This window comes from Sinohyriopsis cumingii, chromosome 6 (genome assembly GCF_028554795.1).
Source record: "Sinohyriopsis cumingii isolate HCF-2022 chromosome 6, ASM2855479v2, whole genome shotgun sequence".
Classification (NCBI taxonomy): Eukaryota; Metazoa; Mollusca; class Bivalvia; order Unionida; family Unionidae; genus Sinohyriopsis; species Sinohyriopsis cumingii.
Genome location: NC_142966.1, coordinates 26,514,805 through 26,586,893, shown reverse-complemented (window position 1 = coordinate 26,586,893; position 72,089 = coordinate 26,514,805). Strand labels below are relative to the sequence as shown.

The 72,089-nt window shown below is 37.4% G+C and overlaps 1 protein-coding gene across 1 annotated transcript; it reads left to right on the top strand.

Moving 5' to 3' along the window:
- The first annotated feature begins 19,913 nt into the window (after nucleotides 1-19,913).
- On the top strand, nucleotides 19,914-49,686 carry LOC149796530 (uncharacterized). The gene is made up of 8 exons (XM_089960254.1): nucleotides 19,914-20,115; nucleotides 20,719-21,090; nucleotides 22,251-22,541; nucleotides 23,186-23,488; nucleotides 26,387-26,527; nucleotides 29,276-29,398; nucleotides 45,933-46,046; nucleotides 49,299-49,686. The coding sequence occupies exons 1-8, from the start codon at nucleotides 20,061-20,063 to the stop codon at nucleotides 49,640-49,642; spliced, it is 1,743 nt and encodes a 580-aa protein (XP_089816380.1). The 5' UTR covers nucleotides 19,914-20,060; the 3' UTR covers nucleotides 49,643-49,686.
- Nucleotides 49,687-72,089: the final 22,403 nt, after the last annotated feature.

Below are 72,089 nucleotides of genomic sequence, written 5' to 3'. Positions count from 1 at the left end.
TTATGACATAGTTTATAGCAACAGTTAGACCCAGCCCTAGGATGTGCGGGGCCCAAGGCAGCACGCGGGGTTCAAAACAGCAAGCGATGAGCGCGGGGGCCTCAATCAAAACAATTGCATTGCAGAGAAGCGCGGGGCCCAAAGCGGTTGCCTCGTTCGTACGCCTTGCCCTCGGGCCGGACCGAACCACAGTTCATACTTACTTTACATATACACTTCCACCACGCTGCTTTCATAACCACAACAAAAAAATGCATCTCAAACTAAAGAATGCATCCTTCCCATTTATTTCATGGTAAAACCAAACCCTGTCATAAATATTTAACAGTGAACAAGTACATCCAAACAAAAACTTCTAAATTTTTATATGAACTTCTTAGCTAGGTACTGACCCGGAAGCATTTTATCACAGTGTGACTCATTCTGTTTTTCATATCTGCACCGCTAATACAATACAAAGAGGTGGGTGAAAGTATGCCAACCAGTCACATGAGTTTAAAAGCTAAAAACAGCTTTTCCAGCAGATTTACAAATGGAAACCAGCTTAAATACAGGCGTATACTGGCTTATATCAAATGCTTCCACTCAGGTTTCCTAGGGGTAGATGCTTCGATAATGCCTTTTGATCGACAATTCCAATTGTGGATTGTCTAGGGAATGCCGCAGTGTTGGTAATTATTTGCTGATGTGCCACTGACCGAGAAAATAAACTAGTGGTAATGTCTAGTTGATAAAGTCAGGGATGATGACTGATGTACTTCCAAGTACAAGGTTTTTGTAGAAAATGCCGAGCTGGATGCAATTTTATCAGTGACTTAGCCTTATATCCAGTACACTCTAATATATCTTTCGCTGACGATTCAACATTACGTACTCTGGTAAATATCTAAGCTCCCTATATCAGTTTGATATCAGCAAAACTGTATGCTTATTAAGGCATCTAAAACAAAATGAACGACAACTGGAATAACGGCAACGCCTATCTACTAACATGGATTCACTTCTAATTCAACATGGCTTAGACATATTTTGGAATATAAATATCGATTGCGTGTGTGCAACGGTCGTCAAATAATAGCTCGCTTAAAATTACCGTCGACATTTCTGCATCTCCGGTCGCTTGAACTTTACCTTTTGGGATAGATACTACTATATATAGATTAGGGCTGTACCATATGGGGAGTCACATCCATCTATAATCTATCCAGAACTGCCAAACTCCAACAATTGGTCACTCGAATAATTCCGAAACTTACTATTATGACTCCCTCAAATGTTTTGTTTTCACGTCTACATATAAAAATATATTCTTTATTTTATGACACATGAGTTTCGCAATGATTTTTTTTCCAGACTATATCACTAACATAACCGAACTAAGATTATCAGACACTAAGTTTACTATCTGATCAACAACAAACAACGAAATCGAGATTCCATTGCCGAAGAACAACCACTTAAAAAGTTCTTTGCTGTATCAGCACATACCTTTTGGAAATCCTTACTCCTTAAGATATGTAATTCAAATTTCGTTTGAGATTACATTACAGAAAGTCTTTATTAATCAGCTTGACTGCTGTATTAAAGTCTCCCAATACGGAATTGTATAACTTGGTCCAGATAATTTGTACATTTTGTATTCTATCTGTATATATGACCTCTGACATGTTGAAATGTATATATCTGTGTAAAGTATATTGTTAATATATGTCCATGTTACACATATTAGTCAACCTGAAATCTGTGGAATGAGAATGCAAAAATACCTCGTGTTTAGTGACTTTTGTAACATATCATGTTATAAAAGTTGAGGACCACGAGAAAGATGGGTCTTTCATGAGCAGTTGTGGTCTCCTCGTCAAAAATATTATTATTATTATTATTATTATTATTATTGCTTTGTCTGTAGATTAGGTCAGCAAAGCACTCTATAGTCTTAGTAACAGGTCATATATGGTGTAAAGTTAATAATATGTAATATCCAAATAATTATGTAGTAAAATTGAATTACATGCGTACGATTTCATAATTAACTACAGAGCAGGCTTTATCAGCAGGAAGTGACTTCCTATGTATGTTTATTCTACAAGAGCAGAAGCCATGTGGCTCAAGGTAATGCGAAAATGTCAACTGGCACAGTTATGTTAAGCATTTGTCAATGAGCAGCATCCCAATAACAATTAAATGTAGTAGTTTCTCTCTAGCTTTGACTTCTAATTAAATGCAACAGATTATTCAACCTTATCCCTTTCTATCAATAAAGGACGTGTTACCTTCTCCCAGTGATGAAAAGCACTACTAATACCCGAGAAAAGTTTATCATATCAGAAAAATTAGTTTTCGTGTCATCCTCGAGCATATTCTCTTTCAAAACCATAAGAAATTCAGTTCTTACACACGTAGCGCTTTTCCTCTTTGCTTTAAAAAGATCTTAAGCAACGTATTGAGATCGAAATGAAAGTTTATGTATCATTGCTACTTATTAAGTACTAATGTGTATGATTTAGATCAACCCTCTTACATCTATGCAGAAGAGAATGTCACCCTAAATTTCGCTAATCCAGCAGTAAAGTATCTGTTTCTCCTACAGGTTCAAAACCCCTCAAAACAAACAAAAACAAAAGACAAAACAGAGCACACATCCCAAACATTAAACAAAAAAACCTCAACCAAACAAAAAGGAAAACAAAACAAAAGAAACAAATCAAAACGAAACAATCAATACCCCCCCCTCCAAAAAAAAAATATACCCAAAAATCCCGTAAACAAAATTCATACTTTTGGGCAAATTCTTTAAATGTTATAAAAATAACAAAAGACCAATATTAAGAAAACCAATGCAAAAGTATATCATGACTTGTATTAATGAGAAAATACATCCTTCTATTCAAAGGCAGCACATACTGTGTTGCAACATTTCAAGAAAGTAGTCTTGAGAAGCTAGACTGTTAAATCTCTCTTTCTGAATCTTTAACACGATGTCTATCATACTCATCATTCTCGACATATATTTTAACCGTCCTTCCGTCTGTTGTTATTGTGATCTAACTCATTCCAAATTCTGGCGGAGAGTGGTCATAATTTTAAAGATGTTTTCAAGGGGATACGTTTATTAAACAGAAGGTTTGATATAATGGGCGCCTCCCCAAGGCGACCAAAAATTCGTCATAACTGATGGGAGAAGCTAATCATATCTGGGATGAAGCTTCAGGTTTGGTGCTTTAGGGCACAGCAAAACAAGTAGGTCATTTAGTGCCGAGGCAGTTGGGGTGAAGTGCCTTGCCCAAGGGTACACTAGGGTATCTGACCCAGGCTGATTTGATAGCAGTATGCAAACTCGCACCACCGCAGCTCCATGAAGCTTCAGGAGGATATGTAGATGATAACAAAGGTTTCGAATTCTGAGTGCAACTTGAGGTGGGGGTGGCGGTGGCGGCGGAAACAGATCCCATCAGTATGTTTGTCTTGCTTTAATTTAGAATTTGCCCCCCCCCCCCAAAGTATATTTAGTCTTGTCTTGTACTCGTATAAACGTATTTTGGAAGGTAATACCAATCTCTCGTTTGATAATGCTTGCTCATCCAATGCTATGATTTAAATTCCGTCTATTCCGCTTTCTGATAGATGTTGGTACCAATGAAATCTGATGCAAATTGCTTGTGCAAAAAGGCGTCTGTAAATGGCTTGTGTTACACAAATCTGTTTTAGTAATATGTCTAACATGACTCTGAAATCATGCAGGAATATGAGAATGTGGACCAGTATGTGAAATTGCAGAAAGTTATCATTCTCTGATTATAACGTTGTCGAGTTCGAGTTACATCGTCTGCAGAAGAGTTATCGTTATTGAAACTAATGCGGTAGTTGTCTAAACGAAAGACGATCCCTAAAGAAATTCTGAAAATTATTGCACAAGGCGCCAACTCCTCTATCAGGCCAATTAGATGACAAGCTGTCGGAATCACTGCACTAACTTTAGAGGCAAAGAATAAAATGTACCATGGCGAAAATTCACAGTACAAGTTTTAAAGCTCTTAAGTACTGGGACATCACAACAAAAGTCTTTGTCCATGGTCATTGTAGAAGATAGCAAATAAAATATCTACCTGGAACACAGTCAAGTGAGTGTTTATTCACCATTATTTACGGACACTATAAATGCCTTTCACTACTGAATGGAAGTGGCACTTATATTCTGTAATTATTTTTGTGAGTAAGCAAACCAGATATTACTTTTGTTTTCTCCGACAGTATTAGGAGACCCCTGCTATAACACAAGAAGTAAGGTACCAACATCATTAAGAGACCCCTTCTGTAACGTATGAAGTAAGGTACCGACAGCATTAGGAGACCCCTACTGTAACACTAGAAGTAAGGTACCGACATCATTAGGAGACCCCTAATGTAACATAAGAAGTAAGGTACATACATAATTAGGAGGCCCGTACTGTAACAGATGAAGCAAAGTGCCGACAACATTAGGAGACCCCAACTGTAACACTAGAAGTAAGGTACCGACATCATTAGGAGATCACTACTGTAACACAAGAAGTAAGGCACCGACAAAATTAGGAGACCCCTTCTGTAACACAAGAAGTAAGGTACCGATCGAACCCACTACCTCCCGCATCCGGTGGACTAGTGGTTAGAGCGTCCACCTCGGATGCGGGAGGTCGTGGGTTCGATCCCCAGCCGAGTCATACCAAAGACTTATAAAAATGCTACCAACAGCTGCCTCGCTTGGCGCTCAGCATTAAGAAGTTAGTGTTAGGACTGGTCGGCCCGGTGTCAGGATAATGTGACTGGGTGGGACATCATGCTACATGTCTGCGGCATGATGCCCCAGTGCTAGACATCACTATAAACTGCCACACTGCAGACGTCGTATCGATATGACTGAAAAATTGTTAAAGCTACGTTAAAAATCCAAATCACATCACATCACATCACACCGACAACATTAGGAGACCCCTACCGTAACACAAGAAGTAAGGTACCGACATCATTAGGAGACCCCTACTGTAACACAAGAAGTAAGGTACCGACAAAATTAGGAGACCCCTTCTGTAACACAAGAAAAAAGGTACCGACAACATTAGGAGACCCCTACCGTAACACAAGAAGTAAGGTACCGACATCATTAGGAGACCCCTACTGTAACACTAGAAGTAAGGTACCGACATCATTAGGAGGCCCTTACTGTAACACAAGAAGTAAGGTACCGACATCATTAGGAAACCCCAACTGTAACATCAGAATTAAGGTACCAACATCATTAGGAGACCCCTACTGTAACTCTTTCTTCCGCTAACGTTCTCTAGGTTTTGAAAAGTATCGACAAACCAACAAGCAAGTGGTCGGTAGGCTATTCAGCGCAAGGTTCTAAACGAAGAAGTTGAAGAATATTCGAGATACCTCTGATCAATAATAAACAATTCTTGGACGAATTCCTCTTTCATGACTGTAGGGAAAGAAACATTTAATTGCCAGTACATAAGAAGGGAGATAGACACACTTACATCCGTTTTCTTACAAAGCTGCCTTGGAAAAGTTTTTACAATGCACGTCTTCACTGCCTTGTGAAAGGTGTTAAAACACACGTCTTCACTGCCTTGGGAAAGTGTTTAAAACGCACATCTTCGATTTCTTGACCGTAAGTAATGTCCTATGTTCCCAACTATCTGTTTTTGCACCAGGAGACCCAACTGTATATGTATGGATCATAATATTATCCCTCTTATCACGGTGTCTCGGTTCCTAAAAACTAAAAGCAAACAACTAATCGCCAATTAAAAAACAACATTAACTTGCAGTTTAATTTGTATCAGATTGCATTTGTGACTACAGCTGTGAAAGATGGGATCTTCTCCATGGCCGTACCAAATTATTTTTGTCACCTCAGCATCTTCAGACGTAGGTTAAATGTAGAATGACATTTGGTCCTTAAAGTTCTTGTCAGTCATTTGCCTTGCTCAGATCTGTATTCAGAATGGAATATAGTTCACTTCATCATAATCTGTAATCAACCTTTAGACTGCAGCTGATATATTCTTTTCTGTTACAAGCTTACCGCATTGTGTACACTTTTGTCTACCTTCCAAGGTAAGTAAGTACGGAGACACGTAAGAAAAATGATGTACAAGATTTATATCCCTTGTTGAATCGAGTCTCCGGATGTACGAAACACGCAGTTAAGCGAACTTACAATTATGAATAAGAGGTCATATGAAGGCAAGTGTCTGGGTTTGTAGGCTTGTTAATTGATTAACTAATTAAATAGTTCAAAATCTATTTTACACCTTTACCCGCGATGTTGTATTCCGCGATACTCGGGTAACTTTGAAGGATGGGTTATACGAAAATGAAAATCGGTTCATAAGAATTGTCATGGCCTGTAGACTTGTACAACAACGTATAACATGTTAATTTATTCATTAATGTAAAAGTTTCTGTCTCCATACCCAAATCTTTACTTTGCAATGTCGATTCAGAAGGTTTTGTCTAATTGTTCATAATAATGGCAAAACTTACTACCAAATAGAAACCGAACTGAACACAAACGAAAACGTAAATCAATATTAGTAACAAAAAGCAAGGTCGGTAAAACTAAGATTGTATTTGTTAACATGACATCCATAAGATATTCTGACTAAAGAAGAAGGAAAACAGTGAAGAAGAAATAGATTAATACACGAGTGAAAAGGGAAAAACCCACGTAGAATATTTTCGTCTATTCTTACAATAACTTTGATACAAAACTAATCAACATTATTTCAGTAATATATCTGTCTGTCTGTCTCTTATATATATATATATATATATTATATATATATATATTATATATATATATATATATATATATATATATATATATATATATATATATATATATATATATATATATATATATATATATATATATATATATATATATATACATATGCAGGAAGAATCAAAACCTTTTTATTAATAACAATAATTATTTAATTCATCGATTTTACTTTTGAAAAATATAAACGGATGCATTATTAAAGTAATTTCGCTAAGGACGTTTAAGAACTTACGAGCACTGTGACCTATTTCATTGGGAAATATGTATCAGCTGGGTAGGAACATCATGGTATTGATGCTTGTATTCAGTGTTATTTTGGTTGGATTTAAAGCCATACTGTGGGTGTGATTGCTCTCCCTCCTCCCCAGAACGGATCGGTGTTTTGATACCCGTCCAGGACAGCCCGGGTTCAATGCTACGTGTCTCTTTGGGAAAGACGCTTAGCTCGCATTAAGGGGGCGCTCACCAATTAATATGTACTTTAGAGAGAGTGACGTATGTAAGGTGAAGTAGTTTGCATTTAAAACATGCACAATGGAGAGAATGTTGGCATACCTATATGCTACAGTAATGTAATGTGGGTGATATTTGTTTGGATATTGTACTTTTGGAAATTTTACATGATTTAAGCACACTGCTAACAAAAATGACTGCTCCCTTGTGTTAAAAAATCAGTCTGGATTAGTCTAAAGTACACTATACATAGCAGCCATTAAAATAGGGAAAATGAATTGTGCCAGACTAGACAATACCAGCTTCTGAAAGTGCAATGAATGAATTACCAAATATGTAAAATGTAAAAACAGTTATCGGCTCTTTTTTTACAATTTACTTCTGAAGTTCAGGAAATGAAAATGACCAAGTAGAGCTAGCACTTTTTGAAAGGTTCACATTTGAAGCAAGGCCAAGCTATATACTCTATAACCCAGAGTACACGCATCAATCTTACATTAAAATAAAGGGAATTAAAGGTTCTTTTAATTATACCTAAGATATACAAGGTCTTTTTAAAATAGCCAGTATAACAAGTGAGGAAAGCCGGGGAAATTATTTTTCTTTAAAATCTTAACCCTATGGAAAATGCGAAACTGTATAGCGCCACCTTAAAGCAAATATAAAAATGTTTGCAATTATTTTGTTTTATTTTCATATAATTATGTATGATGTTCTGAATAAAATGGTACATTCATATTGATGTTAAGTATGAAAATAAGCTAATTATGATCATTTTTCTCTTGCTTACATAATTTGCCATGAGGCATGTTTGTGTGAGTAGTGACCTTAATTATGGGGAAATTAGAAGTCTTAGAATATAGGAATAGAGTCAACTTAAATTTAAAACTGTTGCAATAAGTGACAGAAATATATGGTGAAAATGTTTCTTTTCATTTATTTGTAATGAAATGAAAAAATAAATGATGAGAAAGTGAATTCGCGTCTTCCATATTAAACAATAGGCAAATATTTTACACTTTGACCTTTGACCTTTATGAACCTGATGAGTTACCTCCCTTTTCAAATTGTAAAATTCATTGTTGATATCTCAGAAATAATTCTGGCTAGTTTCATGTTCCTGTCATTCAGCATAAGATTGGTTGCTATGTTTACAAAATGTAATGTGCATTCTTAAAATAGCTCACTTTTTATCATGGGGGAGGGGGGGCTGGGCTTGTTAGAGACTCTGACACTAATAAATACTGTTCTGTGGGGGGAAAGGCAGGAGAAATATTCAAAAGGATTGTCTTGATGCTTGCGACTTAAATGTTTCAGCCATATAAACATAATTAAATCATACAATAATAATACCTATATTTTCCTTATAGGGGCGCTCACCATTTAATATGTACTTTAGAGAGAGTGACGTATGTAAGGTGAAGTAGTTTGCATTTAAAACATGCACAATGGAGAGAATGTTGGCATACCTATATGCTACAGTAATGTAATGTGGATGATATTTCTTTGGATATTGTATAGCGCCACCTAAAACATTCGCTAACAGTGGTGTCGAAAATAAGACAACACATGTTACTTATATATTTAAGGTATATATGTTGGAGGCATGCAGTTGTTATATGTACTAGACATGTTGGTTTTCCTAAACGTAGGTTTTGTTTTACTAATTTAGTACATACACATGTGAGTACAGTTATTTTTGTCAGCTACTGTTTTCATTCTAAACCCAACGTAGACGAAAATAGACGTGTTTGCATATCGTCATTTACAAAATTAAAAGACAGATTTTAGAGATTTACACTGGTCACTGCAATAGGAAATATTAAATTCGTGGCTTGCTAATATTTGTACTGTAACTCATGGCTTTGCCTCTCGTGACAATACACTGTTTCAACATGATTTGCAACAACTTTCCATTTGTTTACTCAAAGCACAAATATATCCTTTATATTGTGTTTAATAAGGTCTCTTATTCCTTGTTCTCGTGGGCACACATTGGTTAAATGACACTGACAATATGTGCAACTTTGTTTTCTTTCAAACTTGGGACTGTCTCATTCATTTACATACAACTTTTATTAGTTAATACAATTGGGGAAATAGGTACTGGTTTCGAATCCTATGACTCGTGGAGTGTTGACGTTGATTCCAATGGTTTTGATGAGCAATTTGCTAGTCGTTACGTTCATAAAATGTTATGGCCACGGGTCAAGGAATTACGCTCATAAAAATAGCGTTGTTAGTGAGTCAGGAATTATGCCCATACTATGTTCCGAGCTGGTCGGCCAGGACTTACGCCCATGTAAACTTTGATGGACAAAGATCACAAGTGATTTATACGTTCAATAAGTGAATCAGTGGTCTGTATGAACATTTTTCGGATCAGTGACCTAGGGTGGAGGTCAAAGATTACTAACACGGTCAACAGTTTGGGATTTAAGGATTTAAGGCCAAAGGACATGTGGGCCGAAAGTTAAGTTTTTGGGTAAGGACAGTGACTTAGGACGCATAGTAAATTTATGGACCTGTGTTCTAGGGTGAAGACCATCGGCTAGACACCTTACTACTATTGGCTGAAAAAGTATGTTTCATGCATTAACATAAAAATTAAAATTTTCTTTTCCACCCAAAGTCCGGAGTTGCGTAATAGGTGAACATTGTATATTTCGATAGAATCTACGTAAATCTACTTTAAACAGTTTAAATGACTACTGTAGATTTTGTTTCAAATTTCTATTGTTGTTTGCTAAGAATACTATATTCTACGCATCTGCACGCGAGCGGGTAATTTAATATTTTCTATTGTCTATAGACATAATAATATACACGATAGGCACATTATATTCATGACAGACACCTTTTACACAGGTATGTACAAAACTGAGTAGTAGAGATTACGAGTGGCTTTGTTATTATTCAGAACAGAAAAACCGACCAATTTCGTATGCTCATTTTAGGAAGAAGTTATTATTTATATTTGCATTTTTTTCTATACAGTATGTGTTCAGAATATTTCTATGCTTTATTCATGTTCAGCACTTACGGGTGTTAATGCTGATTCGTATCTTCCCTATAGCAAATACATGTTGTTTTATGTTGTATTTTTTGGCCATAACTGGTAATTATATTGCGTAAAAGCTATTATCTTTAAATGTTGAGGTTTCATTGGATAAACCAAGCAATATCTCTTGTATTAATAAGACTTTTATCATAACTTAGACAAGGAGTTCATATTATAAACCATTGCTACTCACAATTTGTAATCCATAATGTTTATTTTACCATAATCATTCCTATAGTGAGTATTAGCTTTTTCTTTATTAAACAATTAAACTAAAAATAGATATTTCCTATTGATGAAAAGATTATATTTAGGCATGTGCACATGATGTGGATATGGAAACAGGCAGAACGATAACTTCTTTCTTTAGATTCTATGGTGGGTTTAACATTCGATCATCAGCTTTGTGTATGTGTGTGAATAGGTCCAGCTTTCGCATACAAAAAGGTAATCTCTCAAAAGGAGAAGTACTTAAAATTGGGATGTTACGAAATGATATACTCATTTTATATGATGGTTTTGCGGTTAATGACTTGACGAATTGTCCAACACACACACACACACACACACACACACACACACACACACACACATTTGTGATGAGGAAACTTATAAACGACTATTGAATCTCAAGAAAGAATTTAGCGTTCTGCCTCATCCATTAGAATTTATATAACTTAGTTTCACATAAATTCTCCAAACTAACAGTATTCTCGGTACTTTGATTTCGCAACCGGAGCAATGCAACAATACTTAAATTCCCGTGACTGTTGAAAACATCAAGGTTTAAAAGAATAACTTTTACTGCTTGTTTTGAAATACGAAAATTAGTTCTAGTATTAGGCATAGGGTTCGACATTTATTTCACTGTTTGATTGCTAGACTTTTTTTTAAAATAAAAAATTGAACCTTATGGAAAAGCCCTTTAAAGGGTGTTATTAACAAACCGATTTTGTTTAACGATTAAGTCTCTGTCTATGATCTCTACAAGCTCATCCATCGATTACTAAAGCTGAACATAATATTACTTCAAGCGCACCCTAGGATTACTTCAGTTCACACTACTATCTCTCCGAGCTCAATCTCCGATTACCCCATCTCAAGCTACGATTACTTCAGTTCACCCCTGCTCCAGCTCATCCATTTTGAACTATATGGCTTGCCGTACACATGCAAACGTGATGTGATGTGATGTGATTTTGATTTTTAACGTAGCTTTAACAATTTTTCAGTCATATCACTACGATGTCTGCAATGTGGCAGTTTATAGTGATCTCTAGCACTGGGGCATCATGCCTCAGACATGTAGCATGATGTCCCACCCAGTCACATTATCCTGACACCGGGCCGACCAGTCCTAACACTAACCTCTTAATGCTGAGCGCCAAGCGAGGCAGCTGTTGGTACCATTTTTGTAAGTCTTTAGTATGACTCCGTCGGGGATCGAACCCACGACCTCCCGCATCCGAGATGGACGCTCTAACCACTAGGCCACCGGAGCGGTTACATGCAAACGTAATGATATTTGATTTGCTTTATAGTTAAATGCTTACATAGAACTTGAGTAAAGTTTCAATGAAAGATCGACGCACCTTCACTTAAACGCAATGCATGCATTACAATTTATATGGGGGCCCCGAGTGGCCGAGTGGTCTAAAGCGCTCTCCGTTACGGATCATTGCCATCTCACCTCTGTTTGCGTGGGTTCGAGTCTCGGATTCGGCTAATGTGGATATGTCAGAAAGCTTGCCAGTAGCTTCTAGTGGGTCGGTGGTTCTTTCCGTTTTTTTTTCTTCCGGGTTCTTCCTCCACCAATAATACTGGCCGCCATGTATAGCCTATCGTGTGCAGACAAATTGCGTTAAACCCTACAACAACAACAACAACAACTCTTTATATGTGGGCCCCTTGTTAGCTCCCAGCTATATTAGCTGGTAGCCATTGAGGTGTCCCCCCATGTTTCGAAATTTATAAAAGTATGTATATGCTCGTGTTACCCCTAGAGGTTTGTAGTGTTGCTTTTCCGTTAACAAATTCAAACAGAATTGTGATAAAAGCTTAGAATTTGGGGTTCATGTTCCTCCTCTAGTATTGGCCTAGGGACCCAGGGTAGTTGCTTGACGTTTCCATTTTGTAATGGTTTTGTTCCGTACTTCCCGTCGGAGACAAAAGTCTAAGGTTGGTTTCATTCACGCTTTCCGTTTGTGATATTTGTCAGAGAACTCCTACGGTTCTGTGTTGGCCATATGTCTCTTGCTATACTGTGTATTTGCGTATGTTTTCTTGTAAGGACGGCATTTATATCAATTTCCTTTGTAAGTTGTCTAACTTTATTCAGTTGTAGGTTTGTGTGCCTGAGAAGCGAGGCTTAATGGTGGTCATTGATAACTTAAGGATTTTTAAAATACAAGATGTCATCTGACTATCAGATGTAACGTAAAGTGTTTCGGCTAGGTTGCGCATGAAACAAACTAAGCTTTGGTAATGCGCTTTAAAGTTTATATTTACTGTTTGAAATTTCAAGAAATAACCTTTCAGTCGTTCTTGCATTTTTAAGAAAGAATATTGGAGCAGAAGTATTGAAGATTTGAAGATTGAAGTTTTTTTTTTTTTAACTGTCGTGCAAACATTTTTCTGTACAGAACAGAGGCAACATAAAGTAACAACATCATCGTTTGGCATCAAAATCTACATGATGTTGAAAATGACTTGTCGCTTAGACTGCTTCAGTTCTAGTATTGTTTCAGGCCATTTTTTTATAGACATAGATAATTCCTCCCAGTAATTTCTTTATCGAATGTTTGCAGTATAACCCAGCAGACATATTGAAGGATTTGACATATCTGAAATTTAATGAGACCCTCGAAACTTATAATTAACCTAGATTTAGGGAACTATTATCAGGTTCGAAAGATCCTGGAATTACTATTTTATTTCAATACGTACTGATAAACGATAAAGCACACATGATGTTTATCTATTTTATTTATCGTCAATCAATAGACTAGATAGTGCAACAACGATTCAACCGAAAAACTACTGACGTAAGTCGACATTACCGATAGAGTTTGATTTAGTTGACGTGTGTAAATCAAACTATATGTTATCGATGTAAACAAATATCAGGAGGAAAAATAAGACATTATTATTATCACCATGCGTGTAGGCCTTGATCAATAAGATAAAGTAGAACTTTATACGGTTGAATGGTTATGAGATAATACATCGTCTGGACAGTGTAGAATGATTTAGCACCATTTTGCTAGTAGCTTCAGCTCATTTTGATTGCTACAATGGCACAAACAACGGGTAGGGTGTCATTCCATTCCTGCATAAAAATACGTTTTGTATTCTGTAGTCTCTATTGTGCTTTTATGTTGCAGTTTAGCACGATGCTGTTTAACGTTTGAAAAGTGTGAAGGATAACCAACAGATGATTATAATACCAAGCAGAAGTAGACAATCGCTGTATTTTACGATATAGTACTGCATGAACTGGAGATATGTCTGTAGTAATCTTGTTCAAGTTCCTGTAATCAACAGGAAGTAAAGATGTTTCTATGTTATTGTCTTTGGACTTATTCTGTAAAAAATAAGTCCAGTATAATAACTCGACTTTTTGATACGAGTACAGACTGTTACGTGTTCACATATTGCTATATATCAGTTTAACAAGCGCAAAAAGCTTCAAGCATTCATATTTCAATTTCACACATTATCAATTGCCAAAATGTGAAATCAAGTCTCCATTCTCAGAGTTAAACTTCCCTGTTATTTCAACCCTTATAACAGGAACAATAAAACAAAGGAAATGATTTCACATTGCATTATATTCAAATTCCAACGAAAGCTCAAGCTCTCTGTCTGTCTGTCTGTCTGTCTGTCTGTCTGTCTCTCTCTCTCTCTCTCTCTCTCTCTCTCTCTCTCTCTCTATATATATATATATATATATATATATATATATATATATATATATATATATATATATATATATATATAGAGAGAGAGAGAGAGAGAGAGAGAGAGAGAGAGAGAAAGAAAGAGAATACCCCCCTCTCATATTGCAACACTCAATATCTGAGTTTAGCTTATCTTCTGTTTACACAGCCTAAATTTCTAGATCTGATGAAACTGTTAGATGACCATATTGGTTCGTAAAAAAATTTCGACTCTCTCGTTTCTGTTCTGAGACTCTTCTGTGCATAGCACTTAGCGAAGAAGTGCTTTATCCGGTTAAACTGTCCTGAATACATATATTCTTCTCACCTTGCTCTACTCGCATCTTGGGAAAACAAAACTTATCGCTGGAGTAGTTAGTATCGGACAAAAGTAATTATAAGATATATTTTGTTATCATATTTATTAAACAAAAGAAAAAAGACGTGTTTATATGAGACTCCCACCCAAAAAAAGCACTAACCCACGATAAAATTTAAAAAGACAAACATACTGTTATTCGGAAGCTTTCATTTTAATTATATTAATGAAAATCAGGCAAAATACAAAATATAATATCATACCTGTCATCCAAATTTACTACAGGTGTTGGCAGAAGCAAATAATCTAATCCACACAATATATGCTCTTTACACATATATTTCTATATGCATCAATTGTTGTGTTGGATACGCCATGCATCATTTAGGTTGATGTTATACTTAAAGACTTCCAGAAAACAAAGACTACGCCCAAAATAAACCTCCCTCTGTGAACGCTGGTTACCATTTGGGGCCAGATCCTCTACAAAAGTATTTGTAACTGGAAATATATAATTTTCATGACTTAAAATAAGTAATTGTTTATAAGATGTTTTGTATGTATATCATTTTTATAAACCACGTATATACCTATCGAAATTAATTCCCATTACCCACTCAAAGGTTAAGTGCTCACAATAATTGAGTTTGAAAATCATATTTATACCTATTTTTATCTTGAAATTTCTAATTAAGAAGAATAACGGTTCCAATATTAACACTAATATATGAACCAATCAACGCTTGGAATGATTACTTCGTATGTTGAACTTGAATAAAATTTGGGAAATAAGAAATATTTATATTTAACCCTTAATTACCTTATTTTTTATTCTTTGCTAGTAATGTCCAAGTCCGTTTTCGATACATGTTGAGTAAAACATATATATTTATAGAATCCAAATAAAAAACTTATTGTAATATGGGGCACTATCAAAGGGAACGTTTTAATTTAATAATAAACAATTATGAGAGTTAGTTTTTGATTAAAACTTCAGAAACAAAGCTTGTGTTGAAACTGAACAAAGAAGAAATAAAAATGATAGCTATATTGGGTGGGGACAAGTCCGTATGGACAAGCGCTAATACAGGAAACAGCAGACATAATAACATTGCTTAGTTAAAAGAATACATGTATTCTGTGGTTTTATACATTTGTTTCCTTTTCTTGTTATGTCATGCATTTCCTCACTGACTATTAACAAAACATTTTTGACCAGATAACAAATCAAAACAAAATGACCAGAGACAAAAATCAAAACAAAATGACCAGATAACAAATCAAAACAAAATAACCAGATAACAATTCCATAGCTCTTATTAGTTCTCCAGTCACTAGTTTTCTTTCATAACATTGTTGATTCAAGGCTAAACTTTGCTGATGTTTTCGTTTCTTATGTACAAGGATCACTCTGGTGGCCTAGTGGTTAGAGCACCGGCCTGGGATGCGGGAGGTTGTGGGTTCAATCCTGGGCCGGGTCATACCAAAGACTTGCATAAATTATGCTAACAGCTGCCTCGCTTGGCACTCAACATTAAGAGGTTAGTGTTAGGACTGGTCGGTCTGGTGTCAGGATAATGTGACTGGGCGAGACATCATGCTACATGTCTGCGGCATGATGTCCCATAGCTAGGTATCATTATAAACTGCCACACTGCATACATCGTAGCTTTATGACTGAACAATTGTTAAAGCTACATTAAAAACCCAAATCACACACACTCCAGCTACTTTTACGGACAAGAATTATTACTTATAAAGAAAAGGGCTTTTATAAAGAAATCAAAACACAACATAAACAAAGAAACACCCGAAAGAGAAACAAACAAACAAACAAAACTAATGAGAATAAAGGGAAAGAACAATCAAGGAAACAAATAAAAACTCATAATAAAATGAAAAAACGAAACAGTTCCTCCATGCAAACAATAAAATGCTAACTCAATTATACAAATCATGTCGCCAACAGTTTTAATTCATAACTGATTATCAGAAAATTTAAATGTGGCTCGAAAGAAACGATGATTAAAATAAAATTACTATGTAGTGTATGGTTCGCATTTAGATTGGAACCTAACGCTTGTAATACAATGACCTTTTGATGTAGGATATCCAACAAATAGTACAAAAAGTAAAACACAACGACAAAACAAAGAAAAAAGAATCCCCAAAGTCGAAATTAAAATAACAGAAAGAACGAAATAAACAAAACTCAGACCAATAAGCAATCCTCCCTATCTCTGTACTTCATCAGTTCGTACTGCGTGAACTAGATATAGTTTGTTTATTATAATATTGTTAAAGTTCCTATAAAATACAGGAAATAAATCTGTAACTGCGTCATTGTCCTCCTTATTAGCCTGCACAAGCTACATGGCCTCAATTGTATTAATTTAAAAACGAATCTGCAAAGACGGTCATATCTAACATAGTAAGCCTATCAATTTTTCTGACAAAACAAACAATGCATTAAACATTATATTAAAAATTCACATATATTATTACATTTATTATTTAATTAATTGTGAATATTTGAAATCATTAATTTCTGAAGTTAACTTTAAAATTTTACTTTTCCTCGTACGTACGGCTTGCTCTTTTCAACCTCTTGCGTAGATGCGTTAGTGTCAACCATTGATTGTATGCCTGTCACAGCCTCATGCATATGACAGAAGGATTATTATATTCTCGTTTCGTGGTGTGTATTATCAACATGCACTTACCATCAACCCTAAAACGGAATATCGTTTGGAGCATTTTATAACTCCGGATCGAGCTGTGCATGCATTGCTTTCAGCATGACCACGTATGCTGAATCACATAAACTTGTCCCCCATTGTCTAGTAAGTACTGACTACATCAATAAATTTTATCTCTAGAACTGTCTTTGTGCACGCGGTAGAACAAATAAATGCACATATTTCGTAAAACATACATAATATAATATGAACAGTAATATGCAGAATGCACCAAAAAACAAGATAAAATGATTTGAGTAGAACAAATCTTAGTAAAACATCAAAGCGGCCATGTTCATACATATGTTAGCAGTTATATGTAATTTGGTCATATTTCAGAATCCAATCGATCATCTTATGAAGGTATGATTAGAAAGCTGTTTTCCTTTTCTATTAAGCCATCTATGTTTGTAAACTGTAACGTATTCCGTTTTGAAAACGTAATGAGAACAGATGTGCTTTCGATGACGACAAAGATCTCTGTGGAACGATGACAGTCTTTTAAATGCTCAGACTGTATGTATGTATGCATGTATATATATATATATATATATATATATATATATATATATATATATATATATATATATATATATGGATCAGATTATTCTTTAAATGTTTTACGTAATTTCATTCTCAACAATGCCTGACATTCTGTTGTTGCAGATGATACGAACGATTTTTATGTTTGAAATACTTTTATTTTTTATATTTTAATTTGCACATACGGACTAATACAGTCTGAAATTCAGAATTCTTACCTTATTTGAAATATAACGAAATCTAGTCATTATTAACCAACAGAAGAAAAACAGACACAAATAGATTATTATTTGCGCAAGCGCATTTCAAAAGACATCAACTTTTACAATGTTAATAAAAGCAGCTGTGCACGTTGGTAGCGTCAACGTTGTGGCGTTGACGTTAAACTGATGTTACATGTTAATCATCTCTCCACAAAATGTTGACAAAAAATCAAAATGTAGCAATGTGATTTTATTTTCTATATGCATGCAAATTACAATTATCAGTACGTGTTCACTCGGCATGCGCTTGCATTTTTATAGGTGCCAAAGAACTGCGTGCGCACGAGAGAGAAATATGTTTTCAGTGTAATCTTTATTTATTTATTGTGTGTCGGCTGAGTCCACGATATAAACACGATCTTACTATTTTAATTTCGAAAATGAGCAGGTTACCCATCTATATATCTACTTTTCATTTTTATAATTTCAAAATTAACAACTAAGATATGCCAGATAAAAGATCATCCAGTAATACAATTTCTCATATTTGCTGGCTAAATATTTCATAGTATTTAAACCACAAAAATGAGAATTAAGTATAAAAAAATAGTTCGACCCCACTTTGGTACCTATTCAATGTTCTCTATACCACTACTGATTACAAGATTCTCGTGCTACTGTATTCCTTTGTATCAAAGGTTTTGTTTTTCAATAAAACATCGCATTTAACTGAACCTGTAATCCCAGCTGTCAAAATTCGGCATAATTTTTATCATTATATGGTAAAAACTCCGCTGATGTTTTCTTTGTTGAATTCCCTAAATTATATTATTTGCAGTTTCATATTGGCTGGTTAGATCAATTATATCATATATACTATCCTAATATTTGTTCGAAAATAAATTAAACTATATTTAGCCTGACAAGGACAACAGTAAAACGATGGAATCCTGCCATGATCATATTAAAACAAAGTGTGGAAGAAATGTAATAAACAGATTATTGGAATTAACACAGACAATTTACACGATTTGGTCATTGAAACAGTGTCCCATTTAACTCATGGTTTGTCAAACGACTATCGTGTAAAACGGATTTCATTAATGTTGCTGACCAATTCAATCACATGCTAAGTGCTTCTGTGGCCTAAGTTGTTAGATTATCCGCTTCGATGCAGGAGGTAGCGGGTTCTAACCTCAAGCGAGTCATACCAAAAACTTATAAAATGTTACTTGCTGTTGTTTCGCTTGGAGCTCAGCATTAAGAGGTTATCGTTAGGACTGGGTGGGTAATGATGCTACTATAAGCTGCCACACTGCAGACATGATATCAATATGACTAAAATTGTTGAAGTTGTTTTAAAAATCCAAATCACACACACACACACACACACACACACACACACACACACACGTAATGGCAAATTGAAAGTCAGTAAATTAGGTAGATTTCAATAGATGACATATACAGTTTCATATGTTTACAATTTTGTTTATTTTTCTAACCAATTTTCTTGTAACACACACACACGCGCGCGCGCACACACACACACATACAGACACACACACTCACACATACATACACCGATTTTTTGTGATGAATTCATTTTTGTTTTAATGTCATGTTCCTATGATACCTTTTCATTAAGACATTGATTATGTAAAACACTGCAGATAAAAAGGGTTATGGATTTCGGATTCTTGGTTTCCTTCCTATTTTTTTCTTGACTACACACATTTTAATATAAAAGGATCTAAAGTCAAGGCACTCGGTATTGTTTACACAACGTTTTACGTTGATGATAGTAATGACTCACTGCATAGCAGCTCATTGGTATCGTGCACTTGGGACAGATTCATAGACATAGAAATGGACGTCCACTTTATCTGTCAAACTGCACGAGGAACTCTAAAAAGCAAATAAAGTAACAGGGCAAACTTACATTTTGGAATTTTAAGTCCTCCATTGTGGCCATGTCGACGTTGTGGACGATTTTCACCTCCTTCATTATAATGACAGCAGTAAGAGGTAAGACAATAGACAAATATAGATTTAGTTAAAGGAAACGTACACTTGAGTAATGCATTTATTTTGAAATTTGCTTATATACGTTGCTTAAATTGCTTTCACTAAACTGTTAATATTATGCACATGCGGTTTTATGGTCCAAATATTAATTTAATGTGGTGGAAAGGATTAAGGTCAAACGATTTCTAGTTATAATATGAATATGCTCTACATATTTGCGCTATTTATAATTTTTTAAAGATTAAAATAACTGATATTTAGTGACTGACCTAGTAGAAAGGAGAAACGAAATTGTAAGTTATCTTTATCATTCAAAAACTATTATATACCTCAGACAAGATAAACAAACAAACTTATACAATGGTACTTATACAAACATGTAGTGATTATATATATATATATATATATATATATATATATATATATATATATATATATATATATATATCGAGATCGAGATCGAGAGAGAGAGAACTTGCTGAAGTCACTAACATTTGTCTTGCTGAATTAGGAATTTATAAATGTTCGGATAGATGGTAGCTTTTCAAACTTATGCTTATTATTTTGCAGTGTACATATCTGAAAACATTTAATTTAATTTAGGAGGCAGTCTGTCTAAGGATAACAAGGATATAATGGACGCTGTAGCTGGAGAAGAGTTCATAGTAAGAACGTGGTCTATGAATTACGCAAGTCTATCGATCAGTGTTAAAAAGGAATACATCACGCTATTGAATGCATTTTTCAATGGAGGGGAACACGGAGGCAGTACAGCCCATGGCGGTGGATTGGTGCTAAAATACGATCCTACCATTAACGAAGTATCTCTAATGTTCCAAAACGTCAGCAGGGTAGATGAAGGGCTATATCAGTTCGAAGAAAGCTTTTACAGAACTAAACCGCTTCCACATGAGCTTGAAAATGAAGGATTTGAGAGACAAGATGGCAGATGGAACTTACAGGTCAACGTTCATGGTATGAGTGCTATCACCATCTGCGTTACAATATTGGATTGGGTAGTCTAAATGATTCGGTTGGGGCATTATCACAACACGTTTTAAATGTGTTTCTTTAGTGTCTTATAAAAGAATGTTTTGTATTTTATAGAGATTTTAAGTACAAAATATTATTGCTTTTGAAATATGAAGAAAAATTTCTCCAACACGAAAAAGCAATGCCAAAGAAACAATTAGGAAGTGCATCCTGTTTTAATTAGAATTCTTATCGTTATTTAACTATACAAAGTATATTGTACCAGGTATGTATTCACTCTCGCACTAAACTATTTAAGTTCTAATGAGACAACGGCGATACAAAACATATGTCGAATATTTACACAATGGATAGACAAGATAGGCATAATGAGTTATTTAGAGTGCTAAATATGTATTTAAAATATATAGGGAAAATTTCTTCTTAATACTTGTAATGTTGGTCTTAAAGTAAAACACTTAAATTCTGTGTTGTTTGTACATTAGACATGTCTATTAGGAAATGTTACGACAAATATCGTATACGATTAATAATATTTTCACAAGAATCTCGAACCATTTTGAACGGCCCATTTCATTCCGTTTATAATTGTACTATCTACTTCGTCCCGGATAAGGTAATCAATCATAAGTGGCTATTTATTCAGCTAGTCCATTCACGCGGCATTTGGTCTTGACGTTCGAATTAAAGGAATGGTTCACTCACTGGAAACATAATTATAACCCATACTTTGAAGTTATTAAATATTGCTGCACTGATTTAGCAAGCTTAAAACCCTTTGTTACTTAAATTGTTCAGAGATAATATATTCTCGATCACGGTTCATTGGGCATGCGTATTATGATTCATTTTTAAGCTCTATTGCAAATGCTTATATTTAGTCAAGGAGTCGTTGTGGATCAGTGTTTATAATGCTGGATTTGCTAATAGATGAAAGCAAGTTCGAATCCTGCCTGAAACAGAAGGAGTCGACCGCATTGGTGTGGCACTGTGAAACGGTGCATCTTTACAACTGACTTGGCATGACATAACCTTCACTGCATTGTTCTGCCTCTAAGCACCAATCAGATCAAAATTAACGCTTTGAAATGGATGATACTAATTTATGCATATTCCATATCTTCCATTTACCTTTCAAACAGAAGCAGATGAAATAAAGAGAGGCCATGTTGGAGGGAAGATCAGCATGGAATTTCCAGCATCACCAGCACTATCATACTTATATTACTATGAAGAGAGGGTTGCAGTCTGGATTGGCTCTGTTTGCCAAGAATGGCTGGATACGCATTTTTATGACCGGCTAAGATGTACAGGTGACGCTTTTAATAAGAGACAGAGGATTATCATCGATAACGTAACACAGGCGGACGCTGGCCTCTACAAGGTATTGACAGACTTTGGTGACAGTTGGCGATGGTTCCTAAACATAACAGGTATCGTATTTCACAACAGGTATTACAATGTAACCTACACACATTCCGGCAAGTTTGCTTCGTGAGAGATTTAGCCTTGTGGTCTTGAAATGTCAAATATAAAGCTAGAGTTGTGAATGAAGACATCAAAAACAGTTAATTGGTTAAAAAGTGCTAGAGTTAATGCTATTACATTAATTCAGAAATTATGATAATAGTTTGTCCATATTACTGATACTAAATTGACCTTCATTAGTATTTACTAATAAGAATTTGATCGCCAGTTGAATTGCTAAAACTTGTGCGAACATATTTTTTGAAATTTCTTTTGCCATTTATTTTATAAAGGAATCTGATATGTACGGAAGTGTAGTATATCCAAACAGTGACAATATTATACGGTAGAGATGTAGGGCTTAAACAAAGCAACCTGACCCAAACTACGCACACCCTGCAGACACCAGTGTACATAATGAAAGGATTAATAGCAGAATAGCCTGCATTAAAATCACGTTTGCCGTTTCCCACACGAACTCTATTAAAATAGAAAAGACAATACAATAAAGAGGACACTTGCAAATGTTTGTATAGTCTTATGTATGCGTGCATACATATTTATTTACCTAGTAAGTGAGTTAGTAAGATTTTTTTATGTTTCGTTGAAGATAATACATCCGTTGGCTATATTGGAGGAAATGTGACGATCGGTTGGTTCTACAGCCGCCAACTGAAGAACCGCACACTACGGATTATTCATCCAAAAGAGGGAGTGATGATGGTGTTGACACCAACCAATGTTCCTCAAGTCAGAAGTAATCTCAAGCACCATGTAAAATATAGCGGGGATGTATCAAAATGCTACATTGCATTCACGTTGCTGCATGTAGAAAGCTCAGATACAGGAATCTACACAATTGAAACCAAAACCGGAATTACCATTCACGGTCGCAAACAATTGATTGTCGAAGGTTAGAATGTTAATGTGCAGTATAACCAGCAGTACAAATATATATATATATATATATATATATATATATATATATATATATATATATATATATATATATATATATATATATATATATATATTGTTCGGTAGTATGAAATATGAGGCACGTCAAAGTATATATCAGTGAATTAGATTGCTTCATTTTTTCAAGACACAAGTTTGACATTTTGGACATATTGTGTATGTTTGATACTTCCTGACAATCCATGGAAGCTGGTTCAGTAGAACGTTTAATTCTTTTTAAACTCGATCTCATATAGAGTTACAGCTAAAATGCGTTTGGAGCCGACATATAAATTATGTCTTTAGTCATTTTATTATACGTTGTGCTAAAGTTCCTCATTATTCATATCCGTATGTCTGACGTTTGAAAGTACGGACGCATCTTCAGGAAATTTAATACTTATGCTATATTTGTACCTGCGACCAAACGTATACCTGAGAACAATATGTTGTTGTTTCTGTTGGTGTGTTGTTGTTTTGAAAGTCTTTGGATCTATATTGTTTATCAAGGCACTAGAATAGATAAAGATTTGTACCATGTGGACTCGAAGCAACATCAGACAGTTTCATGAATATTAATTCAAAGCAATGATCTATACAACTCGGAAAACGTAATTCACACTTTACGGGTTTAAACTTTATAATTTGTCCGTAAGTGCTGCACCCCCTCCCCGGAAATGTAATCCTTCCTATTCACGGCGTATAGTCTAAACCCCACAGTCATTAATATTAAATCTTCATCTGTGTTTCAATGTCTCTGGTGCGGCCCGGAAATTAGGAAAAGAAGAGAATAAAATATATCATTGAACACTATCTTTATACAAAGAAGATAGATGCAACAAATTCGAACACACACACACACACACACACACACACACACATATATATATATATATATATATATATATATATATATATATATATATATATATATATATATATATATATGAAAAATCATGTAATGCATGGTATGACAGTCTTCTCATTTGCAATCGTTTGATTTTAGCATGGAACATGATGTATAGTTTGCTTTCAGCGTAATACTTGCAAACATGCTAACATATTGCTAGCGTTAGGCGCCAGAGAAATTAGTATGACTCTGGTTACAAAACGCATTAGACGATTTCGCTGGGTAATTCAAAAACAAATCTTAGGTGTGAGAATTTTTTTGGCAAATTTCTATTCGAGTAGACAGTATTCAAAGATTTGCATATACTTGTCTATTTTACTACCTTTATAATTCAGCTCCGTATCTTAAAATATATTTCCTCCAAGATATTCTATATAGGGATATGTTGTAGGGAAACAACTTTTGTCACTTTTTTGTTTTCATCTAAAAATGTACAGTACTTGAAACATCTTTTATAGAATTGTAAACTGTAGCAAGAAGGTACGGTACGAAACGAAAACTGTATGGTAAGAAAACACTTGGAAACTACGGAGATGTACAGAATGATAAGGTAGGAAGCTGTACGCTGACCAGGTAGCAGGGAAAAGATTGGAAACATTATTTTAGTTGCTTAGAATCTGTATTTTGTCTCTACAGATGTAAGTGGAATTAAAAAAGATGGCATGCAGTCCTGACCATATTACTGCACATTAGCACGACATTTACGGCGTGTCAAACATGTGCAGAGTTGGAAGATCTTGAGAGAGGGGGAACTATTCAACTTCGCACGAGTTAAATTAACGCATAAAACAGATTTATTGACTTCAGGAGGCGAAACGTTGTGAATTTATCTTGAAACGAAGAGTTATGGAACCATAGGGATAATAGATGGGCTGTCATAAACGATGCATAAGAGAAAATTACCCCAAAGAAACATATGCTACGAGTTAGTTAACGCCATGAAATGCTTTAGAAAAGGGCATTAGATGTTACGTATATAGTAGCGCGATTCTCTGCCAAGATGCAATATCAAATTATACTCAGTGTTTGTTCTTTTCTTTTAAAGAAATACCTCACATGTCGTACCTATACAAAACATATGCCTTTACAGCGTCAAGTCTTAGAGGAAATCTTCAACAGTAAGATTAGGTTAATGTCATGGTGCTTGAATTCATAATTTTTTTCCTCTGTATATCTAACACATTATCGTAGGTGATTTATTAGTGGTCCAGCTTGACAATGCCCTCAGTAACAGACATGCCCGTCTGGCAAATTGCCCGAGGGCTAATGTACATAGAAGTTTTAGGCAATGTTAAAAGTGAAGGGCCGCTTAATATCAGGGCACATCTGAAGTTTTGACTGACTGACCACAATCACTGTATCCGGAAATAATCGTGGTTAAGCAGCCAACTCGGTTTCGATTCCGGGCATATTTTATTCGTAACAGCTGGTATGAGACTGGGCGTAGATTCAACATACATCCACCAACAGCCATACCACGGTTTACGCCCTGCATTTATAATCTTTAATACCATGTTATTACGTTTCAGGCCGAATAATATTTGCGTATAAGGTTACATAGAATTATCAAGAAGAGTGTTCCAGTCAGTTATTTCATTAAGTTCTTGAGTATATAGTTATTATTTTATTATTGTTCTCTGTCATATCGGGACCATATTTCAGAGGGTATTTGTGTTTGAAAGTTTATTATTTGCTATAATATACTTGATATGACCTAGTTTAGTAGTATTATTGTATTTCTAAGTCATGTACCAATTATTTGAACAGACGCACTATCCAGAAAGAAAACATCATGAACCATGATCCGTTGACACATACCGATCTTTACCTGCCATGTCCGTAGCTATAGATTTGTCGATCAGAGCAGCTCTTAGGACATTTCCACAGTTGTACGAGTTTGTCTTACTTATGCATTATCTTTTAGGGTTATTCGCTCTATTTCAGCCACAGCTGTTACTACTGTGCAAGGACCAAACGATAGCGTTGAAAATTCAAGTTCAGTTGAGTATCATTATAGTCCAACTATAACGGTATCGTTATCATTCAGCGCAGAATCTAGTGTACCAAATAATCATAGTTTTTCAAGTAAGTATAATGTTTTACAATGAAGACTGCAAAACTAATTTCCTATCACTTAGTACTGAAAACGTTTTCATTTACGATACGACTGTTTAGTTCAAAGAGAGATGATGATGATATTCTTTTATTCCTCCATTTTCTGCAGATTTTAAGACAAAGTATAGAAATGCAATGAAATACATAGAATCACAGAATAGTGGATTCGTTGCTTATGAAGTCCTCTAAATTATTTCCAATAACAAACGAATTAATAAATTAATATCATTACTAAACTATATATATATATATATATATATATATATATATATATATATATATATATATATATATATATATATATACACGATAGAACATATGAAAATGTATCCTCACAACAAAAATAGTTAGTTTCCTAATCGCTTTGCAATCCTAGTAATGGGGCCATCATACCGCAGACGCGAAGCATTATGTCACAACCAGTCACATTATCCTGACACCAGGCCGACCAGTCCTAACACTAACCTCTTAATGTTGAGCGCCTAGCGAGGCAGTTGCAAATACCATTTTAAAAAGTCTTTGGTATGACTAGGTCGAGGTTAGAACCTGCGACCTCCCGCATACGAGGTTGACGTTCTAACCATTTAGGTCACCGGTGTGGTCAATGCTGTGATTTAGAGTGGATGTACTATTTGATTGTAATCATGTACCTAATACTTTAACAGACTTACATACCAGAAAGGAAAAAGCACAGACAAATACAGGTCGATGCATTATGTGACTGTAAATCAAAGTCCACCATTTTGAAATGAGTATTTTTCAGTTCTAAATATGGATATACTTTCATCCCGGCTACTAAAATCGGCATTCATATATACAAGAAAATGTTTGATTCAAGACGGCTTAAAAATTATCTCCGTGACTGGTGTCTTTAGCCTAATAAGTCTAACATTGATTTATCAGTGTTAGAAAGCAATCGTAAAGAATGCGGCTTCATTGATACTTAAATAACATGGGCAATTCTGTTGTATAATGTGACTTTATAACCGTTGGTCAACTCTGAGTTAACAATCGTTTCAAGTTAACTGTATTAACTGCATCTAGAGAAAACACCACTGGACATATAATTACACTTTTGGATATTGTTTTTGCTAACAAGAGCCATAACCGGTTTCGTCCTACTTTACATTCCCACCAGACCGGATACGTTTTGTTACAATGGTTAAAACTGACATATTTTGATGCCGTCATATTTTGGTCCTACTGGCGCTATTACAAGTTCTTGAGAACAACCAGTTCTATTTCTGTTTTCAAAACGTACATGCTTGTGTTTCAAATTTAAATTACGTATGACTCTTTTTTCCGTTTAGAAATCATCAAATACGTTTAAAAATAGTAATCAACATCATCGTGTATATGAGTTTATTATTAAATCCTCATCCCCCCTTTCCAGAAACAAAGCAACAAAAAACCAACCCACCAGACCGTAGTTTTATCGAAATCATCGTCTGTAGAAAGCTTTGCGAAGCAGGTAGGGGGTAGGTGCGCAGCAGGATAAAATTAAGGAGACATAAATCATTAGGGCACTTACTGTAATATCTATGTTTTTAGTGAACGACTGTATACAGGTGTGCATTCAAGAATAAAAGTGGTAATTAAGTATGAGTAAGAAATGAATGTATGTCATAGTTAACGAGAACTACTTAACGTCATTTAGTGCTGAAACGCTTTCTACTCAGTTGGGCAGACTGCAATGCAAGTTACGATGACATTTCTAGATCAATATTTCATCTTGACAAAAGCACACTGTAAGGAGAACTACTTTTCCACTTCTATAAATAGAGTCAAGTGTACAGTATAAGATAAACACCGCCAGTTAAGGCAGACATGAAGTAAGCATTAAAGAAAAACAACATTCTAACAAACAAACAAAAATAATTGAAAAAATTTGACTTCCATTGGTTGAAGGACTGGTATTATGATGACTTTATTGCGATCAAGCTGGACATCCCAAGTGCTATAAATAGCTACGTAACAGAAAAACCACAAACATGTATTACTACGCTCAATTAAGATTTCTGTTTTTTTAATGATGCAAAACAAAATAACATAACAAATAAATACGATTTCAATTATAAGAGTTTAACGTTGTTTTTTCTGAGTTCATCGTAGTATAAACTGTCAGTTGCCGACTCACACAGTTTACATAACGCCCTTCGGGCGTTATTTGCCGTTAAACTCTTACATGAACGGAAATAAACAAATCACTCAAATATGAGGCTGACGAGAATTGTTTTTGTAGGTAACTAAATTTTCTCCAATTTAAATCATTTGTAGGAACGGTCTTCATGTTCAGATGTTCACGATACATCACTTTATGGCGGTAGGTTATTCTGAATCAAGAGTCAAATTAGCATTAATTCTTTAGTAATTAGCATATTTGGAAATTTAAAGTGATTTTAAAAAAGTAATATATTTAGAAATGTTGATCAGTCAATAATGTAAAAAAGTTTGTTTTAAAAGAGAAATGCTGTTTGTTGCTTTTACCATAACTGGTAAGATTCAAGTATTTATATGCTATATTTTATTTTATATTTTAGACACCTCATGATATTGAAACTCACAAGTATTGTAACGGCTGTAAATATGTTGTGACCGTTACGTCCTCCATTGCTAGTTTAGCAGTGTTTACCCTATTACTTGCGTGTCAGAGTATGGTAAAAAACGAATGGATTATCGATGCTATGCTTTATTTGTTATATATTTTCTTGATTTCAGCATCAAGTACAACCGCTGAGAGTAGAACAAAAACTGCAGTTGTAAATGAATTTTCAGTTGAGTTCATTAACGTTCTATCAAGTACAACAGAACCACCTTCAGCCCAGAATCAAAGTTTCTTATGTGAGTATAGTTCTATTACGACACACATTGCAATGTTAAACGTTGTAGCGCGTAATGCTTTAATCTTTTTCTAAAAGCAAAGACACACACACACACTCACACACACACACACACACACATATATAAATAGAACCAATTCTTTACAGTAAGTACACATGTACATTATCCAGTATAAATATATACTATTGCTATCAAGTAATTGATGTAATAAAAAGAGACAGGGAGAGAGAAAGCTATTTCTAATATGGGACTCGTATATTGAAAATTTATTTGTATTTATATCACTTTGGATGCATATCATATAAGATAAATATTAACTATTCTTGGAAATAAGTTTCTTCCGTTACCAGATCATTTATAAACGTTTGTTCCTATCCAATATGACTATTTTGTTATTATATTCTTCAAAGAAACTGTAAAGACCGTTTAATGTAGATATGCCTCTTTAAATCTTTTACCTCTTTAAATCTTTTACCAATGTTCGTATTAGTCAGTGAAAACGTTGATAGACGCTAAAGAGAAAGTGCGTGTCAGAACATCAGCGACAAAAGGGCTAGGAGCGATACATATTAAATGTTTATATTTGGGTCCAAAACGAAGTTACATTCGTTGACTTGTTACAACTGGAAGAACGTTTATCACATAAGGAGATGACTATATAAGTAAAGGATTAAGGGGTACAACATTTTTGTTTGTGGCGTGATGCTTTATTGACTTGAACACTTTTAACACAATGAAATGTCCCTCCAACAGGAGAAGATCTCAAGAACACGAATTTACGTATGAAAACACTAATAAGAGTAAACAAGGTACCCTTTTTATACAAGAAATTGATTGACCTTAATGCATAACACGTACAGGAACGTCTCTCGAATTAGAACGTTGTAAAGCAAATTTCGATAACTATTACCAACTATCCTGTATTTTAAGGTGTCGTATACAATACAAAGTTATTATGTCAAATATTGAACCTAACTGGGAATGAACGTAGGAGTGCCAGACGGTTTTTCCATTAACAATTATGAACTCGCAACAGTACAGTTTCTCTCTCTCTTTATATATATATATATATATATATATATATATATATATATATATATATATATATATATATATATATAAGTAGTGAAGGGGGATATTATAGGGTCTATGGGACTTATCATTAAAAATACCCCTGGGACAATATAGGGTCTATGTAAATTTAACATGGAGAAAAATCGTGGGACAATATAGGGTCTATGGGAATTAACATGGCCAAAAACCCATGGGACTGTATAGCGTCTATGTAAATTTAACATGGCCAAAAACCCTTGGGACTGTATAGGGTCTATGTAAAATTGAAACAGGGAGGGTCTCTATTTTTTTAAAAAAAAAAATAAAAACAAAATAAAAAAGGGGTAGGCAATGGAAAGGCTATCTCTTTTCGAGAAATATGGGGGCCCTGAAAAGGGCCTTTGGGTTTTCTTCTTCTTCTTCTAATTTCTTCTTTTTCTCCACCAAGTTCTTATTTTATCTCCTACACTCTTTTTCCTCTTTTTTTCTCCTCCTCTTCTTTCTTCTCTTCCTCTTCTTTCTTCTCTTCCTCCTCCTCTTCTTTCTTCCTCTTCTCATTTTCTTCTTCTTTTTCAATTTTTTCGTTCCATTTTGTGACGATCGTCGATAAATACCTATGTATCTATAATCAGCTGAAATTCCTATGAAATCCCACTATCTATTTATAGCTCCAACTTGTGGGTTTTTCCTTTGGAAAATCCCACTATCTTTTTATAGCCTCAGCTTGAGTGACGTTCCTGTTTATGAATTCTAGTATATATGTATAGCTACAAAATGTGGAAATCCCCAAGTCGATATTTATAGTCTCGAAATTTCCAGCGTCAGTGACGTCACTGTACTGAACACTAGGGATAAAATATCAACAGTGTTGCAAGTGGCTGACCTGAATACGCGCTACTGTAGGTAGGTAGGTAGAGTGTATCTGATAGGGATAAAGTGAGTTTTATACGGACAAACAGAGACCAATAGACACACACAACGTACGCGCGCAGACACACACACACACACACACACACACACACACACACAAACACACACACACACACAACGTACGCGCGCCGACATACTCACACACACACATACTCACACACACACACACACACACACACACACACACACACACACACAGAGAAACACACAACGTACGCGCGCAGACATACTCACACACACACATAAACACACACACTATAAAATAGATAAAATTAGTAACTACTTACAATATCAACTTCTGTGACGATCGTCGATAAATACCTATGTATCTATAATCAGCTGAAATTCCTATGAAATCCCACTATCTATTTATAGCTCCAACTTGTGGGTTTTTCCTTTGGAAAATCCCACTATCTTTTTATAGCCTCAGCTTGAGTGACGTTCCTGTCTATGAATTCTAGTATATATGTATAGCTACAAAATGTGGAAATCCCCAAGTCGATATTTATAGTCTCGAAATTTCCAGCGTCAGTGACGTCACTGTACTGAACACTAGGGATAAATATCAACAGTGTTGCAAGTGGCTGACCTGAATGCACGCTACTGCAGGTAGGTAGGTAGAGTGTATCTGATAGGGATAAAGTGAGTTTTATACGGACAAACAGAGACCAATACACACACCCACACAACGTACGCGCGCGTACACACACACACACACACACACACATACACACATACACACACATACAGAGGGAAGAGGAAAAAAAACCCCCAAATATACTATCAACACAGAAGGGAGATGATACAAACCCCAAATAAACTATCCACACAAACGTACGCGAACGCATACAAACCCCAAATATACTATCAACACAGAAGGGAGATGATACAAACCCCAAATAAACTATCCACACAAACGTACGCGAACGCATACAAACCCCAAATATACTATCAACACAGAAGGGAGATGATACAAACCCCAAATAAACTATCCACACAAACGTACGCGAACGCATACAAACCCCAAATATACTATCAACACAGAGTGAAGAAGTAAAAGTTTTTTGAAAGCACCTAAGCCCTCACCTGCAATGACCAACTCTGCCAAACACCTACACCCCACCCCACCCCCCACTCCCAACACTACAAAACCCATTTAACCCGTTATTTTATGGCATCAGTGTGTGATTTAGGAAACATCAAGACACAAAATAATGGAGGAATAGACTGACTATTGTTTACCGACTTGCATGCCTAAAGAGCGTGCGTGAAGGAAAACATCCTTCCATTTCAATTCTAACTAAAACGTGATCCAGAGGGATAGAGATAGATGAAAGGGCACAATTTCATAAAATGTGAGTAGAAAACAAAACACGCCATCCTTATTATACAATGTCAAGACCAAGAGACACTTACGTGTTCTTTCTGGTCTATTCTCTTTTAGAAGGTAGTATGAAATTTCACATCAGGGCCAACGCATCGGCTCACATTGTCAATTTTTCCATTTCCATGTCTTTACTGGCACAAGATCTTCATCATCTTCAATTTCTTCTTCTTCTGAATCCCTCTTCTCTGTTTCGTCTTGTTTTTGTTTATTCTCTTTTCTCGTAGGGCACTCTGAATTCCAGTGTCCTTTCTCCTGACAACGATATTAGGTATCTTGACTTTTGTCTCTCTTTCTTAGACGAAGCAGGTATTCTGGAGACAAATACCCATTTACCTTTGCAGATATAGCAAACTTCATTAGCACTTACACACTTTCGTATGACTCTCATCAAATCAACGACCAAAAAAGTAAGTTTTGTTGCCACTTTCGCATGTGAATTATGCTTTCGTATGACTTTTAGCAAATATTTGACCAGCAGGTCGATCTGTGCTGACTCTTCCATCATTGATCGTTTGAGAGCGGAATGAATACTCTGACGCTAAGACACTCTCCTTATATACAGAGACCTGCTGCGTATGAAACCTAGTCAAATGTAATTTTGCAATAAGATGAAACGATTTCATTGAGGAAGTAAAAGGCACATACAAAACCTGAAGTGTTAGTTCAAATCCGTGTCAGCGATTTCGAAGACGACATAACTGGGCTTTAATCAATGCTCTCCATTTTTGCCACAAAACCACGAGTCCTGATTCACGCCAAAAGAAATTTCGTTCGGTCCATAAAAAATAGTATCACATCTGAGAAACGCAAAAACGAACTTCCAGAAAACTGAGAACGACGGCTTACACCTACAACGTAAATGTATGAGTTCAAGTAGTGCGTAAAACTTAGTCAAATTAAATTTTTATAGTCAAGACGAAACGATCTCTTTTCGAAGAAGAAAGCAGACACCAAACGACAATGGCGATCCGTGTCACACAACACTTTTCAAAATGTGTATGATCAGAGGTTTATTTAGCGATCTGCACGGTTAAATTAAATGTTGATGTATTTTGCAATAAGACGGATACAATTTCCATGGGATCGCCCATGGTACGATTGTTCGTGCATTAGTTTAATTTTTAAAAATATTTTTTTTAATATAAATCGCCTATAGGATAGACCCAGTAAAGCATGGCCATTCTCGTCACTGTCTGAATAGCTACTCAAGTCAATTCGAAGCGAACGCGGTAAGAAAATAAGTATAGCCAATGAAATGGCTTACAACGGGTGATGCATTGTTTTGTTCTAGGACTGTGTGGCATAATAATCCCTATGTTCTTGCGTTGTTACCATTACAGTGCAGACACTGAAATGTGAACTTACAAGCCCTCTTTGTGTGTGTGTGTGTTGTACCATTTCCTCTTACCACATCAAAATACTGAGCGTCACAGTACTGGTTCGCGTTTTCAAGCTGACCATTTTTTTATATCTCACTTAAACATTTCGACATAAACACTCACACTCACATCGGTAGAATCAGAACAGACGTGTTACAGTATTGAGGGGCATGTTATCTTTTTTTTTTCAAACCAATAAATTTGGGGTTTGTATGAAGTAAAGAACCGAAAGTACAGTGAAACTCAAGGATGATGACCCAATCTGTCTGTCTATTGATGCATGTATTTACTTAAGAAGAAATATGACCTCTAAAACACAAAGAGATACGGCAAGCATGATTAGATTAAACACAACGATGTTTTTCCTTCACGCCTGTGTAATTTAGAGTTTCAATCGTCTTTGAACACAAACTTGGTCTCCTTTTGTAGGGCTTGAAATAATAAAAAATGCTGAAAAATCTTAAGCACTTTGCTATAGATAATTTCATCAACCGACTAAACAACATAAATACCGTTACAACAATAGAAAGCCTTAAATCTTCTATCAAAAAGAAATGCATGAAAAAAATTAAAGATTAACGATAACTAACCAATGAAACCGAATTTAACAAAGGCAATGACATGTGAAGAAATGCCTCTCACTTTGGAAAGGTAGACGAATGTACTCTGTCATGCACCATCAACTTGAAAAAAATTATAAACAGAGAGAAACCTGAATTCAAAATTCAGTTGTTTTTTTTTTTTCTTCAAAATTATTTCGTTTCTTTTTTCTTTTTTTTGGAACAAATCTAAGCACTAATATAGAGTGGAAAAGGGAAAATGCACATACAAGCTTTGATATTTCTGAAAAAATGAGGGGATATTCCTAACGTTCATAACCACCTATATATGCTTGGACTTGTCTGTGACTTATCCACAAAACAAGATGTACATATTTCTGGTCAAGCTGCAAGTGTGTGCGTGTTTTTGAAAATGGTAAAAACTTGGATATACAATTTTCTCGTGACACTTATAAAGTGAAGAGTCTGTGCAAGTGTCAAAAGCCAAAGTCATATAAGTTTTGTATTTTGTACGGCTTGTAAAGATTTCCACTTTAGGAAATGTGAAGTATCACAAGTTATTATCACAAACAGAAGTGGAACATAGGGGCTTGCAAGAAAGAAAATAACCCAGACAGTTGGTGTCATCAAGAGTGCTAGAGACGGTACCCGAACTTGCTTGCTTGCTTACTTGAATTAAAGTGATTTTCGCTCTAATGGAGCATGTATCACTGGTTTAATAACGCACCGCGTGATTTTTAATTACTCCTGGGGAAGGAAAGAGAGCCTCATCCCCCAGGCTTTTATGTACTCACAGACTATTTTTAAATTTAGCCACTCAGGTGTAGGACTAACTAGTCCTTAACAACCTGACTGAAAGGCTTTACACATGAGTGGGAATTGTCTCACCACACACTCATTTTTCTGTCCGAGCGTGGTAAAGGAGGAAAAAGGTACTCAGCAAGACAGCCATGGATGTTAAGTACTCACCAAAGCGCTAGCCCGTACTTATTTCAAATCAAGTCGTGTCACCAAAAAAGACGACGTGTACGACATCAAAGGCATTGTCAAACGCAGAATGCCTCAATGCTAACTGGCTAGGTCTGCATTTCTTGCTCCCGCTGCTGTTGCGTATATTTCTTCCCTCCACACCGAGTTCTGGGCCTAATTATTTTAATTTCGTTGTACCCGAACTTACATTATCCATATTATCACCAACAAAAAAAAAAAAACAAAAAAAAAAACGCACAGACCTAAAAGAAACATTCACTCACTTTTTTACAGAATATTACTATTTTTAAAATTTTGATAATCGACGGAAACCAACAACTTAGAGTCACACTTTCTAACCAAGATAAAGAAATCATGTGCTGATAGACTCACTTCTGTATTTTTTCTTCTAACTGACTAACATATCATAGGCAATGGAATGTTATTTCTTTTCGAGAGTATGGGGTAGCCCTGAAATTTTTTGGGAACTTGAAGCTATGGCGATCGCTTAGGTTATAAGATGGCGGCCTCCTCTGACGACAGGCTTTCTCACAGGATAAGGTCTGCTTCTTCGGAAAAGAGAAGAAGAACTCTTTGGTGTCGATACGACAATCGACAAAGCCTCTGTCAGGTTCATGCTGCTGCTGTTGCTGCTCTCTCTCTCTCTGCCGTTTATGAAGTCTGTACTTCTCCATCCATTCTTCTTTCTCCTTCTTGAATTCCTCCTTGAAGAGCTCTTCTTTCAGGTCTTCAGTGACTTTCAACATTATGATATTGTCTATCTCTTCAGGTCTCGGTATCAGACTTGTCATGACCCTATGCAAATTCACATAGGCTTCGTTCAACTTGGCTAATCTTGAGCACATCTTCGTAGGAAGATAAGTTAACAATGGATGGGCAGACTGGAGACTTCCCCGTTTGTATTGTCAAAGCGCGGACGTGAAGGAAAACATTGCTACACGGTTTTCGAGCCGGAACGTTCAAATGGTGTTATGGGAGGGATAGAAAGAAGTCAAAGAGCATCAATTCAACATTCCTATAGCCAAACAAACCACAAAGGCATTTTTTTCTCTTCAAAACACAACATTTTTTTATTCATACTAACAAACAACTCTAACATTTTTTTAACAATAATCTAACACTATAACATCAAACATTTTTTTCAAATACCAAACGTTTTTTTAATTCACACTCTACTTTAAACAGGGCTGACAACGTTGTGAATGAAATTGTGATTTCCACTGTTGGAAATCATTAGGCCATTGATGGACACTACGTTTCCTAGCTTGAGACAAAAGATAAGCATAATGGTCACAAAACCATCGATCTACTTTCACATCGTTTCTAGCAGAAGAACGAGGATCAAAATGAGTCACTAAATGTTCTAAGGAATAGCCCAGGCTGCGATGATGCAGAAAATACACACAGTACTGTCCACACACCAAGGAATCTGTGCCTTGTAATTTCACATTATTGAATCGGGTGGTTTGAGCATTTCTTCTCATAAAGTCGATGATATCGTCTTCCAAAGGGGGCAATCCGTACGAATCGAAATATTCCACACATCCTTCTTGAGGAAAGTAGACAGCTACCCAGTGGGTTCCTGGGAGATGACTGTCGTCCGTGTTGATCACGTAAGCTTGATGGTCTTTAGGTTTGCGATGAGGGAGTTCATCTTTAGCACAGACGACAGGATTCCAAGAAGCCGTATACGAACTGTGGTTCAAAAGGTAATAAAGTTCTCAGGTATCCATTTTTTGTTTTTTTTCTTAAGTCATCAATTCGATCCTGACTTTCTGCTTGAAAATGTCTGACAAGTAATCGTTTTCTTCGCCTTGTCTCCCAACTCTGATCCAACAGAGCTTCGATGCGATGGATCTCTTGAGTTGTTAATGGAGGACAATAATGTTCACGCAAGCCTTTATACCACTGTTGTAACACGTCTTCTTCCGAGATGAGACTCCAAGCTTCGTCCAGATATTCGTCCAATTTTTCTTCTTGACTCAGCATTAGCATTTATCGTGTTGAATTTGACTGGGATGATCGTTATGACATCCATAGCAATCTTTCTTGATCAATTCCTTAATTTTTTTCTGTCAGGACTATAGCATAACAGGAAACTATATGTGATTCTTGTTCTGGCCATCTAGACTTCATCATGATGACTTCTTCGTCTTTGTCTTGGGGTTCTCCTTCCTCAGGATCTTCACATTCCATGTCCAAAGAATCCCTACTATACAAACATTGATAAAAGTCTTCCATGACTTCTAATAGTGTAGAATGACTTCTCTCAAACTGTTGGCTTATATCGTATTGTCCAATTCAGCATACAGGAGGACGTTCACCGTATTATCTGCGCGTAGATTTTCTGCAAACTGAAATTCCACACGGATCTGGCCGGATTTTATAGGGTGAAAATGTCACTCGTCGCTGTCTTGACTTACAATTCGTTAGAGAACCGTTTTCGAAAATGGAGTTTCACTGTAACTTTCCCTTTGGAGAAGGGAATATTTTGTCCCAGATCTCCTTTTATAGCAATGTTGACAGTGTCTAAATACGACTTACTGACGGGTAAATAGTGAGGATGTACAAATTCACGGTGTACGTGATAGGTGTTTGCACCTTCCTGGTCATTGTTTGTGGTACTATCCACTTTGAAAGGAATGACACGCAGTAACGGCACAGAGGTGTGTCCCACCACGTTGTACTCCACCACATCGGAATACACAAAGATCAAATTAAGTCCTTGGTTCAGTTCTACCGGGTTTCCAAAAGCTCTGTAAAAATCCATATTACTTTTGATCTTGGGGCTCATATTGTTTGCGACCATTTCTGCATGTCCACCCAAAATTTCAAACAAACTACCATTGAACCTGAGGGACAATGTGTCCGTATCTTGAAATTTGATCACGAGACGATGAGCCACTTTATGGTACTCAATCTTCACACTTTTTTTGGCTCTGTTCAGTGCTTTGCCAAAGGCTAAGTTGAACCTGTCCGCAATAGTGTCCACCAAATGTTCACCACTAAAATAATAACCTGAAGGAATTTTCAAGGTGTAGATAATGAAGGCTGGATTGCTGGCTGCTCTTGTGTCCCCTAAAAACCCGATTTTGTTGGTTTCTTCCTCCAATTGGGCATTCAGGATTTCCACCTCGAAAGTGTTTTGCTTTTCGGTGATGTTTTTGATTTGTGTTGGGTGAATGATTTCCACTAAAGCCACTTCCCAATGGGCTTCGTGATCTAACTGGATGGTCTGAGGTAATTTGACCGTGTAACAGCACAACGTGTTGTTGGGAAACACCTCCATGGAACTGTCACTGGGTAAGGTTAAGTAAAATTGGCTGTTATTGCTCATAATTCCAGAGTTTTGTGGCTCTCCGAGGCGATACTGGAAGTCAGAGGAGTGTCTCCGCCCAAAATGGAGTTGTTGTTGGAGTGGTGGCTGGCACTGACACTGGACACAAGGTTCCCGTGGTTCCCGTTCGAGGAGAATTTCAGGGAGGGATTGGGAAGCAGGTAATCGATGTAACTGCTCAATACAATGGTCCACAATTGTTTGTCTCCTTGTTGCAAACTCAAATTGGCGATGGCTGCCCCGATGACACAATACACCACGAAGATTTGGCAGAAAAAGACGATTTGCGTTTTAGGCACACGTTCTCCACACTACACCCACAAGGGTTGTTTTTGTAAATCTTGCAGAGAAGAATTGGGTGAAGGAGTGATCGCAGTAGCTGAATCTGTGTGAAAGGGATTGATGGTCACTTCTTTTTATAGTCGATGACGTGCGAAGCGTCGATCCAAGAATGATAACTGGTCGGATATCCTTTATAACGTACTTTGACTTCTTTGACGTCGTTTGCCCACTTTACGGTTTCTGCCAGTTAGCACTCCACCCACCTCGAGAACACAAATAACATCTAGTCAACAGCCGACTATACCTAACAAACAACCCGTCCCGGAAAGAGTGGTGGCAAAACAAAGGTCCAATTATCTTAGACAAACGGTATGGCAAACTCAAATGTAATTATCGGAGGCACTACGTTCTTTTCTCACTCCGATACTACAGGCAATCTCAGCTGAAAGAACAACCACAACAACAATAACAGCGACAGACACCATAGCAGCGGATTTGAAACTATCTACCTCAACTGAAGAATTAGTATCAGAACCAGAAGAGGAAATTGAGGCGGTTGAGGAGGAGGGGGACGCTGACCCTCGTTGAGAAGTACACCGAAATGGGGCTAGATCAAGCATTGTATGACGTCAACATAGCAGGGCAGTTTATTACAGCCATACAATACGTTGCCTACAAATCTCTAGACACCTTTAAACCAAGACCTTCTCAATGGGGATTAGGGGTCAGAGTTCTTCCCCAATTCTACAGACAAGCCTACACTGGATACCCCCTCAGTCAACTGGTAGAAACCGCTGCTTACATTACCGCCCATCATGGCTACGCATTTCCTGATATCAAGAATCATGAGACTAGGAGTGCGGGAAAGAACGTGAAAGCAAAAGAGAGACGTGTTACCTTCTAACAGAAAAAACAGACTTTTTTTTAGGGCTCCAAAAGATTGCTTTTTATTAAATAGGGAACCATATTTGGCTTGGTATCCCTCCTTGACTAAACTATTCTCGAAACAAACTTGACCCATTGGAACACCACAACAAACTTAACTTTTTAAACCTAACAGTGACCAAACTGGTATATGTCGCTTAGACATAATAATTTAAAATAAGATCAGTATGGCTATTTTTATGTACACTGAGTACTAATATTAGACAGATATGTTAGGAAGTAGGAAATTTAACAGACTCGTTAGATTTGAACTAATTGCACAGGTGGTTAACACATTATTGGTACCTTTTATTATCCATTAGCAAAAACGGGACTTGATTTGAAATAAGTACGGGCCAGCGTTTTGGTGAGTACTTAACATCCATGGCTGTCTTGCTGAGCACCTTTTTCCTCCTTTACCACGCTCGGACAGAAAAATGAGTGTGTGGTGAGACAATTCCCACTCATGTGTAAAGCCTTTCAGTCAGGTTGTTAAGGACTAGTTAGTCCTACACCTGAGTGGCTAAATTTAAAAATAGTCTGTGAGTACATAAAAGCCTGGGGGATGAGGCTCTCTTTCCTTCCCCAGGAGTAATTAAAAATCACGCGGTGCGTTATTAAACCAGTGATACATGCTCCATTAGAGCGAAAATCACTTTAATTCAAGTAAGCAAGCAAGCAAGTTCGGGTACCGTCTCTAGCACTCTTGATGACACCAACTGTCTGGGTTATTTTCTTTCTTGCAAGCCCCTATGTTCCACTTCTGTTTGTGATAATAACTTGTGATACTTCACATTTCCTAAAGTGGAAATCTTTACAAGCCGTACAAAATACAAAACTTATATGACTTTGGCTTTTGACACTTGCACAGACTCTTCACTTTATAAGTGTCACGAGAAAATTGTATATCCAAGTTTTTACCATTTTCAAAAACACGCACACACTTGCAGCTTGACCAGAAATATGTACATCTTGTTTTGTGGATAAGTCACAGACAAGTCCAAGCATATATAGGTGGTTATGAACGTTAGGAATATCCCCTCATTTTTTCAGAAATATCAAAGCTTGTATGTGCATTTTCCCTTTTCCACTCTATATTAGTGCTTAGATTTGTTCCAAAAAAAAGAAAAAAGAAACGAAATAATTTTGAAGAAAAAAAAAAACAACTGAATTTTGAATTCAGGTTTCTCTCTGTTTATAATTTTTTTCAAGTTGATGGTGCATGACAGAGTACATTCGCCTACCTTTCCAAAGTGAGAGGCATTTCTTCACATGTCATTGCCTTTGTTAAATTCGGTTTCATTGGTTAGTTATCGTTAATCTTTAATTTTTTTCATGCATTTCTTTTTGATAGAAGATTTAAGGCTTTCTATTGTTGTAACGGTATTTATGTTGTTTAGTCTGTTGATGAAATTATCTATAGCAATGTGCTTAAGATTTTTCAGCATTTTTTATTATTTCAAGCCCTACAAAAGGAGACCAAGTTTGTGTTCAAAGACGATTGAAACTCTAAATTACACAGGCGTGAAGGAAAAACATCGTTGTGTTTAATCTAATCATGCTTGCCGTATCTCTTTGTGTTTTAGAGGTCATATTTCTTCTTAAGTAAATACATGCATCAATAGACAGACAGATTGGGTCATCATCCTTGAGTTTCACTGTACTTTCGGTTCTTTACTTCATACAAACCCCAAATTTATTGGTTTGAAAAAAAAAAGATAACATGCCCCTCAATACTGTAACACGTCTGTTCTGATTCTACCGATGTGAGTGTGAGTGTTTATGTCGAAATGTTTAAGTGAGATATAAAAAAATGGTCAGCTTGAAAACGCGAACCAGTACTGTGACGCTCAGTATTTTGATGTGGTAAGAGGAAATGGTACAACACACACACACACAAAGAGGGCTTGTAAGTTCACATTTCAGTGTCTGCACTGTAATGGTAACAACGCAAGAACATAGGGATTATTATGCCACACAGTCCTAGAACAAAACAATGCATCACCCGTTGTAAGCCATTTCATTGGCTATACTTATTTTCTTACCGCGTTCGCTTCGAATTGACTTGAGTAGTTATTCAGACAGTGACGAGAATGGCCATGCTTTACTGGGTCTATCCTATAGGCGATTTATATAAAAAAAAATATTTTTAAAAATTAAACTAATGCACGAACAATCGTACCATGGGCGATCCCATGGAAATTGTATCCGTCTTATTGCAAAATACATCAACATTTAATTTAACCGTGCAGATCGCTAAATAAACCTCTGATCATACACATTTTGAAAAGTGTTGTGTGACACGGATCGCCATTGTCGTTTGGTGTCTGCTTTCTTCTTCGAAAAGAGATCGTTTCGTCTTGACTATAAAAATTTAATTTGACTAAGTTTTACGCACTACTTGAACTCATACATTTACGTTGTAGGTGTAAGCCGTCGTTCTCAGTTTTCTGGAAGTTCGTTTTTGCGTTTCTCAGATGTGATACTATTTTTTATGGACCGAACGAAATTTCTTTTGGCGTGAATCAGGACTCGTGGTTTTGTGGCAAAAATGGAGAGCATTGATTAAAGCCCAGTTATGTCGTCTTCGAAATCGCTGACACGGATTTGAACTAACACTTCAGGTTTTGTGTGTGCCTTTTACTTCCTCAATGAAATCGTTTCATCTTATTGCAAAATTACATTTGACTAGGTTTCATACGCAGCAGGTCTCTGTATATAAGGAGAGTGTCTTAGCGTCAGAGTATTCATTCCGCTCTCAAACGATCAATGATGGAAGAGTCAGCACAGATCGACCTGCTGGTCAAATATTTGCTAAAAGTCATACGAAAGCATAATTCACATGCGAAAGTGGCAACAAAACTTACTTTTTTGGTCGTTGATTTGATGAGAGTCATACGAAAGTGTGTAAGTGCTAATGAAGTTTGCTATATCTGCAAAGGTAAATGGGTATTTGTCTCCAGAATACCTGCTTCGTCTAAGAAAGAGAGACAAAAGTCAAGATACCTAATATCGTTGTCAGGAGAAAGGACACTGGAATTCAGAGTGCCCTACGAGAAAAGAGAATAAACAAAAACAAGACGAAACAGAGAAGAGGGATTCAGAAGAAGAAGAAATTGAAGATGATGAAGATCTTGTGCCAGTAAAGACATGGAAATGGAAAAATTGACAATGTGAGCCGATGCGTTGGCCCTGATGTGAAATTTCATACTACCTTCTAAAAGAGAATAGACCAGAAAGAACACGTAAGTGTCTCTTGGTCTTGACATTGTATAATAAGGATGGCGTGTTTTGTTTTCTACTCACATTTTATGAAATTGTGCCCTTTCATCTATCTCTATCCCTCTGGATCATGTTTTAGTTAGAATTGAAATGGAAGGATGTTTTCCTTCACGCACGCTCTTTAGGCATGCAAGTCGGTAAACAATAGTCAGTCTATTCCTCCATTATTTTGTGTCTTGATGTTTCCTAAATCACACACTGATGCCATAAAATAACGGGTTAAATGGGTTTTGTAGTGCTGGGAGTGGGGGGTGGGGTGGGGTGTAGGTGTTTGGCAGAGTTGGTCATTGCAGGTGAGGGCTTAGGTGCTTTCAGAAAACTTTTACTTCTTCACTCTGTGTTGATAGTATATTTGGGGTTTGTATGCGTTCGCGTACGTTTGTGTGGATAGTTTATTTGGGGTTTGTATCATCTCCCTTCTGTGTTGATAGTATATTTGGGGTTTGTATGCGCTCTCGTACGTTTGTGTGGATAGTTTATTTGGGGTTTGTATCATCTCCCTTCTGTGTTGATAGTATATTTGGGGTTTGTATGCGTTCGCGTACGTTTGTGTGGATAGTTTATTTGGGGTTTGTATCATCTCCCTTCTGTGTTGATAGTATATTTGGGGTTTGTATGCGTTCGCGTACGTTTGTGTGGATAGTTTATTTGGGGTTTGTATCATCTCCCTTCTGTGTTGATAGTATATTTGGGGTTTGTTTTTTCCTCTTCCCTCTGTATGTGTGTGTATGTGTGTATGTGTGTGTGTGTGTGTGTACGCGCGCGTACGTTGTGTGGGTGTGTGTATTGGTCTCTGTTTGTCCGTATAAAACTCACTTTATCCCTATCAGATACACTCTACCTACCTACCTGCAGTAGCGTGCATTCAGGTCAGCCACTTGCAACACTGTTGATATTTATCCCTAGTGTTCAGTACAGTGACGTCACTGACGCTGGAAATTTCGAGACTATAAATATCGACTTGGGGATTTCCACATTTTGTAGCTATACATATATACTAGAATTCATAGACAGGAACGTCACTCAAGCTGAGGCTATAAAAAGATAGTGGGATTTTCCAAAGGAAAAACCCACAAGTTGGAGCTATAAATAGATAGTGGGATTTCATAGGAATTTCAGCTGATTATAGATACATAGGTATTTATCGACGATCGTCACAGAAGTTGATATTGTAAGTAGTTACTAATTTTATCTATTTTATAGTGTGTGTTTATGTGTGTGTGTGTGTGAGTATGTCTGCGCGCGTACGTTGTGTGTGTGTGTGTGTGAATATGTGTGTGTGTGAGTATGTCTGCGCGCGTACGTTGTGTGTGTGTGTGTGTGAGTATGTGTGTGTGTGTGAGTATGTCGGCGCGCGTACGTTGTGTGTGTGTGTGTGTGTTTGTGTGTTTGTGTGTGTGTGTGTGTGTGTCTGCGCGCGTACGTTGTGTGTGTCTATTGGTCTCTGTTTGTCCGTATAAAACTCACTTTATCCCTATCAGATACACTCTACCTACCTACCTACAGTAGCGCGTATTCAGGTCAGCCACTTGCAACACTGTTGATATTTTATCCCTAGTGTTCAGTACAGTGACGTCACTGACGCTGGAAATTTCGAGACTATAAATATCGACTTGGGGATTTCCACATTTTGTAGCTATACATATATACTAGAATTCATAAACAGGAACGTCACTCAAGCTGAGGCTATAAAAAGATAGTGGGATTTTCCAAAGGAAAAACCCACAAGTTGGAGCTATAAATAGATAGTGGGATTTCATAGGTATTTCAGCTGATTATAGATACATAGGTATTTATCGACGATCGTCACAAAATGGAACGAAAAAATTGAAAAAGAAGAAGAAAATGAGAAGAGGAAGAAAGAAGAGGAGGAGGAAGAGAAGAAAGAAGAGGAAGAGAAGAAAGAAGAGGAGGAGAAAAAAAGAAGAAAAGGAGTGTAGGAGATAAAATAAGAACTTGGTGGAGAAAAAGAAGAAATTAGAAGAAGAAGAAGAAAACCCAAAGGCCCTTTTCTAGGCCCCCATATTTCTCGAAAAGAGATAGCCTTTCCATTGCCTACCCCTTTTTTATTTTGTTTTTATTTTTTTTTTTAAAATAGAGACCCTCCCTGTTTCAATTTTACATAGACCCTATACAGTCCCAAGGGTTTTTGGCCATGTTAAATTTACATAGACCCTATACAGTCCCATGGGTTTTTGGCCATGTTAATTCCCATAGACCCTATATTGTCCCACTTTTTTTCTCCATGTTAAATTTACACAGACCCTATATTGTCCCAGGGGTATTGTTAATGATAAGTCCCATAGACCCTATAATATCTCCCTTCACTACTTATATATATATATATATATATATATATATATATATATATATATATATATATATATATATATATATATCTATCTTACAGGGAGTTTACCGGTATACATTGTACTTATCGTCTTTGGAGTGGTTGGACTGATTACTTTGATGGTTTGTTCTCTAATATGGATTCAGCTCAGGAAAATCCACGGTCTGGCAGCAGGTATATACAGTTTACATCGCCGATAGTTTTGTGCCTTTCAAGATGGCTGTCAGTTATATACAGAGACAAGCCTACCTTTGTGAAATTCAAAAACCAACTGGTGCAAATACAAATACATTTTCATGTGTTTGAATTATTAAATCGCTTGTGATCATATTTTTGTGATATAGTCTATGTTAAATTTAATTTTCCATTGCATTTTCTTTCTTTGAACGAGTTGTTTTCTTTTCAATTGATGTATATGAAAAGAATTTAACGATATCTTCAATAGGCATTTAAATTGTCTTTTAATCTTAAGATTGATGAAATATTTTCATACGATTAATTTTATTCTTTTAGAAATGCCATAGCGTTACTAACGTCTTCATGTAACTGTTCTTGCATTGAAGAAATCGAGTGAGGTTTGTTAAGCTTTCTGCGTCGAATATGATTCTATGCTTTTGAGTGAATAGGGTATTGATGGGAGCTTAGGCCGCGCTCACTTCTTTGCTGATATAGGTCATCGTGTTTTATCAACATGACAATGGTTTGCATAACAATAAGTCATATATGTTGATTTTAATCTGTGAAATTAAATACTGTAGTAAATTTAGAGTATGTGCACTTGGTTGTAGTGCCCCGTTTTAAGCAATTCTTAGATTTGTGTGATTACTTGTTTGATTATTGGAATTCGGCGCCATGGAAATATTCCTGGCCCGAACTAATGAGCTAATTAATAGGAGCAAACGTCACGGAGTGAAGTGTTAGTGTGTTTCCATGATGTCCTGGTTCACTAGTAGTGAATTCCGACCAAAACCGAATGAATGTCCCTGTCGTAAAATAGTACATATTAAAATCTAGTGGTATACATTGGCAGCGTGACTGCAAGGACAGTACTTACGGTATTAAACCGGTAAATTACACAAGGGCATAAATAAAAAGGGACTTGGCAGACACCGTTTATGTCGCCATGCGGGCGAATATGGTACAGTTATATCGGCGAAATGTGCCTGGAAAGCATACATTGACTGGCCTAAGGTGGCGGAGTTAAAATAGTTCCCATTGTTAGGGAGTACTCAAATATGTTCTACTGCGTGAACGGTTGGTGGTACGGAAACATAATGAAGCCAAAACACGCAGATGTACGGTTGATAGATAGTTGGCAGTTTGGTTTATCTGTGGTCTTGCATTATTTAGAGGAAAATTTAGGTATAGAATGGGCACGTCGGACTTTCTGATTTACAACTGATGTTGTATGGAAGTCTTTGGAAAGTCGGGGTAAACTTATGACTTCTAGCGAGAATCGTGCCAGGGTTTGACAACCGCTTGATCAAGTAAATATCCGTGTGCGTGTAACAATGCTATGTGACCATACGAGAGGACAAAATCATGGGATATATATAAGTCGGTAACTCACAAAACCGTCATCTTCACACTATTGTATGGTACACGTCTGTCAAATTTTGACGTCATACATACAATACTTGTTTTGGGTATTTGAACAAAATTACTTGACTTCTATTGTCTCTAAATCAGTTACTCCTCGGTTTCTTATCTGTGCTAGGGGTTCTTGGTTGTTTTCTATCTTGGTCAACATGGTCTGAAACTCAACCATGCTAATAATGTTATATTAGATAGTCATCAAGTACAGTATACTAATCTTACTGACACTACGTTGCGCTGCCCCGAGCAGTTCTGCATTAACACGTATTCGTGAATGTAATCGTATCTAAACTACTTTGCACTCGCCAACAGAGACATGGGTTACTATTTATAGAACCCCCATAATAGATGCGTTCGGCGCACCTATGATGGTAGTCGTAATTCTCGCCACACCTACTCTAACATTTGGAAGCCCTTAAATAACGTCTAGGACCACGTACACGCGTTTGTATTTTATGATTATTAATTTTTCACGTCTGTAAAAGTTTATCGCGTAGTACAATTGGTCCAAAGGCCGACCTTGATTAGGGGCAATAAGCAGAGGGTCTTCTAACCAACTACCCTTTTGGAAGGGGCTCATTATTTTTGGCATAATGAAATTCCTTTTTGTCAACTCCAATGAACTCTTATTACCCATCAGTAAATACTACACGAATTCGAATATGACCATATTTCGTACGTTTGTGTCCAATAACGCAAATGTCCTGGAACATTTGTAAAATTTTCAAAAGATGTTTTTGTTTCGTTGTTTGTTTTAAATCAATAGTGAGTATGATGTTCCACTTCAGTATCATTGTACCATATTTCATTACACTTCTAAAGATTGATGATTTTGGATGCCATCGTGTATACTAATACTAAAACATCTCTCTCACGTATACACCCTTGGCGAAGTTTTCAACTTAAACTACTACTTTCATCTGATAGTTCTATGTCATTGTCATGTCATCTGTTTCATTCTCTTTACGTTAGCGTCCTTAGTTTTCTTGCACCATATCATGTAAGATCTTTTCAGCTATGGTTGATAATATTGGCTGAGTCTGCATCGTTGCGCTTTTAAAGATAATTCCTTAATTGATTGATTTGTCAATATGTTCCGGAGATTGTGTTTACAAGGTCATATAGTGTCTTTTGTGCCCGACTGATAACTCTGTATCATGCATTCAAGCGAGAAAGCAATTCATTTTTCCTGTAAAATTAGACAAAATCCACTGATCGTTTAAATAATTCCAGGATTAGATATATCCATAAACTCTTTCAAAATAAAATACGCATATTTTCTACCACAGTTGGTATAAAATATTCCGTACCATCATCAAATATTCTACGCAACATAAATATTCCATGTCAAATAAAATATCAGCTCTGTGTAGAGGCGATCAATAATCCTACTTCTATAGCAGTATATACATGTACGTTATAGTCATAGTCAATACTATATATCTGACTTCAAACGATGGAGATCTTTATCATCTTAAACAGTCTTGTCTACTTATGATGAGTATCAGTGAAAGGCAGTTTAGTCCGTCACCGACTTCGGTACTTACTTTGCCCTCTGCTATGGATGCATATCGGCAACCATTACAGATTACAATCCTCGGTGTAATATGCATAACAGTGTGATTAATTGCAATTGAAACCAAAGCCTTGGTGGAATGAAGGCGTTGGCATATATCAGTGAGCGCATTTTAATTGGCCCGTTATCATAGTACTAAAAATAATATATATATTGCTCATTCAAACACTTAATTTACCATTACGTGGGTTCGATCATGCGCAATTTCTTTTGTTATAGTTATCTACATCTGGCTTTCGATTTTGTTCTTGTAGAACGACGTCTTTCACTAGAGGAATGTGATACTGATTTATATCTTACGCCTATCAAAGTAGAGAGACCTCTGCCAATACCTACAATTGAGGATGGAATCACGAGTTATTCCTATGCCACGGAAAATGTGCAGTTTAACTCAAGCATACAGTTATCACAGGAGACCGAAAGTTTGTGCATGAACGAATATGAGATTGTTCATATGTCAAGTAATGAAGATCGACCACAATCGTCGCATGACGAAAACAGAATTCATGAGACCCCTGAAAATATTAACACACGTTTTCATGATACATCTGGCTATTTGACAGTACTAGATGTGACGGAGACCACTCTTTCAAACTAGAAACGTTTTACAGCCACAATGCCTTAAAAGAAGCCTTTGCAATATTAAATGATTCTTATGTGGACATTTGTATTCTTCATACATTTGTTGCAAAAACCCTTGTTTGTATTAAAATCACTGATAATGTAACAATGAAACACCTAAAGGTTTATATATATATATATATATATATATATATATATATATATATATATATATATATATATATATCTCCTACCCTCCCCAAAATACAACAATCCAATGACCAATGATAACTAGCAATCCTCTAAAGATGATGGTTTAAATATTATAGCACGTGTTCCTAATCATGATGCGGTAGGAACAACCACAGGAGTCTGACCTTTATCAATAAAGTACGGCGAAATCTCTGACAACATGTAATCAGCTTATCGGTAATATAAATGAACACAAGGAGTGCAATCCTGATCACAACCCTCCGTTCGATTCGACTTTTCTCACGCGACTTTTATCGCTTCCAAATCGCAAGGAGATTGAAAAACTACACGTATACATTCAAAAGATAGTGACGTACCAACACATAACTCTAGGACGACCATGTCATGAATACAATCCGGCGAATTAACCTTTAATTTCACCATTACATTCACAAACCCCTTCAGCTAGAATCCACCAGACGGAAGTAGCCCATTATACCGCGGGCTGATTAACATGATGAAAGTAATTTCACAAGATAAGCAGCAGAGGGGGTGAACAGACCGAAACTATTTTCATGACAAACCCCTCCAGGAAACTATTCCTCGATACGGGGCCTATTTCGACGAAATAAACCCTTCTATTCAGAATACAGGACAAAAAAAATGTCCCCCGATCCCTCGATGAGTTTCCAGGGACAACCCGTGTTGAGTTTGCACTGCCCAACTTGGGTTACTTCAATAAATCTGAAACAGTTTCCGACGCGGGGTCGTCATTGAAAAATCCATCGGGTCCAGCCCCCCCTCTGCTGCTCTACGAAATGAGTTTCCAAGGAAAAACATTTTTATGTTGCAAATAGTGTATCAAGTCCAATACGGTATCTTGTTCTGGGATCGTGTAAATTTATTGTCACAAATCCGTGAGGTTTTCTTTGAGCATGACTGAAGAAATTTTTAAATTTATTTAAATCCATATCGCCACCACACCAGGTTTGATGAATATTTCTCAGCGTATGAACATCAACTCCATTGAATATCGCAAGAAGATTGCAGTTATCCCTGATTACTTTTGGTATTTGTGTGTAACGCTGAGTAACATAAATCACATCAGTGTTTTTGTGACGTCCCCGGGAAAATATTCTTGCGGGATTTTTTTGCTTGTCCAGCATCACATCATCATACACTACTAGGTTATTTATTTCCCCGTTAAGGTCTTCAACGCTGGGAGCTTCTTCGATATCAGTGATAAATTCAACTACTTCCTCGCCGTCTTCACTCAGCGCTTTTGCACTCTCATTAAAATCTTTTATAACATTATAGCATCGCTGATCATCTACAGATGGTGCTACCAAATACAGCTTATCCCACTTCATCCACTTCATTATCATGTTCAACAGCAGTTGCGTTTTACCCGATCCTGACGGTCCTATGATGATCATTCTGATAGAATTTGGCAACACTGAATTATGCTTGATTGGCTCCCTTCGCCGCGTCGCAGAAAAGTCTGTAATTTCCATTTGTATACAAAGAATAATAATTATGGATCTATATTGTGTGAAGTGTCGGGTACGAACCCCTACGAATGATCTAACAACGGTTACAACAAAAAATAACAGACTAGCACTTTCTGGTACGTGTACGCGATGTGGCACAAAAAAATTTAGATTTCAAAAAAAAAACAAGGTGGTGACATCGCAGCCGCCCTCGGACGACTTCCAGGTACCCCTTGGAGTAAATATCCCGGAGAAAAACATCTCCCAGGATACAATTACTGCGGTCCAGGGACACGACTAGATATCAGGCTTGACAGCAACGATCAGCCCAAACCTGGCGAGTATCCGATAAACGCTATCGACGCAGCGTGTCACATACATGATATTGCTTATCGAAGTAAAGATCTACAAGACAGGCATATCGCGGATGTGAAATTAATTCATGCCCTAAGCGCCATAAAAAATAAATCATTTAGGGAGTCACTCGCTAATTGGTTAGTAAGATCAGCGATGAAATCTAAATTAGTAATCGGGGCTGGATAATTAATAACGATGCAGACAAGTCCAAGGACTTCCAACGCTAGTGTTTCCATGCAAGCGATTTATTATTCTCCAATCGGATACTGGAGAGGTAACTCAGCAATTAATAAACTCGCCAACGCGGCATCAGTAACACGCGAGGCTGCCAAAAATTGGCTATCAAAACAAGCAATATGGCAAATCTACCTACCACCACCTCGACAAATCAACTTTGCACATTTTGATGTTAGTGTTCCCAATGAAGTTCATCAGGCTGACATACTATTCCTACCTCATGATACTGTCCGTAGAAAAACGTACAAATACGCGCTAACAGTAGTTGATGTTGCTAGTAGATACAAAGAAGCAGAACCATTAATGACAAAAACAGCGTCCGAAGTCGCCTCTGCGTTTAAACGAATTTATCAATGAGGACCTCTGCGATGGCCACGATTATTACAAGTTGATCCTGGCAAGGAATTTCAGGGCGCGGTGTCATCGTTGACAAAGCAGCATAACGTTGTTATACGACGAGGACATACTGAAATTCATCGGGATCAGGCAATTGTTGAGCGATTTAATAGAACACTCGCTGAGAGATTATTCGGATACCAGTACGCGAGGGAATTCATTTACGATACGAGATCTCGTGAATGGGTTACAAGACTGCCAAATGTGATAGCCGCACTGAATAATGAAATTACCAGAACAACAAACATGAGACCTGTAAATGCAATCACAAAAAAATATATACCCCGCGTCGGACATGTTTCAACGCAGCCAACGACGCTAGTGGGTAATGTCACCGTTAGGTATTTATACGAACCAGGCGAACTAGAAGGAGGAAAAAAAAGAGCAACCGATCCCACATGGAGTGTTACTACACATAAGATATCCAGCATAACCAGATCAACTGGGAGAAACGCAATCTACAGATTAGATTCGACTGCTCCTCAACGCGGATTTAAACGCGAGCAACTTCAGGTGATTCCCACGGATACACAATTACCACCCAAATCACTAAAGTGATTCGCACTAAAGTGATTCGCACTAAAGTGATCCGCACCCTCTGCGTCGGTTACACTCAAGACAGGTCAACATCACATTTTCACGTGTATGACCGCGACTGCTATCTATTCTATCTACGGTAAATTGTCTTGGGTCGTTTTTCGAATACTGCCACAGCAATAAACAATTACAACTCGCACAGTGATTATTCTGCTGTTGTTGTAATTGTATTACAAATTCAACATCCAAACTTGGATCAAACTCTCTACCATTTTTTTTGTCGCTCTGTTTGTAACTGGCTAATTTCTTTCTTATTGTATCATCAGCGATTGATCTGTTGATGCTGTCGTTGATAACATCATCTAATACAATTCTTCGTAACTGAGCTATCCTTCTTACTCTTGACACGGCTAAATAAACTAAATTTGACCACTCGATGCGATCATCAACAATCCAAACTGTTGTATCTGAAATAGTTAGTCCCTGCGAACTGTGGATGGTCATAGCGTATCCTAGCGTCCACGGGGATTTATTCATCGCTAGTGCCTGTTCAACAGCATCGATGTCAACTGTGACAATATCATTTAATACTAAATTCTGTTTTTCCGATCTCCCAGGAATATCAACATCAATATTCTGCAATCGCGTATCAGCTGGTCTATAACACAATGGCACTACCAGCATTGGAAATTTCTTCTGATGTAACTGAAATAACCGCTGCTGAAGTGTATCCCTGACTATCTTTCTACTTGCCACTATGAGATCACTTGGTTTCCACGTTTCCCAAAAGTCGCTCAGCGAAGTCTCTGGAATTATTTCACGCATTATCTCACATTGGACTTTATTGGTTTGTAGCCTGATCAACGCCTTAAACTCTTTCAGCGTTTCATCGAGTGATCTAACATCATTAGTTATTTCCTCATAATAATCTACAAAAGTTTTCAACCACGTGTGTGGAGATTCACCTGTAAATGGTGGTGGTTGACCATGATCGCCGCACATCACCACTGCGGTATTTTTCTTTAGCAACCAATCCAGAAACTGTTTTAATGTATCCAACGGCACAGTGTCTATCTCATCCCAGATTATTTTCTCGGGAATATATTTCGTACCCATTCGTTCAGGTGTCCACGTGCCGCCGCTGTATTTAAAAAAACTGTGATACGTGCACGCGTTAACTTTCCGTTGTCTCATCTCCCTGGCAAGTCTGTGTGTGGGAGTCAGCACAATCATGTCAGAACCGCGAAATAATTCAATCGCCCGAGTTGTCTTACCAGAACCACCAGGCCCGTTCAGATAAACTGTTTTGTGTCTTGTAATAGGATCGTGCACCGGCGGCAGCGAAGTTGTCGTAGAAATTGAAAATTTCCCAGATATTTCTGCGCTGCGATACTCATCCTCGATTTCAACATCAGCTGATTCACAATATCCATGCAACATTTCATTTTTTATTCTCCATGAACCCCACGATGGATCATCTGGTATAACCTTATTCAACGCCGCTAAGTGTTTTTTATCGATATAGAATGAATCCGTTGCAACTCTCACTGCGTCAACGGGGAATCTATTAATCATCGACAATAGGTTTATTGATACATAAGCGAGCATCGAAGATCTCAAATGTGTATACTGAGATGATTCTCCGTCGATGTAACTAACAACAGTTCCTAATTTTTCCCCGTTTGACAGAAACACATCTTCGCGGGTACAAAACGTATTATTCGTGGCGGCATCAGCGACAATAAGATCCAATTCGGCCTCGTCCATGATTAATCGACTATGATGTAGTTTATGATCATACGCTCCACCTTGAGTAAATTTTCCTATTATTCTTCGTCCTAGATCTTTTGCGGTGCTTTCATCAGTTCGGGAAATTTTATTTCCGGGAGCTCTTTCGATGATAGTGTCGATAAACGATTCTGGATATTCTTGGAAATTATTAGTTTCTTCGATGACTTGCGGAGTTGGCAACCAAACTTCGGTTTGATGATCATAACATATAATCGCGGTACTGACCGTCAGCGACAGTAGTATTCGACTGTCAAGCATGTATCGCAATAACACTATCGGTGCCCATCGCTTCTCAACGAAATGTTTACCAAACCAAACATAACACACAGGATGTAAACCCGTAGCGAATTTAAACGACGACACACAAGCAACCCCGGTCAGGTCAAAATCAGGCAATGGTCCGTCAACAGCTACTCTTGTCATCGAGTTTGTAATGTGACCAAACCGTTTAAAATACTCACTACATTCTCCGCGCCCAAGGAAACTTCCTGGATAACACGCCGTCATATCCACGGATATCATATCGCGGTGATCATACTGGGTATTCCACAAACCACCGTGTCCATATTCGATACAGCTCTGTTGAATATCCTCGAGAAAACTCTTCGGGGTTGGTCTCCATGAATTTCGTTCTCGGGCTATATGCGTGACAACACCCGGGACAGTAAAACACTGCGTCAGTAACGTATCAGTGTTCGTGCTGGAAATGCCAGTATTTCTCATATATTTTTCTGCGAGTTTTTTCATTTCGTGATGTAATGCCGCAGTTCTGTATACCTCCCCGTTGGGTTTCACAAACTGATCAAACTCTCCCTCGAGGTCACTTCGGAATAACCACACCGATACTGGATCGGTTTTACTTATCTGATGAATAAAATCAAACATGCTCGCGGAAATGCTAGCATTTTCCAATTCCGGATAATACTTTACAACACGGTCTCGAGGAAATATCCTAACCGAGTCAGTCCAGGCGTGACTGTTATGATCGATAATAGTTATTGGTGCTCCACGGGAATCATATTTACTCTTGTACAATACCTCACCGGTCAACGATGAAACCGTTATAGGAAATTTTAGTAATCGTTCGAGCTCGGCAACATCATTTATTGACGCTCCTTCATCCACTACTTTTGCCGCCCACGCTGTTATTTTAGTCTGTCTTAGCGGTGTTAGGCCGTTTCCTCGCGCGGCATTTTTAAAATGTTCCATTACTCGCTCGGCTACACAATTCATCCTGGAAGTCAGAGACTTCTCTGGGGATTTTATCCCTGTTGACTCTGTCAATGATGACGTCAACGACGATGACATCTTCATCGGTTTGAGTTTATCAACGCGTGGTTTCTTCATCGGATAAATTCCATAAATGACTGCGGTCACAGGATACGCTCTGGCATAATATGGTGTATCAATCCCAACAAGTACTCCCGGGTTTGAGTCTTTGGTTACGACGACGGTCTTTCCGTGCCGGGTATCAAGAACAGGGTCTAGTTTGTCTCTGATAATCCACGTTGTTTCACCTGTTTCCTCGTCGTCGACGCCAACGATAAATTTTATCTGAATGAAATATTTTTTATCATCGAGATACCCAATTATGTTACGCGCGATTGTATCGTTGATGGTACCATCAATGATGGCATTGGCAATCTCCGATTGCTCAGAAATGCTTGCATTTCCAGAAATGATTTTATACGAAGACCACACATGTGCGGCACCATCACGACGAAACTCTTCTTTGGCGTTCTTGATAACACCAATTACCGCTGCGAGTTCTCGTCGTCGTCGATCAGGGGTTAATCGGTCAAGATCGAATCGACCTCGGGGAAATTGGAAATTTCTAGGTTTTATTCTGGATAGTCTTGAGAAACTCATTATTATAATTAAGACAAATATTTAAATAGACAAATATATTATATATAATGAACCGATGCAAGTGGATCAAACTAAATTCATCAGCGCCGTGTAGCAAACCATGCAGACACGAATACTGTGGACAACATGCTCAACAGGTCCGCGGCGGGAGTCTAGGACCGATACCGTGTATCAGATGCGGCACTGGAGTACGAGGAAAAACGCAATTATGTTCAGCGTGTGGTGGAAAACGCTATCGAGAACTAAAACGGTATTATGATAAAAAAAATCCAGACTGTGATAACGCTCTCAAATGCGAGCGTGATTACATAAATAAGTTTTCAGACAAATTATGAATTAGACAATGATTTGCTTATAGTATAATGAATCAAGAATTCGTCCGACATCCAACTATTCCAAATTATGAGGCAAACCGAGATGGCATAGTGAGAAACTACAGGCTGAGGAAACAAGTTGGTACAGTTGATAATGCTGGTTATTTAAGATTTACTGTTAGGAAAGGGAGGTATTTATGTCATCGTTTCGTCTATGAGGTTTTTAACGGAGAGATCCCTAAAGGCCTTGTCATTGATCATATTAACGGGAACAGACTTGATAACAGTATTGAAAACCTTCAAGCGATCACTCAGAGCAAGAATACCATACGAGGAAGAGTTAAATGTAAAACAGCTATAAGAAGAGCAGTGAAATCTGTGAATGTTGAGACTCGTGAAGAAATAATATTTCAATCAATGAGCGCAGCCGGTAGGTATTTCGGTATTTGTCCACCTTCTGTACAGCATGTCGCAGATGGGATCTACAAAACAGCATTTTCAAAGAAGCTCAAACAGAAGATTTCATTCTGTTATATAACTCTTATCGTTGACACAAACGACGATAACTCCTCCGAGAGTGTGTAACGCTTTGCAGAGTTGTCGTTGCTGGTCAGAGGATTTGCTCCCCCTAAGAAAGCCACCTTGATAAAATATTTTATCGAGTTCATAACATGTAATCATTTATTTACCGTAGAATATATATTTTTTTACAAACAATATCCTCGTTTTACTGAATATATCCGACTGTTTTGCTCTTCTGTGCTTGTTATATGACCGCGCTTAAGAAAACATACAATTAAAATATTTTAAACAAGTCCCGCCCACTGCTAGAGCGAATTTCCAACTCGCAAGTAACAGTTGGGTTATATACGAAATCGCTCCCTAAGACCTTTGGGTCGATCGAAAGTCAGCACGCGCAAGCAAAACCATAAATTTAATCCGCCAATGGCGGGTGTCTTTTGTGCACCATCCAATGGTCGATTCAATGGATGGTTTTGCTCTGCTGCTGACCGTAGAAAATGACCCACCTGTGTATGTTTGTGTCGTCATAGGATAAGGTCTTAGGATAAGTTAGGATAAGATTACATGTTCATTGTGCCTTTACTTGCTGTCATACTCGAATCAGAGGTTAAAGGTTGTCTGTTCTGTACCGTCTCTTAGGATAAGATTACATGTTCATTGTACCTTTGCTTGCTGTGATACTCGAATCAGAGGTAAAGGTTGTCTGTTCTGTACCGTCTCTTAGGATAAGATTACATGTTCATTGTACCTTTGCTTGCTGTGATACTCGAATCAGAGGTAAAGGTTGTTTGTGTTGTCAAATAAATGTTTGCCGGGCCTGCTAGAGAACTCGATCCTAGAAGCCAAGGCTGTCTCGTCTTGTAAATAAATGTGCCTCTGAGTCACTTGGCAGTCAGAGGGGTCCGTCCTTAGGATAAGTTACGTGTTATATGTTTGTCCTTGTCAATTCACTAAACACGTCCTCTTGAGCCTATAGAACGTTATTTGACGATCTAGAGGCTCTTGCAGGGGATAAAGTGTTTCGTGTTACATGTTGTATTGTCATGTCGGAAGCAGTCCTCGTGGGGTTCTAGAACGTTATTTGACGATCTAGGCCCTTGCAGGGGATAAATGTTTCCGACTGTCTCGTTTTGTTTTGGAAAGCTAGCGTTTCTCATGCAAAGTGTTTCTATTAAAAATATAAAAATATATAATAATATGAATCACGAAAATATAAATACCATACTTGTTGAAATTAAAGAATTACAACAGCGAGGTTTTAATATTTTACTAGACACTGAAACAATTATGTCAGATTTTGAATCCTTGAATGAGCTATCACGCTTGGGGAAGAACAATCTCCCTGCTCGTTATAGGTTCATTAAGGGTTTGCAAGATCGTGTTTACAGATCACTTGCCGGGATAACTGAAAATCAGGTATCTGAATTTATTCCACTGTGCCGTGCAGTTGAGAAGATTCGTCTTGGATTGTCACAAGAGTATGAGACTCGAAAATTAATTAACACCAGGGTGAGACGGTTAAAAGGTTATATAAAGAATCTAGACACGGAAATGCCTTGCATTTCTGACAAAAATACTAGTGTTTCTGACTACGAGGCCGACAAGGAAGTATAAACCGCATAGCGTGTGACTCACAGCACAAAGTGAAAGTAGAACCTGAGAACGCTAGCGCCCCCCCCCCCCCCGCTTGGAGTGTAAAGCACATTTCCACGGGTAAAAAAAAAGGTGTATTATTTTTTTTGCCCTTGGAAACTCAAAGAGTTTCTCAAGTGAAGGGCGCTTTCAGATTTTCAGGATTTGCTTAAGCGTTTCAACATCAATACAGGAATGAGAATAGTTCATAATCTGTTCTCGTTGACACCAAACTATGATCATATGATTTTGCTGTAGCTCTGTTAATTGTGACGGAGTTAACAAGAAGTCTTCGTCACCATACACGTCAATAACTATTTTAACGGGGAAATACTGTTCTGGGAATGTCTGTATTTGAAATGCGGTTTTTATTGCCTCGTAAAGAATTTGCTTATCATGAATATGAACTCGTGCATGAATGTACTCGGGTTGATACATTATACACAACCGTTTTTTTTAAAATGCGTGCTAGCACTTTCAACGATAACTTATGCTGGTTTTGATAGGGTATTTGCACGATAAAATGACGAAAATGGATCAGTGCAGAAAAAAAAACTATTATAAATATTATGGATCCCTTGACTTAGGACTTCACCAGTAAGTTTATACTAACAGTCTCGTCACGCAGGTCCAACAAATTCCCCCTCTGGTCGGTGAGTTTGAAATTTATCGTTGACAACCACGGGTTATGACACCGTAGATAGACCGGATTGATTGGTTCTTGCACAATCAGAAAACCAGGGGGGTCTCTTGGTGTGAACGTATACAGGATAAACCCCTGTTGTGCCGTCGTAGTATCTGATGCGCTGTAACTGCCATCGATGACGTCACATACAAGATTGACCGCAATAACATCTGTGATATTTACGATCCCGGGTGAGATGTGTCTGCCATCGGATGCTGTACTGTTGTCGTGCTTGAGAATAACAGGTTGTGGTTTTATTCGTTCGTACGCGGCAAGAATATCTTCGAAAGATTGATCGATGAGATCAGAGACTGATTTTCTCAGCTCGGGCACGTTATATCCAGGAAATTTAAAATCTGAAATATCATTCACTTGAATACCATATTTAATTGCAAAATCTGCTCTGGCTATCTGTCTATAATTATCATCGATATAGTCTTTAAGATCCAGTAAAGCCTGAATTATTCTTAGATTTATAGTTTCCATGGCCGATGCGAGTTTGTTTAGTTTTTCTATGGTTGTGATAATATTATCACGCGGACTTGTTAAATCAGAAATATAATCTTGGAAATATACTCGCAGGAGTTGTAGCTGTTGTTTATGTACTAGATTGATCGGAATAAATAATTCAGATTCTATATCATCTAGACGGTAAACACGGAGCTCCTGCCCCCCCTTAACACGTGGAGCTTCTATACTCCAAGTATCGGGCATTAAAGTACTTTTTCTTGCTAGTAATTGATCTGCAAGGAGTAAATAATAATTGTACTCGAGGTCGTGTAGTGCTTCTTTATAGGTCATAAAATCCGATTTTTCAGGTTTTGGTGGACGAGGTTTAACCTCGGGGGCCTTTGGCCATCCTAATAATGTTCGGATTGAGCTGTTATAAATATCCACGGCGTATCCTGGCGTTGAGATTTCAATGACCGCAGACAGCGTTGGTTCATGAGCTGTTATAGATATTTTGGCTTCCTTGCCGGTGATTCGTTTTATTTGGCGTTGTATCTCATTATTGATTTCTTCGATCTGATAACTCCCAGTGGGAAGTGTAATTGTATTCCAGTCAAGTTCACCCTGTTCGCCGGAGTCGGCTTTGCTTTTCCCGAACACGAATGAATTATTTGGCTGCAGACCACCAAATGATGCCGACCTAACATTGGGCCAGCTGTGATACACACTGAGCTTTGCTAACGCGATTTCACTCACTGGAATTGGAGTTCGAAAATTAATACCGAATTCTGGTGTCGTCGAGGACACTGAGATCATTGTGGTCCTTACCGGTGTTGTGTTTGTGACTATTTGTTGAAGCAGTTCTATTGACATTATTTATTTGTTTAGTTTTCAAATAGTCATTGTACGCATCTGACATTAGTTTGAATTCAGAATCTGATATCGTAGCGTCGCTACTTTGCACGTCTAACGATGATGATATCAGCGATGATAATTTCTGATATGCGGTCGTGGCTGTATTTAATTTTGTCGTGTAATCGTGTAATTTTGTGTTAGCACATGATGATATTTTTTTTGCTATGATGCCGAAAACTCCAGCTGTTGTTGTGGCCGCGGAAACACAGATCGTGGCGGCGACTGCTGCAGTTACCGGAGTGACCGCTGATAGTATTGCTCCGGCAGATGCAACAACGGCAGATACTGAATAAACCATAATATCCAGCACTGTTATGCGGCGCTTGTATTTTTTTACTTTTTTACTAGTTACTTCGATGACAGTTTTTAACTCAGATTGCCACTCACGGACTTGATTGTATCGATATTGTTGAGCATCTGGCGTCGTTGACATTATTCAATTACGCGGTAACCAATTGAGGCGTTGCAGCGACGAATTCCAAACAAAACCAGTAAGATGTTGCTGTTAAACTATCGTCCTCGGCTTCAAGCATAAATGTTTCCTCGGTTCCGCTGTTTAGTATTACAGTGCAAACCCCGGAATACTTATCGGTGGAATGTCTCCAAGGATATGTTGTGAATATTTCAAATTTAGCGGCTGAAAACACAGACAACCTGTAAACACCGGTGGCTGTTGCTGTATATTTGATAGTGTTATTTTGTCGTGACCATGTTGCGAATCCCGATGATACCGTGAATACGATGTTGGTGATATGCCCCGGAGTAACTCCAGTGGGAACTTTAATCAAACTGGTTTTGTTAACGATATCAGGAATACCCGATACGATATCCTGCTGTGTTTGTTTGATCGTGTTAATGTCGGTCTTTACATCAGCGAGTTTTACATCGACGACTGGAGGAGTCCCAAAGAACTTATCCACGACCTCATCAGTTTTTACGAAGTTTCTTCGAAATCTTGTAAACGCGCCCACGTGAACATCATGCTCTGCACGCAGCGTATTTAGTTTACCGTTGACGATGTCCACGTATTGTTTGTTTGACGCATCCTGGTCGGATTCGGGATTCGCTAACGCGGTTATTTTGTTGCCGCTCATGCTGAGTTCGCCTGTCATCGTGTCACCGGCTTTTTTCACACATTTATCAACACCTTTATCAATACTGTCTTTGATGCTTGCGATTGATATATTCGAGTCCTTGATCCGGCCGCCATCACTAAATGCAACGAAGTTATCCTTGGTAGCTCCAAGAACTCTGCGAATTATATCATTCCACTTAATGTTGCTCGTTCTTAGTTTTCCTTGCCTGTCTTGGAAAATAGCAACTTCATCTGGGTCAACTCCAGCTATATTCAAAAGATTATCGACTTCATCTTTGGTCGCATATTTTGAGAGATCAGCATCTGTGCTTGGTTTACCTCCTCGTGTGAAAGGTCTTCCGTAAATATCCACCATTATTCTTATTGCTGTTTTTCAAATGCTAGCATTTCTCGATGCGGTATATTCATACACTACTTTATGAGGAGGAGTTGCTGGATTTCTTGAGATTGCATCAAGAACATTTAAAACCTCCCTCCCACAAATGGGCGGATCAATTAATGTTTGTGTTGGTAACGTCGACTGCCACACTGGAACATTAGAAAATCTGCTGACATACTTGAGAAACTCAACTGGCGGTGCTAGCCCGTACGAATCAAAATAGATAATTCCACGTGGATCGATCGCGTAAGCAACCCAGTGAGTTCCCGGACCATCTTTGTTGTCGAGATTAATAATGCCAGTTTCTGGATTATTCGGTTGTTGCGGTAATTGATCTCGCATAAATACGCCTCTGAAATGTTTTACACGCAATTTTTTAACAGCATCGAGTAAATCAAAATTGCTCAACGGCGTTAGAATTTTTTTGGATACCATGATGGTGGAGTTCCTGGTAGTCTTAGACCGCGTCCCTTTTTTTTCTTGTATCCTTTTCCCGTTGCCTTTTTTAGTGCCATTCCAGCTGCAGTTCCAACTGCACCGAGTGCTGCGGCTTTTGCTACGGCTGGTGCTGCCGCGGCAATCAACGCCGGTATTGCTGCGAGAAGAGGAAATATTCCACCGGTTTTAGTCATGTCCTTGATAGCTGCAGCAGAGAAATCAAGTCGGACACCGGTTTTTGCTGTTAGTGCCTTATTAAAATGTTTAAGCTGAGTATTAGTCAACGACAATTTGTTTGGACCACCAGTAATCTGATCTCGTTTTAGTGTTATTGATGTCCCGCACGTGCTTGCGTTCTTTGATTGCAATTTCTTTGTCTGACCGGAAGTCAAGGTGACATTAACATGACTGTATGACATTATATTTCAAAGATTGATCTAATTGTTACATGTTTTCTACTGGAGCGTCAATAACTCTCATTCGTCCGCCAACACCTTCAAGCAGCATTGCCTTATCGGAGAGTATAACCGCGACAGCTCTGAAACCAGCAGGAACTGCAGGTGGACCAACAACTGCAGCGGGAAACTCACCAACATTTGCGCGGAAGTGTATATCAACGACAGATTGTTTGGTTAAATCCAAATGTTCCAGCGAAAAGTAATAAATCGGATACAGCGTTGTAAAATCCAGCTGGGATATCTGCAGACCAGTATCGACATTTTGATCACGTCCCATAAATGACATCAGACGGTGATATGCCCGTGCGACCTGATTGTTTTCATAATCTATCAGTATGTCCTCGGATGGTTCTTGATGCCCGTTTATTCGCAGCGAAACATTAGTGACAGCAAGTTTGTCAAATATCATATGTGAGCGGGTTTGGGAATTCAACCTCGCATTTTGCTGGAGTGCAACAAAAATATGTCGCGGCGCTGATATTCCCTGTTGTGATGATATATGCCACGTAAACTGCCCAGCACCGGCACCCTGAATGGAATCTGTTGTTGTTGTCAACCATGATAACAAAGATTTGCCGCCGGTGTCCATGAAAGAAAGTAACCGTTGCTCTTCAGCTAACGATGGGGACATCACTGGCATCCACAACGCAAGCTTGAATAATATTACTTTACCGGCAGCAACACCAACAGCACCGTCTCGCCAGATGGCGTCGTTGTCATCACCCTTTCGGTTAAGTACAACTGTATGATTGGCTCCAAAAATAACCTTTCTGACATTTCTGCAAAATCCAAAGATGTGAGACAGTGGAATTGCGCATGAAAATCTCCTACGGAGACCCGATAACATTAATTTACGCGTAGCAAAACCAAGATTGTAATCAGGGTTGTGATGAACTACCGGCCACACATCAGCATCAGCGTTATCGGCAAAGTTTCTTGGTCGTCTCACAATGCTAGATCTGTGTTCGGGATGATTAGAATTATCCTTAGCAAACATCATAGTCGGACCAGCTGATCTAGTGTAATCATCTGAGTATCTCGCTAATCCCAGGATTGTTGTAGCAACATCAGCGTTATCCTGAATTATTTCAATTTCTCTTCCGTCAATGCTGTATGAGGCACTTTTGAACAGCGCCATGATGCCATTATTAACAAAACCAACTCGAACATCAGCTCCGTATTCTGTATTAGCGACAACATCTGTTACAAGTTCACCCGTGACTTCAAGAAATGCTTCAGCGGGCAGGAAATATCTACTTGTGTCCTGAATTCGTAATTCAATTCGCCCCCGTTGATCAGGTACTGTTGCCTCATAAGAATAATACTGAAAATCGCGTACAGAATCGTCTTTGAGTATTGGTGCATCCATGTCAAATGCGGGATCGGATATGCGTTTGAACATTTTATATAAAATCATCGCCGTCTAAAACGAAGTCCACTTCGGGAAATTCCACTTCCTGATATCAGGCTTGTATTTATTTGTTCGGGTGTTTGGGTTACAAGCTCTGCAAGTTTTTGATTGGCAGCCTGATTTATTACTTTACTGACGTGTGCGGGCATAAGTTCAGTACTGGCCAGTTTCACCGGTGGTGGTTTTTTTGGTCTACGAATTAACCGCGACAGTCTATCCTTGATTGACGCAAATGCTTTCCCGGCGAGATCACCAACAGTTCCAATAGCTTTATCACGAACAACATCAACAGCTTTCATCGACAATTGTTTTGCAATCGGGACCACTTTAGGAGCTATTCTTGAAAACAATCCAGTAATTGTATCACCGAGACCATCTCCGTAGGTTGCTCTGTAGACTGGTAATCGCGAGTTCACTACGCGGACTTGTAGCACGCGGCCGTGTCCAGGCTGAGAATTGTGTATGATCATTTTATTTAATTATTGTTTCTCTAACTTAGTCGCTGTGGTAATCGTCGACGAGTTCATTAATGAGACCCCGGTAAGTACCAATATCCATAATTCTGCGCTGAAATAATCTTTGACAGATATTCGTGGCTTCGTTTATGATTTCGCGAGAGTTGTTTCCGGCACGTCTTCCTCCGATGAGAACTTCCAGCCGGGATACGTCATCGAGTACACTATCAGGACAGATATTACCACCGTGGGCGTATCCGCTTCCGAATTTCTTTAGTTGTTCTTCTATTTCTTTGATTTCATCAGTTACCATTTTCAAATCCTCATTCGCGCCTTCTAATTTTTCTCTATTAATCTTAAATCTCATATCCAGGTTTTCTTTCATTTCTTTTATTTTCGTATCCCATTCTTTTTCCTCAACCTCTAATTCGGCTTTTCGCTTTTTTAGGTCTTCCCTCGTTGTTGATATATAGGGTTGTGGAGAAATAGGAGGAACTTGAAAATCCTCTTCTTCGGTCGTTGCTCCGGGGGTCGTTACATCCTCTTCGTCGGCCGTTGAAATTTCGAGATCCGAATCAGGGGGTTTCACTTTATAACCAATCGCCGCTTGAGGTCTAAATTTTACTGTTTTTCCAGGTGCAGATCTTTTCCGGGTGCGGTCTAATTTACCCTTTCTGATTTCAGCGTCATACGATATGGATCCTTTCATATAAGCCTTATAAATTTCACTTTTGGTGTCCAATCGATCTATATTTCTTTTTATTTTATATATACCATCAAGAAATTTTTGTTTGTTCACTTCCTGTTCGGGATCTTTTAAGGCTGTTTCTTTTTCATGATAATAAGCAGCAGCTCTTCTCCCAAATTCTTCCACTTCTTCGCGAGTATTAATCGGTATTGCTTTTATTCCAGCAACAACATTATCAAGAAAATCAGTCTTCCAATTAAATCCCTTAACGGCCTTAGTTTGTTCTTTCTTAAGTCCTTCTATGGCCTGAAGTAAACTTAACTGTTTCTTATCGGGATCTTCAGGATCAGGTTTTCCCACAATAGCTGTTGTAACGGCTTGAGTTGCTGCAGTTACGGGTTTGAATAATTCCTCCGCGGATTCTGCAAAGCTTTCCCGGGCTTGCTGTCTTAGTTGTAATTTTTGTCTGACACTATCACGAACAGGAAGAAATTTCTGAATTGCTTTGAGACGTTCTCGAGCTAATTTAGTCGTATGTGCTTTGCCGATATTTGCCATTATTTATTTGTCAATGATTTAATTCCGCTAACACGCGTCGGCCTCGACACAATTTTTGCAGCATAAAAATAATTTCGATGTGTTTTACGTGGGCCCGTGAAAGTGTTTATTTCATCAAAATAGGCTTCTATCGAGAAGTAATTCCCGTAGAAGGGTTATTTTTAAAATTAGTTTCGGTCTGTTCACCCCCTCTGCTGATACCACGTCGTCGTTGACATAGTTTTTATACAGTTTTCGATATGTTTTATGTAGATACGTAGAAGGGTTTATTTCATCGAAATAGGCTTCTATCGAGAAGTAATTCCCGTAGAAGGGTTATTTTTAAAATTAGTTTCGGTCTGTTCACCCCCTCTGCTGCTAGATACAATGTTTAGCTGTCTTTTTATTTCACATTGCGTCATTTTAAAATTTTGTATAAATTTGCAGAACAGAAATATATAGTTAAAATTCGGAGAGTAGAAATAACGGTTGATGACGTCTTCACACATCAAATATTAAAGCCGGAGGCTGAACCAGGTAGATTAAAATAAATGTGTTTCATCGATTTTCTAGAGGTTGCCACTTGGTAAGATTACATGTTGATTGTACTGATTTTGTTTTCATAACAGAAAATAATAGTGGAGAAGAAAGTATGATACTTGTATGAGATATGTACTGTTTATTATGCTGATGATAATAATGATAATGACTGAGAGAAAATAAAAGTACGAGAGGAGATACTTTTTACCACTGATTAACCATTGATGATGATGGTGTCTGTGTGTGTGTGTGTGTGTGTGTGTGTGTGAGAGAGAGAGAGAGAGGTGATTGAAGAACAGGAACAGTAGTGGAGAAGCGCAAACTGGACTACAACATTATCTTATCTTTAAAAATGATATATAAGTGCTTTTGTCAATGGAACGCATGCAAGCCGGATGAAGGTGGTCTTGAGACGTCTGGAACCAGTGCATTACTTATCAGACTCTATACCAACTGGGTCACAGTGACACACACACACACACACACACACACACACACACGAGAGTACGCACGCGTGGGAGAGAGAGAGAGAAAGAGTGATAGAGAGAGATGAGACAGGTTACACAAAATACTAAAGTATCAGGATTAATGTGTGTACAATGCGAGGACAGTCTGAACGCTAGTATGTATGTGTGTATGTATGTATGTATGTATGTATGCATGTATGTATGTGCAGAGTGAGAGCATTTTATTTACAACTTGTACAAATAGTAGCATAATATATACTGTAAAAAAATTCATGATGCATTCATTACTCTGAGCAAATACAACTAATCGATTTATTCCGCATTATTAATTTCCCTAGTATTAAAAGATAACACAGATTATGAGCCGTGTTCGGTACGATCATTAGCGCATATTTACTGGTATAACGGTACCAATTGCGCAAGTACTGATGGGTGGACCTTAACCTGTAAGGAACATTGCATTCAGAAATACACAACACTAGCTGTGATTGGTGCATTCTGTAAGAGTTTTACTTTCTGTTAGGCTTGAAAAAGTTTTGCCTCTTGTCAACATACGAGATTATGTTAATTCATATCTAGATCATATTTTGTATTTTTTAATAGTTTTTTTTTTATATATTTTAAATGTGGTACACATGGGTGAAACCGTGTCTGTTGTGACGACAACTCTTACCCCTGTCTAGTTCCAGCAGAGTTATCTCTCTTAAATGCAACTGAGTACCTGGTTTTGTCCTTGTCAAATTGACAATCTAGCATTGTTCTCTATGACAGTGTGTGACATGCATGCTGAGGTAGGATAGAAAGTATATTTATTTCACAAAACATTAGCATTGAGGTATTTGGAAAAACAATTTGTACCGTGATACCTATTGAAGAATAGAAACTGACAGAATGGGCTACTTCCGCCTGGTGGATTCTAATTGAAAGGCTTTGTGACCGTAAAGTTGAAAATAAAGGTTAATTCGCCGGATTGGATTAATGACATGGTCGTCCGAGAGTTATGCGTTGGTAAGTCACTGTCTTTTGAATGTATATGTGTAGTTTCACAGTCTCCTTGCGATTCTGAAGCGATAAAAGTCGCAAAGAGAAAAGTCGAATCGAGCGGTGGGTTGTGGTCACGCTTGCACTCCTTTTTTTCATTTAAAGTACCGATAAGGTAATTATATTTTCAGAGATTTTGCCGTACTTTATTGATAAAACGTCAGACTCATGTGGTACAACTTTTCAACAAAAGCAGCTGTATGCGTACTTAACATGATATGTATGACTACTATATATCATTGTCATTTAATACCTTAAATAGTTGTTCTTTATAAACATGATAAGTCTTTCTATAGGTGATGCCTATATGGAAAATGATTGTCCGTGTTTTCGAAAAATCTGTATTTATTCAAGCCAGGTACATGTAACATCATATGCTAACAGGATGACCAATCATAGATGATCCAGCCTATATTTAGGCCCAAACATTAGGTCTAACACGTGCATATAGATAATTGGGAAAGTGAAATCAACTTAAAGAATAGGTAGACTGTGCAAAGGGGGAGTTAGGCCAACAATCTCTCTCCCAGTGTGAGAAGCCACACTGTTGAAATGTAGCTAAATATATCAAGTTTAGCACGAGAATTAAACAAATATGAAGTGGAAGTAAAGATGCAAATTATCAGCTGCTCTTGCGGCATCGCTGCCGAATCACCTATTACGTTTGCCATCAACTGTGATAAATCCATTCGTGCTTTTATCAGCTCTCTTCATTTGATGGCAACACAGATATCCGTTAATATATACGTTCGTAGTTAGAAATTAATTGTATATGATCAAGGGATAAAATTGTTGTACTTTGGCATTAGTAAATTTTCATAAAAACGATAAAGTCTGTTTAACAATAAATCGCGTTTCTAATCAGCAATGTTGCCTCAGTTTTGATGGGTAATGGTTTTGATGGTTAATGTAAAATTGCATGGGTTTAATTCGAAATATGGGTTATTGTACTGTATATCATTTATATTTGTATATTATATTCCTTCAGTTATATTTCGTTCAATAAAATCAAGATATAAATGTGATATCGTCTGTGTTTCTTTCATATCCAATTTAAAGGCAATCTTATTAATGTAACTTTAGAGCTTAGAGTTCTCAACTAAAAAAAAGAGAAATAAATATTTGTATCGCTGAACAGGATTACCTTTAAAATATAATGCACTTTAAACAACAGTCCAATGTTTTCTCATAACTTCTAGCTTAGACTTGTTCATTTCATGTTTGTTTCAAGCAGACGGACTGCCGTCAGATCAACGTGTCATCAAAACCAGGAATATATTATGACTTATAAGCTTGCTATGTAGGTTTAGACTGAACAAACGAAACACCAACAACAAAAACGCCTTTTCCTGTGATTCTAAGTGACAATAAAATGAAAAGTTTCATGTTTTAATTTGGCACAGAAAAGCAAAACTGTACTGAAAACAAACCAATTATAGAATCACCCACACCATCCAAAAGAACCCAAAACCAAATGAAAAGAAATGCAAATGAAAAGGTAAAGGATATATTGATACTAATTCTCATTCTGGACTATATGTAAAATTAAAGTCAATTTAAAATTAGACCAGCTTTTGATTTGTTTAATAATTGTGTCAAACATATGATTGAATAATGTGTCTCTTGTGACAAGATAACTCTTACCCATGATAAGGTCTGACAGAGTTTTCTCTGTGTTGATCAGTTCATCCTCGTCAAATTGTCAATCCATGATTTCTATTTAAGGCAGTGTGTGACACGCACAACATTATAGGACAGAATGTAAATATATTTTACAGGGCCTTAGTATTTAAGACTACAAAATCGCAAACAAGAAGTAAAATAAATAAATAAATAAATAAATAAATAAATAAATAACGTTTTGTCAGGTTTAAAGAAGTTGAGAATATTATATGGCAACGATATAGGTCAAATGTAACTGATCAAGGGGAGTTTAATTTCGTAGTACCATCGGGGATCAAGGGGAAAGTATTGTTCGACACTCGAATAAGTGTCCTGTCATGGGATTGTCCCAGTGAATGTGAATTTACACACAAGTAGGTGTTAGTAACCCTCATCTACCTCCTTTCACCCAATTGTTTCTTTTGTAAAAAAGTGTTTGATCATACGATTGTGTTATTGATCGTTATGATTGCTGGGTTGCAGATATCGGCACTAGTCATTAGAACTGTGCTGTTAGCCAGATGGCGTGTTGATTTTAGTTGCGGATGTTGGTCAATAAAAATGAATTCTGATAAGCCAGATGGCATTTCGCATTGGAATATCAGTATATGTGGTCTGTTTGTCGATAAGTACTGGTGGGTGTTGGTCAGTAGAAGGGTACTAGTCAGTCAGATGTTATTTTGATCAGATAGCACTGGACAACAAATTTTTACAAAAGTCATGTTACTGAAATAAAATTAGTCAATTCTTATCAATTTTTATGTGCTGAACACGAATATGACAGTCAAATTGCAAAATTGGCTCTAGTTTTTTTGTAATCTGCAAGAAATTAATGTTTACATAACGAAATGCATTCCAATAGTAAAAGGTCAACTGTAATAGCCTACCTATAAAAAATCAAGTCATTGACTACATCTTAGATTTCTTCGCCTGTCTCTTGTACAGCTGTTCGGGAGCATCTCTGAGAGTGTCCAGCAGTAGTCAGCCAGCATTGTAGTGGACCATTTTCCCTGGTATCTTTGTTCCATTGTTGCGATATCTTGATGAAAACGTTCGCCGTGTTCATCACTAACAATACCACAGTTGCTAGGAAAGAAATCCAAATGGGAATGAAGGAAGTGAATCTTTAGAGACATATTGCAGCCAAGTTTCTTATACTTCATCAACATGTCTTCTACTAGTTCCTTATGGTTTTCTGCCCTAACATTTCCGAGGAAGTTTGTAGAAACTAGGCGAAAAGCATTCCATGCTTGTTTCACGTCACCTTCCAGCAAGTTGTTGAACCGGTCATCTTTGAAAAGCTCTAGAATCTGAGGACCCACAAAAACTCCCTCTTTAATCTTTGCTTCGCTGAGTCGAGGGAATTTTTCATGCAGGTATCGGAATGCTGGCAAAGTCCGGTCAATGGCTTTCACGAAGTTCTTCATCAAACCTAGTTTGATGTGAAGGGGTGGTAGCAAGATTTTCTGAGCCTCAACCAGAGCTGGGTGTTGGATATTCTTCTCTCCAATGGCTACATTCTGCCTGTGAGTCCATTCCTTCCTCATGTAGTGCATTTCCCTTGCTCGGCTATCCCACTCGCATAAGAAACACATGTATTTTGTATATCCTTGCTGCAGTCCCATTAAAAGGGCAACTACCTTCAAATCACCACAGAGGTGCAAGCTGTACTTGTTATACTCAATGGAATTCAGTAGCTGCCTTAAGTTATCGTATGTCTCTTTCATGTGGACAGCATACGCTACTGGAATAGATGGAAGAATGTTTCCATTGTGCAAAAGCACAGCCTTGAGACTCAGTTTCGAAGAGTCCACAAATAGTCTCCATTCTTGTGGGTCATGAGTGATTTTTAAAGCATTCATGAGGCCCTCAATATCGGAACAGAATATCAGATTACTTTCCTTTCTGAAGAAAGGCTCCAATTG

Excerpts from the sequence above, each read along its gene's own strand:
- LOC149796530 (XM_089960254.1), top strand. The coding sequence starts at position 20,061 with ATGTCGACGTTGTGGACGATTTTCACCTCCTTCATTATAATGACAGCA. Across the intron at positions 21,091-22,250 it reads CTTACAGGTCAACGTTCATG|AAGCAGATGAAATAAAGAGA; the intron begins GTATGAGTGCTA and ends CCTTTCAAACAG. Across the intron at positions 22,542-23,185 it reads ATGGTTCCTAAACATAACAG|ATAATACATCCGTTGGCTAT; the intron begins GTATCGTATTTC and ends GTTTCGTTGAAG.